Below are 61,573 nucleotides of genomic sequence, written 5' to 3'. Positions count from 1 at the left end.
TTTCAGCCGCAATATAATTCACGAAATTAGCTTTCGACTAAGGTTTGTGAAGACAAAAATTTCGGCCTAATTTGGCTCTATTAAGGTTAATCTGGCCATAAATTAAAAAAAAATTGATCACATTTTCCAAGATTTTGTTCATTACTCAATCCTTTCTATAACAAAAACAGTTCTCTTGTAACAAATTCTTTCAAAAATTTAACTACTTTCTGGGTTCTTTTGGCAATTGTAATAATATTTTTGGTCAATTTTTTTTCTGAAATTGAGAAATATAAACTACTTTACACAAATTATACAAATGGCCGATTTTTTCCCTGAAAAAAAATCAACCACCGAAAAAAATTATTCGCTTAAAACCTAACCATCTTCAAAACCTTAAATGAATGGGATTACTTCTTGAAAACATAACCGACTAAATGTTGATATAATTGCTCTCGAACGACTAGTGGGAGCTCTAATCAATTGCAGCAGCCTGCTTCAGTCGGGGGGGGGGGGGGGCTAAATGGGACTAAGAAGTTCAATAGTGGGCTTCAAATAACCACATTAGAGGTTAAAATGTACCACAGTATATAAGATTTAAAGTAACAAATGGCACCAGTTTCGGCGCACTTTTCATTTGACTTTTAGTAATAAAGTGCCGCTAATTGGATTTTAGCTGCTTGAAATTGTGATTGAGAGAAAATTTTAGATCACGCAAAACGCAAAAAGTCAAGGACGTAAAAGTCACTCGAAAAGTCAAAATTGTCAAGCGAAAATTTTGCATAAAAAAGACACACACCTCTACAATAATTGCTGTGAACTTCGTTCAAGAGCAATTAACAAGCGTTCTTTAACTCTTGCCTCTTTGCATTTTTGGCAACTTCGTTACACTTTTAAGTTATACTCGTTTTATACTCATCAGAAAGCTATTTCATATTGCTCTAAAAAACCATTCAATTTGGCTGTTATTAAAAAAAAGAAACTACGTAAAAATTTGTCTCAAAAACTCATAAATGGTAGTATCTTTTTGTATATAAACAAAAAGGCTTCAAGATGTGGCTTTGAAATTTATTCAGAAAGATGATTTTATTTTGTTAAATCCATTAGCGTCATAAATTCTGTCTTCAAATCGCAATCCAAATGGCCGCGAAACTTGCTTAGTGAGCTGTGTTACTTCCGACAATCGATTTCTCCTTCTTTGATAAAAATAATTGATTCTGCTATCTTTGGAACCAATTACAAAGTTTTAGAAATTTACTCCAGAAGATTACAATTAATTTTTTATCAAAGATTGAAATCAGTTTGTGTCACAATTTTCCTCTCCGAAACGCAATTCAAATTGCAACTCAAGTCTCATAAGATTTACCTTTAACGTATCGAGTTTTGCTCTCTTAATAAATTAAGTGATTCTTCAAACTCACGATTCAGCAGTTTCTTGTACATGATAATATAAAATGTTGCAAAACAATTTTTAACATTTCGGTAAGTTTTTTCTATGTAGTCAACTGTGCTATTGGCAGCGTTAATTTAGATTTTGTAGGGAAAATAGACATGAGAATTAACAAAACGTTTTCTTTTTTATGCGTTTCATACCAGAGTGTTGTCATAAGTGTTTCAAGATGATAAACTGATCAAATTTTTCTTTCAATTTTTCTATGCTTGATCGAGAGGCTTTTTGTTAAAACAATCAGAGCGATTTGTGTAATTGATTAGTTTTAAGTTCTGCGAGAGGGTGAAAGGGACGAGATTAAATAGGTCAACAACATATTCATTCAAGAGCAATTAAAAAGCGTTCTTTAACTCTTGCCTCTTTGCATTTTTGGCAACTTCGTTACACTATTTAGTAAGTTACACTGGTTTTATACTCATCAGAAAGCTATTGCAAATTGCTTTAAATAACCATTCAATTTGGCTGTTTTTAAAAAAAGATACTACGTAAAAATTTGTCTCAAAAACTCACAAATGGTAGTATCGTAATGTATATAAACAAAAAGGCTTCATGATGTGGCTTTGAAGTTTATTCAGAAAGATGATTTTATTTTTTTTTAAATCGATTCGCGTCATAAATTCTGTCTTCAAATTGCAATTCAAATGGCCACGAAACTTGCTTAGTGAGCTGTGTTACTTCCGACAATCAATTTCTCCTTCTTTGATCAAAAAATAACTGATTCTGCTATCTTTGAACCTAATTACAAAGTTTTAGAACTTTACTCCAGAAGATTACACTTAATTTTTTATCAAATGTTAAAATCAGTTTGCGTCACAAATTTCCTCTCCGAAACGCAATTCAAATTGCAACTCAAGTCTCATAAGATTTACATTTAACGTATCGAGTTTTGCATTCTTGATAAATTGAGTGATTCTTCAAACTCATGATTCAGCAGTTTCTTGTACATAAAATAAAATATTGCAAAACAAATTTTAACAGTTTGGTAACTTTTTTCTATGTAGTCAACTGTGCTGTTGGCAGCACTTCTTTAGATTTTGTAGAAAAATTAGACATGAGAATTAGCAAAACTTTTTCTTCTTTATGCGTTTCATACCAGAGCGTTGTCATAACAGTTTAAAGATGATAAACTGATTAAATTTTTCTTTCTATTTTTCTATGCTTGATCGAGAGGCTTTTTGTTAAAACAATCAGAGCCATTTGTGCAATTGATTAGTTTTAAGTTCAGCGAGGGGGAGAAAAGCACGAGATTAAATAGGTCAACAACATATTCATTCAAGAGCAATTAAAAAGCGTTCTTTAACTCTTGCCTCTTTGCATTTTTGGCAACTTCGTTACACTATTTAGTAAGTTACACTCGTTTTATACTCATCAGAAAGCTATTGCATATTGCTCTAAATAACCATTCAATTTGGCTGTTATTAAAAAAATAAACTACGTAAAAATTTGTCTCAAAAACTCATAAATGTAGTATCTTTTTGTATAAAAACAAAAAGGCTTCATGATGTGGCTTTGAAACTTATTCAGAAGGATTAGACTTTAATTTTTTTAAAAATCGATTCGCGTCATAAAGTCTGTCTTCAAATCGCAATTCAGATGCCCACGAAACTTGCTTAGTGAGCTGTGTTACTTCCGACAATCAATTTCTCCTTCCTTGATAAAATTAACTGATTCTGCTATCTTCGGACCTAATTACAAAGTTTTAAATACTTACTCCAGAAGATTACACTTAATTTTTTATCAAAGGTTAAAATCAAATTGCGTCACAAATTTCCTCTCCAAAACGCAATTCAAATTGCAACTCAAGTCTCATAAGATTTACCTTTAACGTATCAAGTTTTGCTTTCTTGATAAATTAAGTGATTCTTCAAACTCACGATTCAGCAGTTTCTTGTACATGATAATATAAAATGTTGCATAACAAAAATTAACAGTTCTGTAAAATTTTTTCTATGTAGTCAACTGTGCTATTGGCAGCACTTATTTAGATTTTGTAGGAAAAATAGACATAAGAATTAGCAATACGTTTTCAATTTTATGCGTTTCATACAAGAGTTTTGTCATAAGTGTTTCAAGATGATAAACTGAATAAATTTTTCTTTCTATTTTTCTATGCTTGATCGAGAGGCTTTTTGTTAAAACAATCAGAGCCATTTGTGCAATTGATTAGTTTTAAGTTCAGCGAGAGGGAGAAACGCACGAGATTAAATAGGTCAACAACATATTCATTCAAGAGCAATTAAACAGCGTTCTTTAACTCTTGCCTCTTTGCATTTTTGGCAACTTCGTTACACTATTTATTAAGTTACACTCGTTTTATACTCATCAGAAAGCTATTGCATATTGCTCTAAATAACCATTCAATTTGGCTGTTATTAAAAAAGATACTACGTAAAAATTTGTCTCAAAAACTCATATATGGTAGTATCTTATTGTATATAAACAAAAAGTCTTCATGATGTAACTTTGAAGTTTATTCAGAAAGATGATTTTATTTTTTTAAAATCAATTCGCGTCATAAAATCTGTCTTCAAATCGCAATTCAAATTGCCACGAAACTCGCTTAGTGAGCTGTGTTACTTCCGACAATCAATTTCTCCTTCTTTGATAAAAATAACTGATTCTGCTATCTTTGGACCTAATTACAAAGTTTTAGAACTTTACTCCAGAAGATTACACTTAATTTTTATCAAAGGTTAAAATCAGTTTGCGTCGCAAATTTCCTCTCCGAGACGCAATTCGAATTGCAACTCAAGTCTCATAAGATTTACCTTTAACGTATCGAGTTTTGCTTTCTTGATAAATTAAGTGATTCTTCAACCTCACGATTCAGCAGCTTCTTGTACATAATATAAAATGTTGCAATACAAATTTTAACGGTTCGGTAAGTTTTTTCTATGTAGTCAACTGTGGTGTTGGCAGCACTTCTTTAGAATTTGTAGAAAAAACAGACATGAGAATTAGCAAAACTTTTTCTTTTTTATGCGTTTCATACCAGAGTGTTGTCATAACTGTTTAAAGATGATAAACTGATTAAATTTTTCTTTATATTTTTCTATGCTTGATCGAGAGGCTTTTTGTTAAAACAATCAGAGCCATTTGTGCAATTGATTAGTTTTAAGTTCAGCGAGAGGGAGAAACGCACGAGATTAAATAGGTCAACAACATATTCATTCAAGAGCAATTAAAAAGCGTTCTTTAACATTTGCCTCCTTGAATTTTTGGCAACTTCGTTACACTAATTAGCAAGTTATACTCCTTTTATACTCATCAGAAAGCTATTGCATATTGCTCTAAATAACCATTCAATTTGGCTGTTATTAAAAAAAGATACTACGTAAAAATTTGTCTCAAAAACTCATATATGGTAGTATCTTATTGTATATTAAAAAAAGGCTTCATGATGTGAATTTGAAGTTTATTCAGAAAGATGATTTTATTTTTTTAAATCAATTCGCGTCATAAATTCTGTCTTCAAATCGCAATTCAAATGGCCACGAAACTCGCTTAGTGAGCTGTGTTACTTCCGACAATCAATTTCTCCTTCTTTGATAAAAATAACCGATTCTGCTATTTTGGACCTAATTACAAAGTTGTAGAAATTTACTCCAGAAGATTAAACTTAATTTTTATCAAAGGTTAAAATCAGTTTGCGTCACAAATTTCCTCTCCGAGACGCAATTCAAATTGCAACTCAAGTCTCATAATATTTACCTTTAACGTATCGAGTTTTGCTTTCTTGGTAAATTAAGTGATTCTTCAAACTCACGATTCAGCAGTTTCTTGTAAATGATCATATAAAATTTTGCATAACAAAAATTAACAGTTCTGTAAAATTTTTTCTATGTAGTCAACTGTGCTATTGGCAGCACTTATTTAGATTTTGTAGGGAAAATAGACATGAGAATTAACAAAAGGTTTTCTTTTTTATGCGTTTCATACCAGAGTGTTGTCATAAGTGTTTCAAGATGATAAACTGATTAAATTTTCTTTCTATTTTTCTATGCTTGATCGAGAGGCTTTTTGTTAAAACAATCAGAGCCATTTGTGTAATTAATAAGTTTTAAATTCTGCGAGAGGGTGAAACCGACGAGATTAAATAGGTCAACAACATATTCATTCAAGAGCAATTAAAACGCGTTCTTTAACTCTTGCCTCTTTGCATTTTTGGCAACTCATTACATTATTTAGTAAGTTACACTCGTTTTATACTCATCAGAAAGCTATTGCATATTGCTCTAAATAACCATTCAATTTGACTGTTATTAATAGAATAAACTACGTAAAAATTTGTCTCAAAAACTCATAAATGTAGTATCTTATTGTATATAAACAAAAAGGCTTCATAATGTGGCTCTGAAATTTATTCAGAAATATTAGATTTTAATTTTTTTAAAAATCGATTCGAGTCATAAAGTCTGTCTTCACATCACAATTCAAATGGCCACGAAGATTGCTTAGTGAGCTGTGTTACTTCCGACAATCAATTTCTCCTTCTTTGATAAAAACAACTGATTCTGCTATCTTTGGAACTAATTACAAAGTTTTAGAAATTTAGTCCACAAGATTACACTTAATTTTTTATCAAAGATTGAAATCAGTTTGTGTCAAAAATTTCCTCTCCGAAACGCAGTTCAAATTGCAACTCAAGTCTCATAAGGTTTAACCTTAACGTATCGAGTTTTGCTCTCTTAATAAATTAAGTGATTCTTCAAACTCACGATTCAGCAGTTTCTTGTACTTGATAATATAAAATGTTGCATAACAAAAATTAACAGTTCTGTAAAATTTTTTCTATGTAGTCAACTGTGCTATTGGCAGCACTTATTTAGATTTTGTAGGAAAAATAGACATAAGAATTAGCAATACGTTTTCAATTTTATGCGTTTCATACAAGAGTTTTGTCATAAGTGTTTCAAGATGATAAACTGAATAAATTTTTCTTTCTATTTTTCTATGCTTGATCGAGAGGCTTTTTGTCAAAACAATCAGAGCCATTTGTGTAATTGATTAGTTTTAAGTTCTGCGAGAGGGTGAAAGGGACGAGATTAAATAGGTCAACAACATATTCATTCAAGAGCAATTAAAAAGCGTTCTTTAACTCTTGCCTCTTTGCATTTTTGGCAACTTCGTTACACTATTTAGTAAGTTACACTCGTTTTATACTCATCAGAAAGCTATTGCATATTGCTCTAAATAACCATTCAATTTGGCTGTTATCAAAAAAAGAAACTACGTAAAAACTTGATTCAAAAACTCATAAATTGTAGTATCTTATTGTATATAAACAAAAAGGCTTCATGATGTGGCTTTAAAATTTATTCAGAAACATGATTTTATTTCTTTAAATCGCAATTCAAATGGCCACGAAACTTGTTTAGTTAGCTGTATTACTTCCAACAATCAATTTCTCCTTCTTTGATAAAAATAACTGATTCTGCTATCTTTGGAACTAATTACAAAGTTTTAGAAATTTACTCCAGAAGATTACACTTAATTTTTATCAAGGGTTGAAATCAGTTTGTGTCACAAATTTCCTCTCGGAAATGCAATTCAAATTGCAACTCAAGTCTCATAAGATTTACCTTTAACGTATCGAGTTTTGCTTTCTTGATAAATTAAGTGATTCTTCAAACTCACGATTCAGCAGTTTCTTGTACATGATAATATAAAATGTTGCAAAACAAATCTTAACAGTTCTGTAAGTTTTTTCTATGTACTCAACTCTGCTGTTGGCAGGACTTATTTATATTTTGTAGGAAAAATAGACATAAGAATTAGCAAAACTTTTTCTTTTTTATGCCTTTCATACAAGAGTGTTGTCATAAATGTTTCAAGATGATAAACTGAATAAATTCTTCTTTCTATTTTTCTATGATTGATCGAGAGGCTTTTTGTTAAAACAATCACAGCCATTTGTGTAATTAATAAGTTTTAAGTTTTGCGAGAGGGTGAAACGGACGAGATTAAATAGCTCAACAACATATTCATTCAAGAGCAATTAAAAAGCGTTCTTTAACTCTTGCCTCTCTGGATTTTTGGCAAATTCGTTACACTATTTAGTAAGTTACACTCGTTTTATACTCATCAGAAAGCTATTGCAAATTGCTTTAAATAACCATTCAATTTGGCTGTTATTAAAAAAAGATACTACGAAAAAAATTTGTCTCAAAAACTCATAAATGGTAGTATCTTATTGTAAAAAAAACAAAAAGGCTTCATGATGTGGCTTTGAAATTTATTCAGAAATATTATATATTATTTTTTTTAAATCAATTCGCGTCATAAATTCTGTCTTCAAATCGCAATTCAAACAGCCACGAAACTTGCTTAGTGAGCTGTGTTACTTCAGACAATCAATTTCTCCTTCTTTGATAAAAATAACTGATTCTGCTATCTTTGGAACTAATTAGAAAGTTTTAGAAATTTACTCCAGAAGATTACACTTAATTTTTATCAAAGGTTGAAATCAGTTTGTGTCACAAATTTCCTCTCCAAAACGCAATTCAAATTGCAACTCAAGTCTCATAAAATTTACCTTTAACGTACCGAGTTTTGCTTTCTTGATAAATTAAGTGATTCTTCAAACTCACGATTCAGCAGTTTCTTGTACATGATAATATAAAATGTTGCAAAACAAATCTTAACAGTTCTGTAAGTCTTTTCTATGTACTCAACTCTGCTGTTGGCAGGACTTATTTATATTTTGTAGGAAAAATAGAAATAAGAATTAGCAAAACTTTTTCTTTTTTATGCCTTTCATACAAGAGTGTTGTCATAAATGTTTCAAGATGATAAACTGAATAAATTTTTCTTTCTATTTTTCTATGATTGATCGATAGGCTTTTTGTTAAAACAATCACAGCCATTTGTGTAAATAATAAGTTTTAAGTTCTGCGAGAGGGTGAAACGGACGAGATTAAATAGGTCAACAACATATTCATTCAAGAGCAATTAAAAAGCGTTCTTTAACTCTTGCCTCCCTGAATTTTTGGCAACTTCGTTACACTTTTTAGAAAGTTACACTCGTTTTATACTCATCAGAAAGCTATTTCATATTGCTCTAAAAAACCATTCAATTTGGCTGTTATTAAAAAAAACTACGTAAAAATCGGTCACAAAAACTCATAAATGGTAGTATCTTATTGTATATAAACAAAAAGGCTTCATGATGTGGCTTTGAAAATTATTCAGAAATATTAGATTTTTTTTAAATCGATTCGCGTCATAAATTCTGTCTTCAAATCGCAATTCAAACAGCCACAAAACTTGCTTAGTGAGCTCTGTTACTTCCGACAATCAATTTCTCCTTCTTTGATAAAAATAACTGATTCTGCTATCTTTGGAACTAATTAGAAAGTTTTAGAAATTTACTCCAGAAGATTACACTGAATTTTTATCAAAGGTTGAAATGAGTTTGTGTCACAAATTTCCTCTCCGAAACGCAATTCAAATTGCAACTCAAGTCTCATAACATTTGACTTTAACGTACCGAGTTTTGCTTTCTTGATAAATTAACTGATTCTTCAAACTCACGATTCAGCAGTTTCTTGTACATGATAATATAAAATGTTGCAAAACAAATCTTAACAGTTCTGTAAGTTTTTTCTATGTACTCAACCCTGCTGCTGGCAGGACTTATTTATATTTTGTAGAAAAAATAGACATAAGAATTAGCAAAACTTTTTCTTTTTTTATGCCCTTCATACAAGAGTGTTGTCATAAGTGTTTCAAGATGATAAAATGATTAATTTTTTCTTTCTATTTTTCTATGCTTGATCGAGAAGCTTTTTGTTAAAACAATCAGAGGCATTTGTGTAATTAATTAGTTTTAAGTTCTGCGAGAGGGTGAAACGGACGAGATTAAATAGGTCAACAACGTATTCATTCAAGAGCAATCAAAAAGCGTTCTTTACTCTTGCCTCCTTGAATTTATGGCAACTTCGTTACACTATTTAGTAAGTTATACTCGTTTTATACTCATCAGAAAGCTATTGCATATTGCTCTAAATAACCATTCAATTTGGCTGTTATTTAAAAAAACTACGTAAAAATTTGTCACAAAAACTCATAAATGGTAGTATCTTATTGTATATAAACAAAAAGGCTTCATGATGTGGCTTTGAAATTTATTCAGAAAGATTAGATTTTATTTTTTTTTAAAATCGATTCGCGTCATAAATTCTCTCTTCAAATCGCAATTCAAATGGCCACGAAACTTGCTTAGCTTAGTGAGCTGTGTTACTTCCGACAATCAATTTCTCCTTCTGTGCTAAAAATAACTGATTCTGCTATCTTTGGAACTAATTACAAAGTTTTAGAAATTTACTCCAGAAGATTACACTTAATTTTTATCAAAGGTTAAAATCAGTTTGTGTCAAAAATTTACTCTCCGAAACGCAATTCAAATTCCAACTCAAGTCTCATAAGATTTACCTTTAACTTATCGAGTTTTGCTTTCTTGATAAATTAAGTGATTCTTCAAACTCACGATTCAGCAGTTTCTTGTACATGATAATATAAAATGTTGCAAAACAAAATTTAACAGTTCTGTAAATTTTTTCTATGTAGTCAACTGTGCTATTGGCAGCACTTATTTAGAATTTGTAGGAAAAATAGACATGAGAATTAGCAAAACGTTTTCTTTTTTATGCGTTTCATAACAGAGTGTGGTCATATGTGTTTCAAGTTGATAAACTGATTAAATTCTCTTTCTATTTTTCGATGCTTGATCGAGAGCCTTTTTTGTTAAAACAATCACAGCCATTTGTGTAATTGATTAGTTTTAAGTTCTGTGAGAGGGTGAAACGGACGAGATTAATTAGCTCAACAACATATTCATTCAAGAGCAATTAAAAAGCGTTCTTTAACTCTTGCCTCTTTGCATTTTTGGCAAATTCGTTACACTATTCAGTAAGTTACACTCGTTTTATACTCATCAGAAAGCTATTGCATATTGCTCTAAATAACCATTCAATTTGGCTGTTATTAAAAAAATAAACTACGTAAAAATTTGTCTCAAAAACTCATAAATGTAGTATCTTATTGTATATAAACAAAAAGGCTTCATGATGTGGCTTTGAAATTTATTCAGAAAGATTAGATTTTTTTTAAATCGATTCGCGTCATACATTCTCTCTTCAAATCGCAATTCAAATGGCCACGAAACTTGCTTAGTGAGCTGTGTTAGTTCCGACAATCAATTTCTCCTTCTTTGATAAAAATAACTGATTCTGCTATCTTTGGAACTAATTATAAAGTTTTAGAAATTTACTCCAGAAGATTACACTTAATTTTTATCAAGGGTTGAAATCAGTTTGCGTCACAAATTTCCTCTCCGAAACGCAATTCAAATTGCAACTCAAGTCTCATAAGATTTGACTTTAACGTACCGAGTTTTGCTTTCTTGATAAATTAACTGATCCTTCAAACTCACTATTCAGCAGTTTCTTGTACATGATAATAGAAAATGTTGCAAAACAAATCTTAACAGTTCTGTAAGTTTTTTCTATGTACTCAACACTGCTGTTGGCAGGACTTAATTATATTTTGTAGGAAAAATAGACATAAGAATTAGCAAAAGTTTTTCTTTTTTATGCCCTTCATACAAGAGTGTTGTCATAAGTGTTTCAAGATGATAAATTGATTAAGTTTTTCTTTCTATATTTCTATGCTTTATCGAGAGGCTTTTTGTTAAAACAATCAGAGCCATTTGTGCTATTTATTAGTTTTAAGTTCTGCGAGAGGGTGAAACGGACGAGATTAAATAGGTCAACAACATATTTCACAAAATTATTCTGGATTTTTTTAGTAAAATACTTTATTCAATCATCAGTTTTAAAATTAGGATAGCGCAAGGTGTACATACCAAGTTTTCATAAGCATTTTTGAAAACTCAATATTTTCCAAATTGTCAGTTTTCGAAATTTAACTAAACTTATTGAGAGAGAGAAAGAGAGAGAGAGAGAGAGAGAGAGAGAGAGAGAGAGAGAGAGAGAGAGAGAGAGAGAGAGAGATGTATTCAGCCAGGCAATCAAGTTAAACACAAACAGATTATTTATTTTACATACACCTGGAAAGGATAGGAAACGGGACAAAACTGTGCTGCTCCAAGACCTGACCTGTATGCAGTAATATTGAGACCAGAAATAATGAACTAATAAATGAATTCCTACAGCTGCACTATGTTACCCGTATATACAGACATCAACAAATGAAAGCAACTGTTTCGAAAGTTTTTAGAAGTCTCCACGCTAATAGTGCTTTGCGTCACTTTATCCACAGTTTAAAATATAAGAGAGACAGAACAGCCAATTTTCTATACTAGAGTTGCTAACAGAAAGGAAATCTGAACATATGCTGCTACACTTGTCAAACAAAAAAAAACAAGTGGCACAACATCCAAACCTGTATAACAACTGTACCTTTTTATGTCATCGCAACTATCAAAAATTTACTTTTTGTTTTAAAAAAAACACAAGGTGTTTTCTACAGTTGCAATTTAAACGCAAAAAGGAAAAGCAATAGAAAAACCAGCAGTATTCGTCAGCTATAAAAACAGATCTTATTAGGCAACTTCATTACGAAAAACAAGAATCACGAAAAACCAAGAATCTTCTTAAAAAATGACAAAAAATTTTTGAATAACTGAAACCTTCCAAAGTACAAGAAACCTTTTGAAAAGCTGAAATTTCCAAAAATGAGTACATAAATCATTTTCATGCCAAAAAAGATCAACAGGGATTGATTAAAGAAACAAACTGCTAAAAAACCCAAAAACACAAATAAAATTTGATCTAAGAAAACCGGCTCAACTGCTCACTTATAATTCGCTGCAGTCTTTTCGAGAAAAAGAGATGAGAGATAGAATAAAAACATATTACATCTCAATTTTTATGAATCCATGAATTTGTTTCAAAAATGGATGAGTTTACAATCTTGACTTCGTTTAAGCTTTGATTACAGTGTGATGCATAAAGTGATGTTACGCCCTCCAGTTAGAGTAACCAAAATCACTTTGAAAGGGAAAGCTTATGTGTACACAAAAATTACGCATTTTGATTTCAAAACTAAGCTCAATGTATACCAAAACAAAATTAGCTAACAAAACTGCCACAGTAGATTACCATACAACAATACCGCAAATTTAAAGCTAATAAGTTTAAAACAAAATTTTACAAAGTGCCACCAATACTTGTAATAACAATAAAACAACAAATTTGAGTTCTTTTACAAAAAAAATCAAAAAAATAAACGAAGATAAACTCTCAGCCACTTGACAAAAATAAAAAAATGTTTAAAACCAAAAAACACCAAAACGAAGAAGTTCACATTTAAAATCAAATCAAATGATGAACATGTCGAAATTTTTGTTGAAAAGGCGCTCTATCGCTTGATAATTTATCAACCAATTTAAAACAAATATTAACTCCGAATAGAAACAAAAAAACAGTAAAACTAGACAGTTCACATTTCAAATCAAATGATGCGCATTTCAAAATTTTTGTTGAAAAGGTGCGCTATTACTTGAAAATCATTCATCAACCAATTTTAAACAAATATTAGCTTCGAATATAAACCAAAAACAGCAAAACTAACCACACATTTCAAATCAAATCAAATGAAGCGGAATCCAAAATTTTTGTTGAAAAGGTGCGATATTACTTGAAAATAACGCATTAACCAAATTAAAACATATACTGCCTTCGAGGATAAACCAAAAACAGCAAAACTAAACAGTTCGCATTTCAAATCAAATCAAATGATGCACAATTCAAAATTTTTGTTGAGAAAGGGCGTTATTACTTGATAATTCATCGAACATTTTAAAACAAATACTGTCGTCGAAGATAAACCAGAGAAAAGCAAAACTAAACAGTTCAAATTTCAAATTAAATCAAAAGATGCGCATTTAAAAATTTTTATTGAAAAGGGGCTAAAAAATCAACCAATTTAAAAAAAATACCACATTCGAAATGATCAATTTCATTTTCAGATAAAACAGTTCCTTTCCTTTGGTTATTGCTCCAACTCCACTTGTGGGGGGAGGAACTATATACTCAAATGGGTTTTTTTGTTCAGACAATTTTGGGGGATCGATATATTCATCGTAGAGAGTTGAGTGAGACTGGTATCATTAGAAAGCTTGTCCAGCGTAGAATATGGGATTAAAAAGATTTTTTATTTTTGTTTTTTACAAGGAGTTATCGAGGTTTAGACTTCTGATTAAAATTGAGTGAATTCCGTTGTTTTTATTCAGATTTTCCGGTAATTTTGCCCAAAATTTCCTCAATTTTGCTAAAACTTGTTAATTTTTTTTATAAATAGTGCTGCTGATTTTATTTTTAAAATCAAAAAACGTTGTCGACTATTTTTATTTTATTTTTTGTCAAAAATTGTGGCTAAACATTTCGAAATACAGTTTTTTTTCATCAAAAACAGCACAAAATAGGCTCCTTTAGTCCACTTTGATTAAATTTGTCTGAAGCATACAACCAAACACCACTAACACAATCTTTGTAGACTCAAAAGGGGGCTATTTGTACATCAACATCCGTTGAGATTGCTCTGAAATTAAAACTGTGCCGTTTTTTGCGAACTTTACTTGTTGATTATCAAAAACGCAGCGTCTTTTTTGATTTTTTAACTAATAAATTATCTGTTTCTATAACATTTGAAAAATTAAGTGTTCCAAATGGACAAAACAAGATTAGCAGTGCTAGATTTGGACAAATCTTGGAAAGTTACAATCCAAACATAATTCGGATTGTAATCGAACGGTCTTTTTAAAAAAAATCGATCTTTTTTATATTAATTAAAGAACCGAACAATTCAAATCAACGCTCTAATTCAAATTTGTCCGATCGATATAATCATCGTAGAGAAATGTGAGCGGTATCACTAAAAAGCTCGTCCAGCGTAGAGTTCAGAATTAAAAAGATTTTTTTGAATTTCGTTTTTTTTTCGAGGAGTAATTGAGTTTTAAAATTTTGCGTGAACACTTGATGTTTGTCATGTTTAGTTCACTTTTAGCATAAATTTTGTTCAAATTAAGATTTTTTTCAATTACAAACTTAAATCAAAATACACTTTATAGTACAAATAAAACAATTCTGTTTTTCTAACAGGCAAAAAGGCCATAAAAACGCTAGTTTTTGTCTCATAGGGAAGTTCACTATCAAAAAAATTTTATTTCTATTTGAGAGCTGTTTTTTTTTTAAAAACCTTTCATATTTTTTTCAAGTCATATAGAGAGTGGACACCTTTCAAAAAAAGGTTCTCTTGAAAAAAAACTCATTTACAGTGAAAAGATGTCCAAAGAACAAACAATTCGTTTTCAAGAGTCACTCATGTTTTTTATGCTCCGAATATGAGTTTTCGCAATTTTTAATTAAATTTTGAGTTTCTTTTCGAGATTTCAGAAAAATTTTGAAATCACATGGCATAGAATTGTTGACTAAAAGTACCATAGGCTTCCTAAAGAGCCTGAAGTGAAATGATTTGGAAAATTGAGTGCACAGCTAATGGCTGTTAAGACTTTAAAAAAAATTTTTCCAAAATTTTTTTGAATATTTACAGATATTAAACTTGTTTTTGTTAACTCTAAGCCAGTCTCATATTGACAGGGCTCACTTCCTTTTTACTGCAACCAAAATAAAACCAGAATTAATCTACTTAGCGGTCCTATCTTCTAACTATTGTCTTCATGACTTCAATGTTAGAACTTTTCAAAAAGTTTTTTTTAAATTCTTGGTTATTTCACAATTTTGGTTCCCATTGGAATCTTATCCAATTATCTTATTATTGACAGTTCCCATTGCCTTAGAAAAGACGTTCAACTGATCAAAGAAAGGTTTTTCCGAGAAAAACGTATGGTTTTGATGGCCTCGACACTGTCTTCTTGCACTTTTCTACTGATTTTTTGGTTTTTACCTGCATTTGTGGTAGTTTTCATAGTCAAACGAATTATTGTCAGGACTTATTGATGGTTTAAGATTGACAAAAATCATTTCCTTCCCATTGAGGCAAAATTTATTATACTTTATTATTTATTGACTTCCGTTGAAAGCTATAGAATTTTATGGCTTTGATATTACGGCTTTTCTCAAAATTTCGGGGTTTAAAATTACTTGTTCATATGTTGGTTGTTTTGAAGTCAAAAATTTCCAATTAAAAACTCTATTGTTGTTGAAAACTGATTTGAAAATGAAAAAGTTTTTACTGAATGGTTCATTTTTTAACGGCTTTCTTTAACGACACATTTCTTTCAATTTTTTTTTCAATTTAATGTTTCTGCCAGTTTTTTATTCTTTATGTAGTCGTAAAATGCCGAAAAATTTCAGAGGCTTCTAATTGAGGGTTGAAAAAATGAAGTTGCTCAATGCATTAAATTTATAGCAAATAGCCTTAAAGTTTTTGATATTATTCCTTTTCAAAATTTTTAAAAAACTTTAAGTTTTTGTTGTTATATTAGTCAAATTGTATCTATTTCTCATCATCGAAATGCCCTATCCACTTCCTTGTAATTCAAAAATTAGCGTGTTTTTTGATATTACGTCGTAACCGATTTTTTGTTCGTTGGACAATATGCGTTTTAATAGAAGTTTTTTTGGTGGTCAATGTTTGTGTTCCTTTTCTCTTCTTTAAGCACATTCGCGTAACACCAGATTCCAATAGTTTTCGAATGAAGTCCAAGTAAACATAATTAATCTTTCAGTTTAATTTAAAGAATTAGTTTAAAAAACATTTGAAACAAAAAACATAAAATTCAGATAACATGGAAAGATTTTAATGGCTTCAATAATTTGTGTTTTAGCAAACTGTTTGTAATTTTTTTCAGTTTCGCTTCATCTTTAGCCCGTTTCCGTGGCTTATTTTAACCAAGGAAAGGTCCGTTTGATTGGTTACTGACTTTTTAGTAAATGTATCAAGAATTTGTTCGTTAAAAGCTAATGGTTATCAAGACGTTTGAAAACAATTGGTTTTAATTATTTTGGTTGATTCTTGAGTCACGGCCAACCATTTGTTCTTTTTGACTTTTTGCCGAGTTTCATTAATATAAAGAAAGTCCCATCCGCTTTGTAGTAAAAAAAATTATTTTGTGTAGTTAAGGTTTTATCTGATTATATTTCGATGTTGTTACTACGTGCTTTTAAGTTTAGATGTTGAATTTTTGCCGTAGAAAATGTTTTTGTTTTTGCTCATTTTGTTGCTTGTTTTTTTTCTCGTGTAGTTTTATTAATGGCCGATCCCGTGAGTGCTGTAATGAGGCATGGCATTATTTAACTCATTTAGTAGTTTGTGTAACGATTTTGTTAAATTCAAAGATCTATTTTTGATTTTCTCTTCATTTGGTTGACAGTTAAGTGAAAAATGTAGATGAGCGCGGGTCGGAACATCATGTGCAAACGCACATTAAAGAACCTTCTAGTTTGAATCAATTTTCGAACACTCCTGGCAAATAGCGAAGAGAAAAACCTAGCTCAACGTTGTCGCATCTTAAAAGTTTTTGGGAAAAATAGGCAAGTTCAATTATCAATTATGTCAACACAACAAGACAACACAAATTCTGGCAATTATATTTGATTCTATGAAAATAAAACTTATCAAAACAAAATTATTACTGAATCTGTCATTTGATTAAGAAACATGAAGACGGAACAACTAACAAGTAAATCAGCCTTTTTGTATTGTTTAGCCCCGTAGATTGGGGGTCAAGACACGGGGGCTAGGAGGGGCTGAATGAAAGGGGTATCCAGATTGCCAGGTACAGGAATTTGGTGGGGGGGGTTATTGGGGGTGACTGAAGGTGATCGGGCTGAGGTGCGGAGGGTTCAAAATTATAAGATAAGGAATCTCCATTCATACCATTTTGGTGAATTGCATTATTAGACTAGTAAGGAGTAAGGCTCTAAGAGAATAGCTCAGCCGGTTATTGCCTTCAGTGCTTTAACTGTTTATCTCGTGTTCAAGGGTAAAAAACTGAAGGGTCAGACAAAAAACGAAAAAAACCACAGGACTAATAAAATCGCTACAAACTTCGTATAAGAGCAATTAAAACTTCTCAAAGCAAAACAGTTTGAAATAAATTCTAAATAATAATTTGAATGACATTTTGGGAACAAATTGAACTGATACTTAAAACACACCGCAAAATGAAATAATTGCTCAAATACATATTCAATAATTGCTCAAATAGATAGAAAACATCTCATCACAAGCATTTAAAGATTTTCGTTGAATTCGTTTAGGAAACAAGCAAATTAAAAATCTTCGAAATTTGAGTTACAAAGAAACTCTTACAGTTGACAAAAAATTTTTCAATTTACCATTTTTCCTAAAAGGTACGATTTTTTGTGTGCAAAATTTCTATCACACAAAGGATGTTTTCAAAGATGGTCAGAACTCAGAAAAATAAGCTTACAAAATTTTCAATTTTCATAAAGTCATTACCAATTTTTAGGATAGACGTGATAATAATGTGCTTAGCCACTCTTTCCATAAGTGCAAGAGTGGGATAGCAGACTTTCCTCAGAAAGCATCGCAGAACAGGTATGTTTTCAAGATCTTTTAAGCAGCATAGTTGTATTCCTCGCGAAAAAAAATTGACAGACCATTCCATAGTTCAGCGCCATTATAACTTTATAACTGAAAGCTATTTGTGATAAAATTGTTTAAAAATAATGCACTACGAATTGCTGTTTCCTATGAAAAATTTTTGATCAGACGTTCCTTTCATACAGGTCGTACATGTAAGTCGGGCGTTTCCGGTTATGATGAAATTTAAACATGATGCAAGCGAACTTGAAACGGATCCTTTCTTGAACTGAAGCCAATGCATTTTTCAGGATGCCTGCAGAGCCTTCTGTTTTGCATCCTGAAACAAATTTAGCAACAGCACTTAGAACTCTTTGTAACATAGTAAAAACTGACTGCTAAAAGTTTTTACTCGAAACCAAGATAAGAACGAGCAGCGTATAGTCGTTTCAGTTGAGTAACATAATTGACATGTTCTGTTCACTTGCTCTTCGAAGGACAGTGAGTACTCGGAATGGAAACCAAGCACTTTTACCGATTGACGATGTCCACATACGTTGAATGTTATGTTTGCCATTTAGCAAAATGCTCACGAAAATATAACGATTTCAGTTTTAGCGCATATTACTTGCCATTTTAAAGAAGAGAATCAGCTTTAAACATCGCCTAAGATCGTTGCTATCCGATGAGAAGTCCAATTGGCTAAATCAGAACCAAACTGAGTGTCGTCAGTATAAAAGTGCTAAGGAAGGCCACGTGAAATCGAATAAAGGTAAAAGGAAAAGAGCGAATAAATTGGGACCGAAAATAGACCCGAGACTCACACCCTTTGTACTGATTTTGTCATTAGAACAGGAGTTTTCTATTAACACTTTTATAGATCTGTCAGTTAAATACGTTTCAGAGAAATTCAATGCTGTCTGTAACTCCCAAACGCTTTTCCAGTACGCTTAGTAGAAGTTTGTGATGCATAGCGTCAAACGCACTCGTGTGTGTGTGTGTGTGTGAGAGAGAGAGAGAGAGAGAGAGAGAGAGAGAGAGAGAGAGAGTGCTATTAAGGGTTACTTTTGACAATTTTTTGTACATTTGCAGACCGTAGCTTCTAAATTTTTTGGTCCATGAAACTGAATTTGCAAGGTAGACAATTGTAACCCAATCAACCTTCACAATGACATTTTCTTTAGAATAAGAAATTCGAGTGGCTCTGAGAAGAGCTACCAAGAAGTACTATGAGAAGAAACAATGGAATTAATTTGCGTTCAGAGTTCTTCGATGTACAACGTCAATTGTTTACAGGATACCTCAAAAAATGTTTGAAAAGTCTGAAAAGCAAACCTCATCACATAACTGTTCCACCAATTCTTTGACTTATTGGATTAACAATGGAGAGAATACAGCAGGAAAACAGAAACGATTAATCCATTATTCGTTGAGTGTCATCCAAATAAAACTCCGATCTTTTCCTTTACTGCACCCAAGTACATTCTGCATACCCCAGTAAGTTATTTACTCACACTTACAGACCAAGTTCTATTATATCATGCCATTATGTAAAACTATGGCAAGTGCGCTTGGCGGTACCAAACGAATTCCCTCTGTACTATCTACAGATGACATTTCGAAAAAAAACATTCCACCAAATGAAAAGTGAAATTTGAAATGATTGGGGTTGGGGGGGGGGGGGGGGTTGGGGCTATAGGTTATCTAAGCTGGAGGGGCTTTAATGGGGAAAGACACCAATTTTTTTTACCTGAAATCTACCTTAAAAGCATCCAGGCACACGTGCTATAATATCACAAATAAATTCTAGATCTCTTCTATTCCCCTCCAGTGTTTTTAATGCCCCAATTACATTTTATGTGTCGTTATATAGCATGTTACGTGAAAAATAACACGTGCACCTGTGTGGCGTAAAAAAATTATGACCACTAATCTGGGGGGGGGGGGGGCAGAATAGATATCAAATTCTATATAAGACGACTCGTACTAGAATGTTTCAACACACCTCTCGTGCTTCTAAAAGTTTTTATTTGCGATTAAAAAGGTTTCTTACAATTATCCTGGCGAATCTAGCAGCAGTTTCTTACGGAAAAGTGTTCAGTACTCCTCTGTCTTGTGTACTTACAATTTTATATTTAGGACTTATATTTTACATGTCATTACAGAATATTAATACCTACTTGCCGCTTATTTTAAAAAATCAGAAACTAACTGCTTCTTCGGCAGAACTTGAACAAGAATTAGACAATACTGAGTGAACATTCCAAAAACTCAAACCCGGATGAATGCCTTGAACGACTAAATGGCTTCAAAAACGCAAAACAACGGATCCTCAACTGAAAATATAGTTAATAAAAAAATAAAAGGAAAATGAAAACAATTCTATAGTTCAGGCGTATCTAACTAATACTTTAGTTGCGTCTAACAGCAGTTTAGTTGCGTTTCTTAAATATACGCTTAAACTGACATTTGATTTCAATTTGGCAGCCAGACAATATACCATTCCTACCATCAAACTATAACAGTGGTTTGGCAAATGAAAATAAAACCAATTCGCTATGAAATTCGGAGCGAAATCAAATGAATGAATTTTAAATTTAACGGTTTAATGCCAATCTAACAGCAAATTCTAACCTATAACTTAAGCCACTGCAAGATAATAAAAAGAAAAATACTCCTCATCACTCTTAGCAGAAAAACAAAAACAATTATAGGGACTTTGGCAAGTCAGGCTAGCAATGAAATCATCTTCCAAAAACCATCAAAAAAATCTCTTTTAAAACCTTTTACTTTGGCGATGACTCTTCCCTTTCAATGATTGCTGAACACCAAATCAGCTATATCAGAACCTTTAAAGTAAATTTGAAAACACGTGAGTTAACAATAGAAAATTTTTAAAATCTCAATATGGACAATTGGAGGCGAGAAACTCAATTAGCTGACAAAAGTAAAGACCTGGAAAAAAGTTATTTCAAACATAAAATGATGAATTTGAGCAAAAAAATTGATAGTTTTTGCAAAAAATTCTATTTTGCACCATTTCTACTCCAAAGTGTCGAAATTCGAACGCTCCAGTCCAAAGATTCTTGAGCGTTCGAATTTCTCAATTACGCAAAGCTCCTCGGTTATATTAAAAAATAAGGGAGTGGGTGAAGAAGTTTTCCTTCATATTTTCGCAACCACTTCTCATTTATAAGTAAAACATTATTAAGAAAGGATATAATTAACGATTCTGGAAAAGTAAAGACTCAATTCCAGGATTAACTCAGAGCAATTGTAACCGACTAACGACGTGCGATTAATCTCAAACGAGCTGCCAGCGGTTGGCTTCGGTAGTACCCAGCTGAGGCTTAGAGATGCTTGCATAGGGAGGTTCAGCGACTGGGGGAGGGCTCAAGCAACAAGGAGGGATAGAGCGGCGGGAGGGCTGAGAGAGAGAGAGAGAGAGAGAGAGAGAGAGAGAGAGAGAGAGAGAGAGAGAGAGAGAGAGAGAGTGATCGCACCGCCACTTAGAAAAGGGAGGAATGTGGATGTTTTGGGGGAATGACTGTGAGGTCAAACTTTCAAAATTAAGAACCGCATTTTGCACTATGAAAATGTCTCCTGAAAAAGTTTTGGGAATCGCTTTCTTAGACACTGGTTAAGCGTAAGGATCGAAGAGAACTTATGGTCCTCCGAGCGTTACCTGTTTGCCCAGTTTCTGAGGACGAAAAACAAAATAGAGCAGACGAAAAATCGGTCAAGCCAAAAATTGCATTAAAAAGACCGCAGTTGAGAGCAACTCTCGTTTGAGAGCAATTAAGAACTAGGCTTTATCGAATACTGTATTTTCTAGGATTTCAAGATTTCGATGATTAAGGAACACCAATTAAAGTGACAAACCAAACCTTTTGATGTGAATTTCATAAATTCTGAAGATACCATGTCAAAACTTTGTGCAATTCGTTTTTGTCAGAACTTTAGTATTCTCTTTCTTTATTGATCAAAATTGGATAAATATTTGACCATCAAAAATGAAGATTTTATACAGAAATCGAAAAACTATATTTTGATCATATGAAAAATTCGGCGAAACAATTAAAAAAACATCTGCAAACAAGGTTTCGTAGACAAAAATCATGAACCTCGTCTTACTTTTGAGCTTTTTAAATAAAGTGAAGCTCCACATTAATTATATTAAGTACTTTTAGAGACAAGTTTGGTAAGACATGAGAGTAGAAAAGAGCCAAAAAAAATTCGTTCTTGATCTTTTGTAAAAATGAATTCGATGACCTTTCTTCTATTTCACAGCCTGTTTTCAGTTATTTTCTGTAGTTTTGCTTAAACATGGTTAAATCTAAACGGAAAAGGAGAAGCCTTTTCCCGATAAGAATCACAGAAAAGATTTCATAGAAATCCACATGAGATGAAGCTTCCACATTTTTGTTTTCGTATTTCTATTGTATTATATTCGAAATGCATACTTGTGATGTCTATGTTGTTGTAGCTGAATTGAACTTTAGAGATCTGGAGCCCATGATTCTTTTTCAAAGATAGCTGTAAAAACAAAACGGAAAACGGGTGCCTTAAATTTTTTTGAACAGCAATTTTGCCAGGATAATTACGGCAAGGGTGCATCTGCATAAACTCTGGAATTTGAAGCTTTGAAAATTCCCAACTACCCCTAATCTAACTGGAAAGTGTTCCACCTTTTCAAACATTTGTTTAATTTAAAAATGTATGAATCAAAAATAGACTCAAGGAGCGATAAAATGAGCTACAAAATAAAGTTTCTTTCCATCTCTATAATGCGTAAATAAATAAAAGTTAAAAATTGGCCAACGAAAAAAGCCCGCCTCGCAAATGTTGGAACAATAATGGCGCAAATTAGGTCACTGGCGCAGAAAATAGCAGAAACTAACCGCAATAAACCATTAGCTCCGATTTGTTTAATGGCCTGTTCATATTTATAACCATCAGCAGGGACAATTGGTTGGACTAAATGACCAGAGTAATTATCAAGCTCGGAACAAAAAATTTAATTATAAGCCTTAACAGTTTTGAGCTTCGGAGTTAGTAACTCCGGCCGTGAAAACACTTGGCAAGATAAGGTGAATAAATTTCGATAGCATCTTATTTTTTTTAAAAGAAACTATTTTTTAGGATCATCAGATGTCCATTCATTCATTCACGTTTTTACCTGCTCTGATTTTTCATGTCATGTCGCCGACATCAATATAAGATGTTGTCAAAACTTAATTTTGTCAACCTTTAAGTTGCTAAACTAAACTTGTAACCTCAGCTTGATAAAAAAAATTGGCTTGCACAGCCAGCATAAAAACATTAGTCTAACTACGAGAAAAGCTATTCAAAGAATAATGGATTCAAATATCTAGAAGTAAGGCAACAGAAAACAGTACTGGTTTCATGAAACAAGACTTCAGAATTTATGGCATTGTTTATATCTTTATCATTGTTTTTAATTTCCGATAATTTTTTCACCTTCGTTCTTCATCCAGGATGACCTTCTTTATGAGTGCTGTAACCGATAGCTCAATCTTTTGGTTTGAACACTTCATTATTTGAAAACATTCTGAGAACACAGGGTTGTGAGACAAACTTGATTCACTTCGGCTTGTGAACGTATTTGAGTCCACTGTTCAAAATGCGATTGTAAATGTCTTGATTGGCTCTGGCCTCTTCTTCATCTTCGCTTGACTCGGACGAATCTCTCCCTCGAGCGGCAGATGATTTGTTCATACGCGTGGTTAAAGACGAGGGTGCTTGCAAAATTCTGACCTTGCCTTGCGGCTGATCACTGTCAATTGCACTTGTGCTTCCACCTGTTTTTTGATGAGGTCGACCATCTAAAACACCTCGACAAATTTAGCACTTTTGAGAGACGCGTGAAATTATGGTGAAAAACAAATATATAAGTTTTACTTCTAGATACGTGCTATAGCGACGAAAGCCAATGGTTCTCCATCTATACAAATTCGTTGAAGTATCGGTAAACTTAGGCACGCACGACAGCCGAAAAAATCTATTAATGTCTGATATTCTTGGAAAACAATAGAATTATGTCAGAAAAGTTTTTTGTTAAGAGACAGCCAACGCATACGGTATCAACTTGAACATTTTGTGTCTGTGTCTATAAGTCAAATAGAAAATTAGCGAGTTCAATTTCAGACAAAAATGTTGGCAACTTAAACAATTCAAGCAAAATTTGGCTATAATGAGCACTAACATGTTCAAACACTAAAAGCAAAGTAACAACCAACATAAACTAACAGCCGAAACGTATTGGAAAAAATCAAAAACAATAAAATTTGAAAGCCGGTTAGAAGGAACAAATCGGACAACATTAAACATTTTCAAGTAATTTTCAAATAAACTGTTGAATGCTTTTGCCGAAAACCATGTTGCTCAGTGCAAAGCTTTCTTTCGACTGTCTTCTTAATTTGTTTGTAAACTATTCTTTCGAAAACCATAGAAATTGCACAGAGCATTGCAATTAGTCTGTAATTTTTAATTTCCATTCTGCTACCATTTTTGTGATGAGGACGCACGTGTACGTTTTTCAAGACATTGGGAAAATGGCAAGCGTTAATAATGCAGCTAAATATATATAAGATACCGTTTATGACGTACGGCGCTGAGGCTTTAAGGAGTGATGGTGTTATCTGACCATGACTTCGCGTCAGATTTAAAATGTGATATTTCTTCTAGCAGTTCTTTTGCGTTGAAAGTGATATCGTCTAGAGAAGTATCTGTTTTGGCTGTTTCAGGCACAACAATGTCAGAATTATCTTCGACAAAAACTTACGAGAAATGCTCGTTGAAACACTCCGCAATTTGTTGAGAACCTTTTATATCTAGACCGCTACGTTTCATTTTCTTTGGGGAAAATTTGTGCTTGCTTTAGTTTGCGCAAAAATTTGTATGCATCGTTGTTTGTGCAAATACGTAAACCCTCGATAAAATTTTGTTAGTCCTTAAACAACGATAAATTCAACTCCACGTGTGAATTTCTAATTTTCTCTGGTCTTTGTTTGCTTTCCTTAGCGTCTTCAACTTGTTTTCCATGTGTACACTATGGGAAGACATGTAAAATGGTACCTCAAGCCGGCGTTTTGTTAAATGAGGTATTGACTTATCGCAAGCATTATAAACACTCTGACAAAAACAATATAGCAGGTCATTGGGACACCTGTTCGACATAGTGGGGATTTGAATGAATTATCAGCGTAATTCATAGCATGAAAAAAGCGTGCTTAGCTTTTTAAAACTTTGAATACCTTTGCTCCTTAAAGTTGTTACTACATTATAGTTTGTTGGAAGTTTCCTCGTGGTATATATAAATGCGATTGTTTCATTTTGATAACATAACTTAAATCGCCCTAATACTAAAGGTCTTTTGCACAGTTCATCTTTCAAGGCTTGTGTTGTCGGAGACTAAACTAACTTCAAAGGCTAAGTAACTCCTTAAAAACTTTACACATTGCAAGTATTTTTCGAATGCGAAAAGAAACGCGAAGTGATATTTTTTCCCCGGGCATTAAGTTCCTTGGTCGCATTTTTGAAACAGTCAGTCCACATGTTATTAGGTTACACTATACTACCAACCATCAGTGCAAAAAGCGCGCATTATTACAAAAAAAGTGCGCATTGGTGCAAAAAACCGCGCAAAAACCATGTAAATTAAAACTAAAATTTTGATAGGGGAATCAGACACCACTCATCATCTTACTTTACCACAGTGGTCTTCTCTAATTTTTACAAAAGCAACTCAAAACAACCCGTCCACAAAAATACAGAAAAACCAACCTGTTGACTGAAACCCAATAACTTTCGTTTCTCGACTGGTATATTTGTTCTTCCGATTCGACTGCTGGTATTCTTTATTCGCCACTATTGCTGAAGCCATATGACGTAATGGCAACTGTTCATCCGAGGGCAATCCACCAGGTGCAGTTGGCCAGAACTTCGGACTGACCCCAGTTATCTGGCTACCCTTTCCACTGCAAGTTGAGATTGCGGGTGGTTGGTGGACTGCTGGCTTGTTGAGCGCGTTGCGAATCAATACATTTGGATTTACTCGTTTCAAGACATTTGTGACTGTTGGTTGTTGTTCGGGGTTGTTAGCTTCTGAATTTCCGATTGTCGAGTACTGAAGAATGAAGTTTTTCAACGTCTGCATGAAAACCTTATTGTAAAATGCTATAATCGAGTCATACGAATTGCTTTCTTCAAAGATTTTCACTTTTTTGAAAACTTCAGCTGCAGTGTTTGGTATTTTTCTGTACGCTTGGGTGATATTTTTGAACTTTCTTTCATTATCAGACACTTTGCAAATTGCGTAAATCGAGCACATGACAATTTGATCTAAGTGGCGGTTTTCAAATAGGAATGTCCGTTCGAATAAGCAATGCTCAAAGCACTCCCAAATTTTGGCTTCTAGTTCTGAGACAATATTTAGCAACTTGCATAACTGCTGCAATCTTCTGTACGCTAATCTGCAGATTTTGTTAGAAAAAATCGCCAATTCGGCCAAGTAAACCTTTCGGCCATTTTCCAACTCATAAGCAGTCGACTTACTCAGCGTTTTTTGCTGCATGAATAATTTAATAAATGAGCTATCTTTAAAAACGTGAAACTCGATACAGCGTTCTTCGATACATTTGAGTCTAGACAATTGCAATGTTGAGAAAATTTCAACATATTCTTCGATAATGTCAATTTTCTTTACTAAAAGAGGCAACGATATTCGTAACGATTCAAGAACAGTCAATGCTTTAACATCGTCAATTTGACTTTCGGAATTTTGTGCAACTGGTAAAGGGAACGTATTAACTAAACAAGAAATTACGCAAATCGCATACAAACAATCTAAGTTATCAACCGAAAAATTATCTTCAATTTCTGAGGCGGTTTCCGACGGCTGTTTTTTATTAATTGCTTCTACAACCTCAAACATCAACTTTTTGCAATTCTCTTTCAAATCATCTACATTTGAATCGCATAATTTCTCTGAATTAGTGAAAAAGTTGGACAGAATCTCCGTTAGAGTCAAGTCCAAATTAGCTAAAAGCTGATCAATTTCAGAGCGTAAATTTGAATTCAATTCATTACTAGAACTTGAATTTTGTTCAATTACGGGGTTTTCATCAAGGGGTTTTGGGTGATCACTTTCTAACGAGTTTTCCGATTTCTTGGATGCGCTTTTTGTCGATGGCTGAGAACTATTTTGCAACGCAATGATTGGATCTTGAGCTAAAAACAAAGTTTCGTCGAGTTCGAAATATCGATCCAATATTTCCCAGTACCGACCATGTAATTCATTCGAGTTTGGGAGAAAAATATCCCCTGCTAACGAACTGGATAAAGTTTTATCAGAAATTGACTTTTTCAGAAACGAAACAAAAAAAGTAGAGTCCAGCTTCTTTTTGACATGTACCATTTCTGAAGCGTCACAGCCGTATTTATTACATAAAAGTTTCAAAACTGGAGTAAGCTCTGAGAATGCTTCCACAGTTTGAGATTCGTTTTCTAAAGCCATCGAGAATTCATTCAAAAGCAAAAACTTTTGTGTGCCTCGCATGACGAAATCAATAGCGCATAATAGTACTTGAAAAGATAGAAAAATTTGAGTATGGGCAATAGGCATTTCATCTTTGGCTAGTAAATATATTAACCAACAGGCCTGTTTTGGTTCCGGTATATCGAAGACATAATTTTGGTCCAATTCCTCATTTGACCGCTCGACATCAATTGCAAAAATATCGCCGTAAATTTTACAAAACCGATCAAAAATTGCTGCCGAGACGCAAAACTTTCTTTGAAAGTCCAAAATACCGTCAATTGATCGTTGGCTCAGGTAAACAATTTCTCTTAAGTACTTCAATTTATTCATTAACGACAACACAGACATGTTGCTTTTACGAAGTAGCGTTGTGACATTTACTTGTAACCGCGATTCTGAACTGATACGCGAATTCAATGCTGATATCAACACAATAGCGGCAAACCATTGAGTTGCCTCCAAGTCTAGCTCCGGGTTCAGGTCAAAAACAGCCCGCCAAAGTTTAATGGAGACTTGGAATACAGACGCTGAGATTCCGATCTGAACTGCGAACTGTTCGTGACATTTCAGAATTAATTCTGTGTTTGCGTTGGTTTTGTACACTTGTTCCATCAACATTTTGGGAGAACAGCCGTTAAATTACATCTGAAATTTTTATTTTCCATAGGACAATTTTGAACAACTTAGCATCGGCACAGAAAATCAATGGCAGCCAACTTTGGTTACATGACAATTCACCCAATGCCATTTTACTCTACGCCATTTTATCCAACACCAACTTACCCAATGCTCTTTGATCTTTTCGTTCAATTATCCGATTACAAATTAGCAGTCGCTATTACACGGATGATTTTAAATATTTGTGGACAATATAATCCAATCCCAAGTTCGGTTGTGATAGTTTCATATCAAGTCCCACGGGCCATTTATTTTATAGTCGGCTAAATAGTTGTTCTGGTTAATTTAGCAATAGGGTAAATTGGGTAAGTTGACATTGGGTAAAATGGCAGGTTGGGTAAAATGGAATTGGGTAAATTGTCCTGACACCGCCAACTTTGTATGGTTGGTAAAAACCGTGTCCTCAACAATGTCCCAAAATGCTCTCAAATGTCCTTTTCTGAGAATTCTTATAGTTTCCACCAAATACTTCAGTTGTCCACTAATAACGTATTTTAACTTTGATAGCTTGCAGAACTACCACCAAATATTGCTACCCTTGTTCATAAGTTTAAAAAAACAGTATTTAGAAGACGCTGAAATTATGAAGCTGCACTCGCATAATAACCAGGAACAGCGTACCATTTCGCGATATTAGCCAAAAATTTAAATGACTATCCATATTGGCTTCACCAATTTAAACCACGCATTGTGCAAGTGAATTATGATTTAACGTTCGGCATTGCAATTATGCTTCTTTCAATTAAATTGCCGGAGTTTAGTCAATAAAAGAACAACTGAAAAAAATGATTAGAGAATGCTCAAACAATACTGTATTTGGCTTTACGGAAACATGGTTTACCAACGAAGATGATATTCTATTTTATAAAGATAGCAAATATTATTCTGGCTTCAAAAGTGACCGAATGTATGAACATAGCTGGCAGATTGCCAGCAAATAGCCGCAATAGCTTCGTAGATCTTCAGTCTCAAAAAGATAGTAAAAACAGACGAAAAAAAGTTGATATTAAGTTCGAAGATAATATTTTTTGAAATTGAATCTGTATAACTTATTGCTGCTTCAATTAGATGCTCTCAAATAACCTTCAATTAGAGTGACACAGACCCAATTGACCGTATCTCTTTGAATAAAACTCAAGAAAAGTCAATTGAAGAGTAAGGAAGTCATTTTTGAGAGTGAGGTAAGAGAAGTGTGACCAATAATTTTATCACTCGAGCAAAAAACTCGCTCCACTAAGAGTGAAAAATGTAGTCAAACACGCAACTCAGCTGAAATTGCAACAACGAATGCAAAAGCAGATTTGACGTGGTAGTGACGTCATATGCAGGTAACAAAAATCTTGACGAAACAAGAAATCAAGAGAAGGCCAATAATTGCGCCAGCTATCGCTGTGCGGCTATCAAAAAGTCAAGGGGGTGGGGTAATTCTATTAATCCCCAAAATTATCAATCCAAAAAAACCGTTATTACTTTCCAAAAACGAGCAAAGACTTCGAAACTCTTTGAGCTAACTCTACCCTACAAAAAATTCCTCCACTGCTTGTGAATATCTTGTATAAGACTGAAAAACCTAAAACAGCAACATTTCTCAAAGAGTTAGCATTGCAATTAGATTATGGAACAAAGCAAAAAATTTTGCTACATGGCGATTTCAATACAAACTATTTCAATCTTAATGAAAGAAACAAAATTGACACAATTCTCGTACCATATGGTATATCCATTGTCAACAAAAGGCTTACAGGGTGGCGGGATCTAATTGATTTTATAATCAAAGATGATGAGCTGACACATTCCCAAGTCTTTTCATTTGAATCGCCTATTACATCGGATCACAAAGCTATTGCAAGGATAACGAATATAATCATAAGAAGCGGCCTCAAAGAAGATAAATTCTTTTTGATAATTCAAAATGCTGTAAAAATTTATACAAGACCTGAAACAAATTGATTGGGATGTACCGTACACACAACCTGATGCTGAAGACATGTATCGTATCTATAAGAAGATTTTCACTCAATCATGCCCATATAAAAATGGTTTCCATACGGACGGAAAAAACCTTAACTAAAATAGAGAGCAACGAATTTTTAAAGAGCACCTCTAAAAAGCTGAGTGAAAAATGGAATATTATAAACAAGTCAAGAAACTCAACCAAGTTCTCCCACAATATCTTCTGCATCAAAACTGTTTTGGTGTTATTACTGACAAGTACAAATTGGCCCAGTTTCCCATTTAAAAATTTTCTAAATTAAGTTATTGCCTTGGAAGTGCTTGCAACATTTTCCCCACTATTCATAGAACATCTAAAAACAATTCTGATTTTAGATTCGTAACTACGAAAGAAATTTTAATGAGTCTGAAAAAAATAAACTCAAATAAACCGTCAGGTCCATATGTATCCCATCATGGGCTCTTAAAGATGTTTTTTCTTTTTCGCTGAGCAAATTGAGTTGCATTTAACCAGTTCTAAGCTGAAAGAAAATTTCCTGATGATCTCAAAAAATCAAATTGTTCCAAATTTTTTTAAAAAAGAGAAAACTCTTTGCCTGAAAATTACAGACCAATATCGATCAAAGCTCACTCGCAAAATTTTTTGAGCGTTTGCTTCAACATCAAACCTTAAAATATCTTGAAAAGTTTGTATTGCTTCCCCATAAACAATTTGGTTTTCGTACCAAAGTCTCAACGAATGACGCGCTCGTTTACTGTATTGAAACTATAAGGTAGCACATATAACAGAAACTTATCACTTCAACTTTGACAGATCTATAAGATTATTCTCCATAAACTGCATGATTTAGGATTTTCTCGAAAAGCAGTAAACCTAATCAATAGTTATCTATCACACAGGCTACAAAAAACCAGTGAATCATGTCAAATCTGATTGGATTGAACTATATCAAGGTGTCAAATAGGGGACAATTTTGTGTCCTTTTTTTCAACCTTTATATTAACGACTTGGACCAACAAATACCTTCTACTGCAAAAAAAAATCAACACGCCGATGATACTCATTCTTACACACAAAACTGACCTAAAAGTAGCAACACAAAATCTTGAACAATCCCTAAAAAAGATATCTGAAAATTATTAAACGCACAGTCGAATGCTGCTCAATCACTCAAAGACTGAATTTATTACATGCTCAAACAATTCATACTAGAAGAGACGAAAAGAAACAATTTTTTGATTGGTTATAAAATACCAAATGTCAATTGCGTAAAATACCTTGGTGTATATCTTGATTACACCTTAAGTTTTAAAGAACAACTTAAACGCATATTGCGCAAAATAGCGGCAAGAATAAAAACATTAGAACATACCCGTTCTTTACCCGTTCCCTGAGCAGACAAGATTACTAGTTCTGAACGCCTTAGTGATTAGTCAATTACGGTCATTTACTAGACAGTTTGAGAAAGAGCTGCATCAATATTTTGGAAAAACAATTAAGCTGGGCTGTGAAGACGTGCTACAATCACAAAAAATACGACAGTTCTTCTGATCAGAAACTTAAACATAGAATTCTACCAATAAAGTTTTTCTTGGAATGCAAAGCACTAAATTATTTTATGAAACTAGCTCCCAATTTTCGAAAAATACCCTTACCAACATCATATCTGCGCTACAGCCAGCGAACCAAAAAATACTGCGTCAATCACAAATAAAACTCATCTGCACTAGAAAACGCTACCCTGAATATCGGCTCAATCCCCCATAAAAAATTTCTTAATGTAAGCTTTTTTAAAAACATAATGGAAATGGATGCAAGTCCATTAGCTTTTAAGAAGCATTTTCATATGTTTCCTTTCAATTATTTAAACAAAACTCGAATAAGGCGTCGTACGGCAAGGCACCATTGAAATATTTTAAGTTTTCATAGTTACATTTGATTTATTTATTTCTTCCTTTGCTCTTGCCTACACTACCTATTAAAGTTGCTTTTGTTGATGTTATTTTCAACGGGATTTTGAAGTATTTTAAATTTTCTGCATTGAAAAATTTGCAACTGTGGTTAGCGCATTTTTAACCAAAAAGACCGCAAAAATGATGCCGAAATGAGCCATTTCAATCTACTAAAAATAGCATTTCCACCTTCAAAGAAACATCAAAAAGAAAAGCCTCGTTAATATTAAAGCACCAGAAAAACGCAACAAGACGGGAACAGTGAAGAAGTGCTGCAAACGAAACTAGAGGAAAAGTTAAATGATAGGAATGCCTTCAGTTTATAAATATTAGACACAATACGATAGTTTCTGAAGCTTTTACCAGTGATATGCTTGTCAAAACTAAAATCAATGGACACCTCGTACAAAAGTTGACAAATTTCCAAGACAAGAGAGCAATGGCAAACTTCAGAATGACAAATCATGTCCAGGCGACAACTTTTTCCTTTTTACAAAGCAATTTAATTCTTAACCACTAAAAAAATTTGAAACAATAAAATATTGCCGACCAAAAATGCCGATCTTCAAAAAATATATCCCTGAAAAAAACTTCATTTATAATAAATTGTTTCCCTTTAACTTAAATCAATTTATTGTTTTGTATAAGATACCAAAGGAATAAAAAGGCGAGAACACTATTGGATACAATACACAACCGAAGTTCCACGTGCGATCCGTTTTCTTTACTGTCTCAGAAGGTAACGTATTAAAAACACAAAACTAACCCTCCTCGCAAGTCTTTTTAATAAGCTGCTCGGCTTGCTTTAGGGTTTGATCAGAACTTAACAATTTTTGGAAGTCTCACACTCAGTTAAAATTAGCTTCATACCTAAGATGGTAAACAAAAAGTTTTAGTAATCTAGTCTAAAATGGATAAAACTTTCAAAAACTCGCTTGACGCAAGAACTGTCTACTTACACACAAAAGTAGATCAAACTGATTACATTCAAATAAATTTAAACTAAAACTTCCGATCAGTTTCAATCTCAAGTTTAAATTTTTCAAAGTTCCTTTTTGCTTCAGTTATAGCAAGTCATCATTCCTTGCGCTGCTGGTTCTGGCATTGCATGTTTATTCATGTAATGTCTCTTCAGCATAAACTTGAGTTTTGTTTTGTACTCACAGTTTCGACAGTCAAATGAAGTTGTACTAGGCAAGTGTTTCGTCTCAATGTGGCGCTTCATCGATGTCAAATGGGAGCTTTCTGATCCGCAAAATGAGCATCTGTAGCTTTTCTCCTGAGTGCTCATGTTTTGGGTTACTGACATCATTGAGGTCACGTCAATTTTCGGAGCATTTGAATTTACCGGCATAGCTTGAACTGGCTTCGTTGGTTGTTGTGAGACTTTCGGAACTTTCGGAGCACTTTGTTTTTTGACAGGAGGCTGAGCGACAGCTTGACCGATAGAACGCTTCAAATTTGGTTTGAAATTCTCAAAAGCATTAGTATTTGTTTCTATTTGTTTCGGGGTTATAGAAATTTTTCCGATGACCTCTGTTTGATGATCAAGAATTGTATACTGCCTAGATTCAGAGGCCAGGTCATTGGTTGAAGACAAGTCGTTAACAAAATCAGATAACATTTGGAGTTGAAACTCGTATGCATTGAACATTTTCACCTACAAGCTTAATCTAATTTAACGTGAGAAAACGTAAGCGACGTTTCTAACGTTACTTGGTATACTCCATTTTCATAGCATGGACACCGGCGTCTGGTAACATTATTTCAAACATACCCGGTAGATTGCCGGAAAATGGCCTCCCTTAAGTCCCATTACCCCGATTAGCATTGACAAAGAAAAGAAATGGAAAAAAATTGATTGATGCACAAAACCATTTTTAAAGTGCGAACTGTTTTGATTTCATTGGACATACTCCTGCTTCGTGTCGAGAGGATACAAGGGCAAGTATCAAAACCAATAAGCACTGGAGATGGTAACTAAGATTTCTAAGAACAAAGTTCAAGTAGCGGGCATCTAAAAATGGGCTTTTAAGGGTTGATCCCGGTTTCTAATCTCTATTTCGTTTTTTGATACTGATTCTGTTCACTTCAAATTGCTTTGCTGAGCAACTAATGTTTTATAATGTTACGGAACACTTTGAGCAGAATGAGCGAAGAATAAAACTAGCCCAGAGAAGTTAAAAAGATTTCATACAAAATTCTCGAAGACAACTGGACCATCGCCAGAAAAAACGAAAAGATAGAGCCAAAATGATTGTTGAAATAATTTCTTATCGCTACTTTATAAAACCAATAGCTGGTGCATAAATCTGAAGAAGCCTGCAACTTAAAAAGAACGGGCTCACATCACTGGAAGCCAATAAAAGAAACCTAAAAAGATCTTGACAGCAGAAAAAACTCTCTTAGCTATGAATACCTTATGCAACCAAAAGTAACAAGTCCTACGGAGAGAAACCTCTTTTATCAATAGGAACCAAATAGGCAACTAAGAGAATTTTTCATACAATTGGTCACTAACACAGAAATAACTTCCATTTTTCTGTTCAAAGTTCTTCAAAAAAGACCTTTCTTCACTCCGACGCAAAATCCAATCGATTATTTTGGTATACATGATCAAAAATACAGAAATAATTAAAAATAAAGAAAATTATCAAACAATACCAAGATTAAGAAAAGCTTATATTGAGACAGGAACACATATACTGTCCGAGTTTAAAAAAATCAGCAAGAAGTATAAGTTTTTCGATTTCCAAGAGCCTTACAAACACCAGTGAGAGAAAAATTTTGACATAAAAATTTTAAAAGACTAGGCAGCAGAAGCTTCCATATTTTTCGGCTTCAATATTTTCAAAACCAGCCTCCAAAAGTAATTAATAAGTCTTAACTCCTTTTTTTATCTATAAGAGCCCAGACAGATTTCTGAAAATCAAAGAAAAAAACTCAAACAAAAGCGAATGCTGAAAACAGAATTGTCTTTAGATTCAAAAGCTTTCAGCATATGCAACAAAAACTGGATACTGCACTGATTGTATGAGAAGCAACAGTAAGCAAAAACTACCAAAGCGATCAATATTTTCAATCTTCCAGATTTGATATTCGAATATCAACAGGTGCTAGCTTCCAAACTACAAAAGTGCGTTCTAACCGTATAGGACAAGGGGGAGGAGAATGTAGAAGCCAGTGGGTGCTAGCACGTGAATTGGCCAGTGGCTTCAATTGGCATTATCAGAAAAAAATTGACAGTCAAGAAGATTTGAAGTGAATTCGAAAAAAATGTTACAAGCAAGCAAGCAGAGACAAAAAATAAAGTTTCACCACAATGAGTAAAACCACAATTCCTGCTTTAAATAGTTTTGTATTGAACTAAAATCTTTGAACATCAACAGGTGCTAGCTTCAAAACCATTTTTTGTGATAATTAATTTACTGAAAATTATATATTCTTAATTAGATTTTTTGAAAATTCTAAATTTCTTACAAGACATCAAGTTTTTTTTACTGAACATCGTTCGATTTTCAGGAACACCATACAGTGGTCTTTGCCAACTGAAATTCACGCCAGTGAAAAGAAAAATTTGCTTCCTAATTACCGGGTTTTGGATCGCCACCTTTTGTGGTTCTTTTTGAGTACGCATACGTTTTCTTTGAGCAACAATTGGTAACTGTCAACATATTTTAACCGATTTCAATAAACGTGCTGTCCTGCCAAGAGCGTTCTCTTCGTTGATTGTCAAAAACTCGCATCAATAAAACGAATGTTGCAAAAAATCAACTCCAGATTTATCTCCAGAGCAAATTACTTCCCGTCAACCATGAGATTATAACAAACGGAATTCGATCCAGACTTTCAGTCAATTTCAGAATACACATTACATCTACATCCACGCTCGATACAGTGTAAAAATAAATCCACACTTTAGTCACTTTACTAATTTTGGTACGAACTTTCCCCAGTTTTGCACTAACAGTTACAAAGTAGTAGCTCATTTAATTTCTAAATTGCAGGTAAATAAGCACTTTACAAACTAGTATTCATGGCAGTCTAAATTATAAACTCAACTGTAATAAGCCATCATGCCTCGAGCAGCTAATTCTGGCATTCCATGTTTTCCAATGTAATGATTCTTTAATACGTATCTCAACTTAGTCGTGTAATCACAATTCTGACACGCAAAAGAGGCTGTACTCGGCAAGTGTTTTGTCTCAATATGTCGCTTCATAGAAGACAACAGAACCGTGTCTTGTCCGCAAAATGAACATTTATAACTTCTCTCGTTAGTACTCATATTTTGAGTTATTGACATCATAGAGGTCACGTCAATTTTGGGAGCATTGGGGTTCATCGGAATGGATTGAATTTGTTTAGAAGGTGGTTGCAACGCTTTAGGAGCTCTCGGCACACTTTGTCTTTTGATCGGAGCTTTCATTGCAATAGTAGGTGCACAAAAATGTTTAATATTTTGTTTGAAATTTTCGAATTCATCAGCAGGTGCAACTAGTGTTGGATTAAGAGAAATAATACCTACGATTATCGAGTTAACATAATCAATAATTTGGTACTCCTTACAGACAGAAGAGGAGCTCAACTTACAGTCAAGAGGGAAGTCATCAAAAATTGAGGGCTGAAACTGAATCTGTAAGTCATATGCAACAGTACTCATAGTCAATCTGTAAGCTCAATCCATACATCGCTATATGCTATTTCATTAAACGGAACACATGTACAACGCAATGTGCAGAGATACAAGTGCGCAATAGATACATAGATGACAGATTGCCAGAAAATAGCTTTGCGGGCTTTCGTAGATCCACAGTATCAAAAAGATAATAAAAAAGACAGAAAAACTTCAGTTTCTACTTTTTGATGAAATGGTATGATTTGAAAAGATTTCTATTAGCAGCAATGGAAAAACCTTCAATTAGAGTTAACGTACACTCGGGCGACTTCTCCATCAATTGAAGTGAGCACAAAGTCTCCTTGAGAGAGAGGTACTCATCTTTTAGAGCGAGGTAAGTCACGTGACCGTGGAGGAGGTGGGGGGGGGGGGGGTGTTAATAAGACAAACACCAAGAATTCATGTCTCTTAGAGAGTTTCGATGAATCGCATACTTAGAGACTAGTGATCTGCAAGGCTTTAAGAGAACTTCATGCCCCGCTCTTTACCTGCTTATCGCGCAAAACTCTTAACTAACATTACCCATTTCAGTAAAATCAAAACATAGCCGGCAGATTGCCGGAAAATAGCCGCCGTTGACGCACATCGGGATTAAGAGAAAAACAGAAAAAAGGAGAGAAAAAAAATCGACATACTTTTTTCAGCTTTAAAGACTTCTTATTCGGTGTGCAGTTTCAGTTAGATTCTAAAACTATACTTATTTAGTCTTCGAACTGAAAGCAATTAAGCTTACTAATAATGTCAGATAGCAATTGCTCTAATGAACTTTGATAAAGTAATGCACTATGACTTAATGACCGGGCTTTATCGGTTAATCCAGTTTCTATTGATTTGCTCTTTTGACTTTGACTGTTGTATTCGACAAATTGCGTAATTCAAAACGTGAAAGAAGTTAAAATCCATTCAGTTGAAACCGTGAGTGAAGCAAGCCAGAAGTCAAGCGCGAAAATCGTGACTTACGAAAAACGCGATCAAAAGCTAAAGCGAATTAAAAAAAGGAGAGCGCCTAAATAACAGCCGTTGAGAGGCTGACGCTGGCTACTAAAAATACCAAGGATGGCTAGTTGTAGGTGAGGGATAGGTATTTGAAGGGTGTGTTGTAGGTTGTAGGGGTGTACGAAGGGGGTAGATAGACGTTCATGGGGGGTAGGTAGTCGGGGGGGGGGGGGGGGGGGGTATGACGGGGGCACGCACATCGGGATTGAAAGAGAAAGGAGATGAGATAAAAATGAATTTTAAAAAAGCTCAAAAAGTGTTCTTATTCAGTGTGCAGTTTGTCAGATTCTAAAACTCTACTTAAACTGAAAGCCATTAAGCTTACCAATAATGTCAGCTGGCAATTGCTCAAATGAACTTTGATAACGTAATGCACTATGATTTAATGACCGGGCTTTATCGGTTAACCCCGTTTCTAATGATTTGCTCGTTTGACTTGGACTGTATTCACCAAATTGCGAAATTCAATACGTGAAAGAATTTAAAATCCATTCAGTTGAAACAGAGTGAAAAAAGTCAGAAGTCAAGCGTGAAAATCGTGACTTAAGTAAAACAAAAAACGTGATCAAAAAGTACTTTAAAAAAGGACTTAAAAAAGGAGAGCGCCTAAATAATAACCCTTGAGAAGCTGACGGCTGCTACTAAAAATACCAAGGTTACCTAGGTGTAGGTGGGGGATAGGTATTTGAAGGGTTAGATTGGAAGGGGTGTAGGAAGGGGGTAGATAGACGCCTATGGTGTGTAGGTAGTCGGGGTGGGGGAGGAGTGGGGGTAGTTTGAAGGGGGTAGGTGGGGGGTATGTAGGGGGTAGATGGGGTGGTAGACAGGGGTTCTGATTGATAATACTCCACTTCGAGTTGTGTGAAGTCGCCTACCAATACAATCCAAAACATTTGGATTGTACGAAAACCAAGAGACGACCAATAACTCATCGCTGTCACAGCTATTAAAAACTATGTGCATTGCCTAGAGCAACATTAACAGTTAAAGTATCTTAAAAAAATGACAAGCGTATCTCTGACTAAAAATGAAAATAATTGTTTATCATTAATTTTTATCGAAAATTATACCTCTCGGATAAATAATTTCTCTCACTTTGAGATTGTAAAATAGAAAATTTGAATGATATAACGCAAATATGATGACATTATTAGTACAAATCAGTTCACAAATCAGACCATTAGGAAAACTTTTGTCAATTACTCTTTCTATTTTTTACAATAAGGAAGTGAATATCCATCTTAGGTCCCCAAATTTTTAACTGAAAATTCTTCTAAGCACCTACAAACAAGAAACAAACCGCGTTCCCGGATACAAACCGAACACACATGTTCGATATATTAAAAAATTCTAATCATCCGGAAGCACACAATTATCTTACAGAAGTTAATTCAGACATTTTTTTATTAAACTATTCCGGGGTAAACCTTCCAAAAATCTAAAACGTTGATTAATTACTGACAAGGCAACCAGGAGGAAATTATGACAGCAACGGGAAATCAACTTGATTGAAACAAAAAATTCGATTTTATTTCTAACTACACAAAAACCAAATTAATTTTTTTTAAGTCAATTTATTTACTCATGAATCTACCGAACAAAAATTATTTCCCGACGCCAACATATTATAGTGGCCAACATATTATAAATGTGGCCAACATATCATAGCAAGCAATAACGCTTGTTTTCATGTTTCGTCTATGCACCTGCATTTAAATGTTGGACGAATGTTCAACAATTCGAAGTTTTTCTTTTGGCATTTTATTATAGTTACAGTCAGTCTCATCTCTTTAGCATTCCAAAAAAGATGATTTCTAATGGAGAAAAACAGCCTGACCTGCCTGCAGAAAAAGAGCTCTTTGAAAATGTTGGAACACGTATATAAACTACTTATCAAAGTAGTTTATAAACTTCACACTCGCAATTCCACTATCTTTCAAATTTCCAATTAAGGAAAATTGTTAACACGAAGGTTAGGTTTTACGATATGATGATGTACATGAATTAGGTTTTAGGATGTGTTATGAAGATAAGACTGGTCAAAGTAGATTTTAAAAAAGCGAAAAAATGCAGTTTGCAACAAAACTCAATTTGACATTAACCGTCACCCATCTTTTTCCCGGGAACTGAAGAACAGCTGCGACAATTACTGAAGACTGTAGCGAATGGAAAGTCTGATCAGATTTACAGTCATTATAAGTTTCTTCATTGTAAACGGGCAGAATTCAAAACATAACCGACAGGCGAGCGGTTGGCTTTGACAGTAGCTAGCCAGTTTTAGTGAGGCCAGCTTTAGCTTAATTGAAAGGGTGTGAGGTGAGCGCTGCTCTGGGGTGCACCGGGGGGGGGCTGTGGTCAACAGTGTGTGTGTGTGTGGGGGGGGGGCTGTGGTCAACAGTGTGTGTGTGTGTGGGGGGGGGGCTGTGGGACTTTGGCTGCATGGGGGCCCTTACGACCTGAACGATGTGTACGGGTCAGGATTGCGGGGGGGGGGGGGGGCCTGCTGTGTGTGTGTGTGGGGGGGGGGTTGTTCTGGGGGGGGGGGTGGGGGGTAAACTTCAAAGAACCGCCCTTCACACCATGAGTATAAGTCTCCAAAGCAGTTTCTGTGAATCGCATACTTGGAGACTAGTGAGCTGAATGGCTCTAAGAGAACTTAACGCCCGCTGGACGCTACCTGTTTATCCAGTTTTTGAGGACGAAAAGTCAAGTGGGTCAGACGAATCGGTCAAGCAAAAAATTGCATAAAACAAGACAGACCGGATATTTATATTTTATATAATATAATTGCTACAAACTTAAAAAGCTCACTATATAAACAAAATTAAAAATATTTCAATGTTTTGAAAAGTATGAGCCAATTCCGCAGACCAAAGAACCACTACATTTTAGTATATTGTTAAGATAAACTCCAGTTAAATGTTAAATTTAAGCAACAGCCCACCACTTGCAATTTCAAAACCCAATCTCAAACAGAAAATAAAACTTGAATGTTTTAAAAATGTTCTAGTTTTTCCGACTAATTATTACCGTTTCCCCAGACATTTCTCTATTGAAAAAATGCCAGAAAAAAAGACCGTCAAATATCCCTGCATCAGGGCCATCCTCGTAAGAGTCAACATCTGAATCAACAAAACTAAATTCTTCCTCGTTTTAAAAAGTTCCAACATTTATTGCAAACATTTTAATTGATTCACGTCACAGATGATAAAGTAAACCGCATGGTTTGGCAAGAAAAAAGAGGTGATTAAATCTTTCTGATTAAATCTAACTGAAACAGTTAACGTCACCAATTTACTTCACCGAATTATCAGCCTTAACTTTTCTACTATGTTAGTAACAGTCGTTCAGCCAACTTCCATTTTTTCCCAACTCAGTTATAGCAAGTCATCATTCCTTGCGCTGCTGGTTCTGGCATTGCATGTTTATTCATGTAATGTTTCTTCAGCATAAACTTGAGCTTTGTTTTGTACTCACAGTTTCGACACTCAAACGAAGCTGTACTAGGCAAGTGTTTCGTCTCAATATGGCGCTTCATTGAAGTCAACAAAGCTGTTTCCTGACTACAAAATGAACACTTATAACTTTTCTCGTTATTACTCATATTTAGAGTTACTGACATCATAGATCTCACGTCAATTTTCGGTGCAACAGAACTTGGCATTGGGCTTTCAACTTGTTTGGTAGGCGGTGATGCAAATTTATTCTGCTTCGTAGCGTTATTTGTCTTTTTGACTGGACTTAAGCCGCTCAATTGTCTCTTCGGAGGGCTCTTTAGAATCCCGCGACTAGTTTTCGATTGTTTCGGACAGAATGTAATACTGCCCACGTATGAAAATTGAGCTTTTTCGTCTACTATACGGTAAGGTTTTAAAATTTGCGACTCTTCATCAGCTGAGCTGAGATTGTGAATCATAAAATCGGCCAGAATAATGTTGATTTCAACTTCAGAAAACATGATTTCTCTGTAAGCTAATTAGGCCATTGCTCACACAATTGGAAAATGCCCAAAAAACCACACCAAAACATTGTAAAACCAACCGAACACAACAAATAAGTCTATGCAAAATTAGGAGAAAAAACGATGTATTAGTTCCAGCGATTCGAGCGAGAATCGACCCTCAGTGGAGTTCTTGCATTACTTTTCCAGAAAAAAATTTTATTTGAAAATATTACATTTGCAAAAACTTTCAAATGAATCCCTCGCGCTCTTCGGGAGGAAGGAGTTTTTACTGTGTTATCTTTTCTTATCTGATCCGCTTTCAGAGACAACGACTGATTTTCAAGAGTTTATTTTGCTGTGTGTCTTTCTATAAGCTTGTATGCTTGTTAAATAATAGCTTACAAAGGTGTGGTCTATACCCGCATTTACGATCAAAGTTAAGTGTGGCACGATGAAACTCATGTATGATAATGAATGAAAAGGTTTGGCATTGAAAGTCATGAAAAATCAAAGTCAGAGATATGACTTTTACAGCGATTATGAATATGAACACAATAAATTTGAACTAAATAACAAGGGGAAGGATTGGGGGGCTAAACGGTTACGGATCGTTTACACTCCGGCAAGCAACAACAAAACTTAGCAAATAAATTTATCGGAAAAGAACAAATTATTGACATCAGAAATTCAAATTTACTGCTTCACAAGATTCCGCTTGAGTGAGTTTTATGCGTCATGATTGAAGGTTGACATGATTGAAGGAGTATTCATTCACCCTCCGCAGCCAACGAAGAAGAAGCATCATGGTCAGTTTCAAACACTTTACCCAATCTCACTGCGGGACATTGCACTATGCCAGTACTGGTCTTGATGTCGAAGCTTCTTGCCACTCATATGTGCTTTGACGATCCGACCAATGGGCCAAATTCCTCGAGGTGTGAAATCTTTGTGGAACCAAACAACATCGTCTTCCTTGAGCTCAGCGTTGGCTTGCTGCCATTTTGTCCGTCTGCTAAGTTCCGGTACAAACTCTTTGAGAAGACGAGACCAATAGTGGTCCAACAGGGTCTGACTCCTTGAAGTCTTTAATTGAGAACCTGGTTCTGTTGTTTGCCAGAGGTTTTAGGCAGAAGTGGCGTCTTCTCATCAGGAAATGATTCGGTGTTAATGGTTCCTCGTCGATCAAAGTGCTCCCAACATGCGTCAGTGGGCGTGAATTAAGAATTCCTTCTGCCTCAGCTACGACTGTATGGAAGACTGAAAAGTTTAGTCGGCGGCTTCCGAGGACAACAAGTAGGCTTCGTTTAGCCGACTGGATAAGTCGTTCCCAAACCCCTCCGAAGTGCGGTGCCAGAGGTGGGTTGAACGTCCACTGGATGTTCTGTTGCGCCAGCTGGAGACACATGTAGTTGTTGTCTGGATTGTAGTTTTCCTGAAAATTGAGTTTCATTGCCTGGTTAGCTCCAACAAAGTTTTTTCCGTTGTCCGAAACAATGACATCAGGGTATCCTCGTCTGGATACAAAACGTCGAATAGCCATTAGTAGACAGTCAGTGGAGAGGTCCTCACAAACTTCTAAGTGTACTGCTCGTGTGACCAAGCATGTCAACATGCAGACATAACTGAGTTCTGTCTGGGTTCTGGATTTTTCAATGTGAAAAGGACCGAACATGTCCATTCCAGTATTCACAAAAGGGTAGAGTTTGGAGTGCTCCGGAAAGCAAAAATTTGGTAGAGGAGCCACCTTGGGTCTGACATTGTCTGCTCGCCAGCGTCTGCAGATGAAGCAGTACTTCCCTAAAGTTCTTAGAGCTCTGCGGATTCCAACTATCATGAACGTTGCTTGGATATGTGCACGAACATGTTCAATTCCATGATGCCCGCAGTCGTGATGTGCTTTCTAGATAAGCAGTTTGGCAACTCTGCACTTGCTGTGGAGTATCACCGGATGTTTGCTCTGAAACGGCAATCCAGATTTCTGAATTCGTCCCTCAACCCTAAGGAGTCCGTCACTATCCAGAAAGGGTGTATATTGTAAAAGTTTGTCCTTCTTGTCTAGGGGTAGTTGACTTTGAAGTCGAGAAACTGTGTCCTTGAAGTGTGTGGACTGAGATATCCTCAACAGAAAGGTTCGAGCCTTGTTTTCGTCAGCCTCGAAGTCGTCCAAGTCGCAAGGTACGTCACGTTTGATCAACCTCTTCAGTACGCGTACTGCTCCAAACACTGTCCTAATTGTGCCAAAGAGTCTAGGCCAGTTTGAAAATCTGTTTGGATCTACCAACGGTTTTTTCACTGGTCTTGTCATCAACTTGAGTGGCGTATGTTTGAGCTGGTTTGTCACCGGAGAATGTCCACTCGCTCTCAGGTTTGATCAAGAAAGAAGGTGCCACTATCCACAATTTTTGAAGATCGCATGGAGCTAGACCTCTGGTGCCATGATCAGCTGGGTTCATTTTTCCTGGTGCGTGTCGCCAATCGTCTTTGTTTGAGTTCTCAGCAATTTTGTAGAGCCTATTTGCGATGTACATCTTCTGTCGATTCTTTGATTTGATCCAGCTGAGTACTGCTGTGCAGTCGGTCCAAAAATTTTTTGCTCTTCACATCTATTGTTTCTCGGTCTCACAGAAGCCTGCCAGTTCTGCTCCCAATGTAGCTGCTTCGAGCTCCAACTTGGGAATGCTCAACTGTTTGATTGGTGCCACCTTGGATTTGCTGATGACGTAGCGCGTAGCTATTGAGCCGTCAGCGGAGATTGCCATCAGGTACACCACTGCTGATACTGCTGAAAGTGAAGCATCTGTGAAGGTGTGCAACTCGTTCCATCGACGTTGGGAACTAGACATCGGGGGATTTGAATTGGAGGCATATTCTAGAAGTCTTCCATCCATTGCTGAATTTCGTTATAACGTTCCTTTGATAGCAGCTGGTCCCAATTGTGTCCTTGTTTGATGACTTTTTGCAAGCTGCATCTCAGTCGAATTGCAAAAGGCGAGATTATCCCAATGGGATCAAACAAAGAAGCAGCCATTGAGAGAAGCTTTCTGTGTGATATTCTCTTTTTCATAGCTCAGTTTGGGTTTCGCAAAAGGAAGTTGATCGGATTCAGGGTTCCATCTTTGGCCAAGAATCCTTAGCAACTTTAGAACTCCAATTCTGTCTTCCTCAGGAATCTTTTCCAGCACAGCAGGGTTATTGGTGAGAAATTTGGTGAGGTTGAATCCCCCTGTTTTGAGAACAGGTTTCAGCTCAGTCGCTGTATTTGCTGCCTCTTCCTCTGTTGAAAATGTTTGAATGAAGTCATCCATGTAGAACTGTTTTGTGATTGAGTCAAATATTTTTGGATGTTCTTGTCTGTTATCGTTGGCGCACTTTTGCAGAACAAAAATTGCGCAGGCGGGAGCACAAGTTGCTCCAAAAATGAGTCGTTGGTATTTGGATGTCCTCTCCTCATCATTGTTGCTCCACAAAAAACGGAGAGCATCTTGGTCTTCTTCTCTGATTCCAACTTGCATGAACATAGCCTCTATGTCTGCTGTAACTGCAAACTCGTACTGACGCAACCGTAGAAGAAGTCCATGTAGATTGCACAAAAGGTCAGGTCCCGTTAGCAGTGCATCGTTCAAAGAAACCCCTTTGTATTTTGAGGCTGCATTTGTCACTCGTCTTATCTTGTCTGGTTTTTGCTTGTTGATGAAGGGATGATGCGGTAGATACCAAGTGTTCTTTGCATCCTGGTTCGTAACAGCTGTCATGGATCCCTTATCCATATCATCAAAGGTAGTGGTCATATACCTTTGTTTCAGTTGGTTGTCTCTTTCTAATCGCTTTTGCAGGCCGTGCCACTGAACCCTTGCCATGAAGTAGTTGTTTGGCAGTGTGACGTTTTCTCGCCAAGGGAGTCCAATCTCGTATCTTTCCCCGTTGTGAAGTGTGGTCTCTGCCAAAGTCTTTAGTGCCGTTTGATCCTCTTCATTGTGTCCCTTTTTAGAACCCTGACTAAAGTTGACACCTTCAAAGGTCCAAAACAGATGTAGAAGGTTGCTGCTTCCTTTATTGTTTGGTTGAAAGTACTCTCGTCGCACAGGGCCTGTCAAAGTCCATCCTAACATTGTGTTGACTCCGTAGGGTGTTCCTGGTTTGCCGGTAGTGAAGTGCCTTGGAACAGTAGCCAGAAAAGCATCAGCTCCTATGAGTATTCCAAATTTGTTGTCACGAATTTGAGGGAAATTGACTTCTGCCAGATGATCATGGTCTCTACAAAGTCTATTCAACATTTTTGCGGGAACAGTTGGCATCTGGAACTGCTCGATGGAGGTTGCGTACACAGGAAGACTTGTCACCGGTTTTGAGCTGCGAAGTGAACCAATTCCGATCATGACATCAGCTGTTGTCACCGTGTGCTCCCCATGTAGCGAAGCTAGAGGTAGTTCTATATCTTTGGGGACTCGAATTCGAAGAGCATCAGCAATGTTTTGTGTGATCTGTGTATTATCACTTCCACTGTCCAAAAGTGCATAAGTCTCTATGTTGCAGTCTTTGTAGAAGAGCGTGACTGGTATTGCCTGTAGTTGAATAAAAGCTCTGATCCATGTGGGTTCCCCATTTCTACTGCATGTGTGGTTTTGCACGCGTGGAAGTTTTGATGAATCATCAATCAGTTTGTTGCTGGTCACTGATCGAAAGTGAGTGTTACTTCTGTCATTAGATTGCTGAGGATTGCTGTGCTGCTGATTGGCAGTTTGATGCGAGCTGTTGTTTCCATAGTTTGGATTACGAGGGTTGAAATTGTTTTGTATCCCCTTCTGTCGTTGGTATTTGGCGTGTTACTGATTGTTGACGAAAGCTGAGACGTTGTATGGCTGCAGTTTCTACCGTAGTTTGAATGCACCGGGTTGTTCCTGGATTGAAATCCCCCTTTACTCGTTGCTTGGAAATCAGTTCTCTGCAAAGTCCTGAAGTCGTCTCGATGGAGAGTTGAATGATGAAACCCATTGCATCTGTCTACAGGACATCGAATTTTTGACTTACAGAATCCACTCTCATGTCTCTTCAAGCAATTGACACACAAGTTGTGATGCCTCACCAATTGCTGACGGTCAGCTACAGACTTGCTCAGGTATTCTTTGCAACGACCAAGGTTGTGATCTCCAGAGCATAGTTGACAATTTGAGCTGGCTTGAAGAATTATGTTGGAGTGTTTATGGCCTTGGGAAAACCGTTCAACCCGGCCTGTTCTTTGTGGTCTTTGTGGAGAAACATCCTCGCAAGCCTCTGCATATGTGCTTATCCAATCTGCAAAATCAGCCAAATTGGGTTGCTCTATTCTCATGCTCCGTACATGTTGATTCCAGAGAATCGTCATTGGTGTTGTCAACTTTTCCTTGGCAACTTTAACTACCGCAGACGCCTTTAGGTCCGATTCAAAATGGTGGAGTCGAAAGAACTGTACCAAACGTCTGAGGAAGGATGCGAAACTTACAAAGCTGCTGGGATCATCCATTCTGGTCTGAGGCCATTGTTCAAGTTGTGTGAGGTACGCACTCACAACATGCTGCGGCTTTCCAAACTTTCTGATAAGTTCCTGAAGTGCCTCCTCATAGAAGTCTTCGTTGTAAGAGTAACCACAGATGAAGTCTTGCTTTGTGAGTTACCGAGTTTTGCAAGTATGTCATTTTCTGAACAGTTGAAAGAGCTGGATTGTCGTGAATGGTTGACTTGAAAAAGCTGTACCATTGATGCCACATCAAAGGATCGCCTGAGAAATGGTCAAAACTAATCGTTGGTAGACTGAAAGCATTCATCATCACTTGATGATTGGTCCACTCAAAATTGTGGGGTCCTTGTGGGAACTGTTGCTCAGAAAACTGCTGTGGCATGAAATTTAAGTGGCGATTAATCTCTGCGTTGGGAGCGTTCATCATTTTGTTTGTCTCTGGGAATGAGTGATTCAGTTGACTAGCGAACAAAGGACGTACCTGTTGCTGATCACGTGGATAGTTATTGTTTGCAAACGGTTGAGGGAAATTGTCAGGCATTGCTCGAGGTTGAAATCCAGGTGTTGTACCGGAATTCCAGTATAAAGTGTCTGATGGTTGATCGCTTGAAATATTGAGGGTAGCAAAAGCTTGATTTGGGACATTCACATCAAAAATTGGGCAACTCTGAACCTGTTTCGCATCTTCACTGAGGCTGCGATGCTCCTGTATCTCACTGTTTTCTTTTTGTTTCTGTTGCTGAGTGTTGTATTTTGCTACACTTGCTCTCTCTTTTTGAAGATCACAATGACTGTTTTTGGACGGTACACCATCATGGTCATCAGAACTGAACACCTCATCCTAGCTCTCATCGTTTTCACCTGCATTTTGCATTGGCGTTTTACGTCTCATTCCGCTTGGTTGTTAACGTCTGGGAGATGAACTTTTGATGGTTTGACCCATGAAGCAATCTGATTTTTTGTTTGATTCTCAGCCATTTGCAATTTCTCCGTGCAGACTGCAGCAACAGTGTCGAAACCATCTTGTGTCAACTGTTGTTCTATGAGTTCATTACACATGCGATCAAGCTCCGCTTTTTGCAGTCGAAGTTTGTCAACGAGCTCTTGGAGGTCTGCTGCTGCTTCTGTTTGTTGCATTTGTTCGTCGAGTAGGTCTTGTGCTGCTTCCCACTAAATGACTTTGAACTTCAATAGTTGCAAGAGTTGAGCCTTGGAGGTTGACTTTGTTTTGGTTTTGCTTGAGATGGCTTTGGTTTGTCTCATTGGTTAATGGTTACTTAGTTTATGGTTGCACGATGCCATTCACAAAAAAATTATTGCACTATGAGTGTTATGAGTCACTGCACTTACAGTTAGCACTTAAAATGTTGTTAGAACGCTTAGTAATCATTTTTTTTTGTATCTAAAACAACTTGAATGTTAATTATGTTGCTTTTGTGGACAGCTAACAATGGTTTGGTTGTCTTATGTTTTACCAAATCTTGCTTGAATGCTGTTTTTTATAGTATTTTATGTACGCTTTGCGTTGTGGGGAGGGTTTTGTCTGATCACGGTCGCAGAGAAACACCCTAACCTGGGGAGGATACTGCTTTACCTTTTAGAAAATTTTGTGCCTAGAAACAAAAACGTTTGCACTTGCGTGTCAGCAGGTGCAAAACTGTAATCAGAAACAGCTAGATTATCTGTTTGAATGTAAGAAGGGCTGAATCAAACCCTGAATTTTTTAATGCTTTTTCGCTAGACTTAGGGTCAGAGAGTTTTAGCTGAACTAGAACGTGCTATAATCTAAGAAAGATCGGGCTTTGCTACCGATGTATATGTTCGACTATCCCCGTCGTAAGCCTATGCGTTGGTTCAAAAGAGAACCCGCAGCCTCACCCGCTCAGGCCCCAGTCAATCTTATGAGCAAATGTGAGACCTCTAGCCGCATGGAATAGAGAACTGCATTGAGCGGATTGCATCATAATGTTCGGAGTGCAATGAACGATGCAGGGGGAAGGTAATCGAACTGTAACTTACTTAGAAAGCCTGACAGCCTATAAAATTGAAGTGCTAAAAATATCAGATGGAAAAATCTATAGCACGTTTAATTCAGCTAGGTGGTGGGATTTTTTAAAGTTTTAGTGAAAAACTACAGGTCAGAAATTTTAAGTTGTCTCTGTATTGTGAGTCGATGGTTCGGTTTTAAAACCTAGGATGCGCCAAAATTTTTTTATCTTTTCTTTAGTCTGATCCGCTTTCAGAGACAACGACTGATTTTCAAGAGTATATTTTGCTGTGTGTCTTTCTATAAGCTTGTATGCTTGTTAAATAATAGCTTACAAAGGTGTGGTTTAAACCCGCATTTACGATCAAAGTTAAGTGTGGCACGATGAAACTCATGTATGATAATGAATGAAAAGTTTTGGCATTGAAAGTCATGAAAAATCAAAGTTAGAGATATGACTTTTACAGCGATTATGAATATGAATTCAATAAATTTGAACTAAATAAGGGGAAGGATTGGGGGGCTAAACGGTTACGGACCGTTTACATAATGCAAAATCTTAAAAAATTTAAGAATATAAACAAGGGCACTACTGATTTTGAATAAAATCGCATCACTATTAATAAGACTGAGAGTACAACACTCCGATTAGATTTCAATGACTGAAATGTTTGCTTAAAACCTTTTCTGAATTTTCTCAAAAAGTTAATATTTTGATGACGTTAATATTTTCTGGTAGGAAAAGGATAGCACAATTGGTATCAGAGTTGCTCTACGTTAGTTTTTCGAAGGCGTTATCCATATCCTTTTTCGCATTTCCTGTTTATTTGAATTGCTTATACTTTATGCTGCGCGTCTGATTTCACCCTTAGACACAAACTTCGAGCTTCATTTTGTTCTCAGATCTGACTAACTTTGAAACATTTGCTTCTGTTGGTCAACGCTGTTATCATTTTGGAAGACTAACACAACTGTCTAATTATAATTGTTTGCATCAGTTTTTAATGTTTCTTTCTCTTAATTTGATGACAATCAATTTTTCTCATTTAGAATATGTTGAAATTTTTCCAAACGTATTTAATTAGACAGATGATATTTGTGACAGATTCTTATCAAAGAATACCCAACCCAAAAAGTATTGATTGTGACAAAATTCTGTCAACAATTGTCCTTGTTTGTCTGTACGTAACTTGGTATTGGGACCTGAGACCCGAAAATGATCAAAAATCAAGTTTCTGAGGAAAAATAGCTCAAATATTTTTTGATCAATTGGTTTTAGTTTGTAACATTTATTTCATTAAAAAACATAAACCGAGCATTGCCTGCAAAAACCGTAATTGATCCATGATACCAATTGCGATTGAAACAAGAGCCGAACAAAATGTAAATAAACCGACTAATGTCAGAAATATTGATCCCGAACGATAGGCGAGGCAATTTAATTCAGGTGCTGTAGCCTAGATAAACTTTTCTTTATGGGTGCACAAAATCGTTAACCACCACGTGATTCGCACCATGGAACTCCCGATACCTTACCAGAAGCCGTGCCCAATTGGCTATCAGGCCCTACTTGTTGCACATCTGTTTTATTTTACCAACAAGCTTCGCTTTGGAGTGAGAGCAAAAGAGATCACTCCAAAATGAAGAACGAAAGAGTGAAACAGTTATTTGAGAAGTCAAAAAAATGTCCTAGTAGAAAAGCGCAAAAAAGGTCAGGCGAAAAATTTGCATTTAAGAAAGCCCGACACGTTTACAATAATTCGTTCGAGAGCGATTAAACAAAAATTGGAACGTTCTTTCGCTTGAAGTTCGTATTCAGACACACTGCTGTTTCTTGATGAGCTGATACAGGGATTAATATCAGTAACAATAAGCACAAGATTTGATAACTAAGACTAATTAGAACAAAAGTCAAGTACCGGGCATCTAAAAATGAGCTCTGTTTATCGGTTCTATTGTTGATTTAGTTTTTCGATATTGACTCTGGCAATTTTTGATTTCTTTGCTGAGCTGCTGCCGTTTGAAAGCACGTTGAGTAGAATAAAACCAGCCCAGAGAAAATGATTTATAAAGTGTTAAAAAAGCGGGAAAAATGAGTAAAGTGAAAAATTTTGTTGGACGAAGTAAAAGAAAAAATATGACCGTTAATATTATTCTGCTGAGAAGATGACGGAGGCTACATAACTAATTAATCTCAGACGAACTTCTCTCTAACGACTGACGAGCGGCTGGCTTTGGTAGTAACTAGCGTAAGACAAGGAAGCTTGTCTTCACGCGAGGAGACAAAACGAGGGCGGTGGCATAAAAGGAGGCAGTTATCTAACCTAAAAGAAATTGACATTTACACCATGAAATTAGCCTACACAGTAGGGTTCGGTTTGATGCTCTAAACCTCAAAGACTAAGCCAAAAACTCACCCCCAAAGTCGTTAGTTGGCCAAAAAATTGGCAATATGAAAAATTGGAATTAAAATACCAGCAGGACTAATATATTTTTTCCAATTTTAGAGCTCACTCGTTTGAGAGCAATTGAAGAGCTACCCTAACGTGCCCTCAATACTCCCCTTCTAGTCGTAAAAACAGTTGCAGCTCAATCGTAGCCTGTTGGATAGCCGAAGCGAACACAACAAGCGATTAAACTGTCAAGGAACACGCTCCTCATAGAGAGGTAGTTTTCGTAAAGCCCGTGTAACTCGGGGAGTTGCTTCTGAGTTGCTTCACTGTCGGGCTTCAGATAACGGGATAAAAAATTTATTACATATTGAGGCGTGAAACTAATTTCGGTACATTTTTAATTGGCCTCATTGTGGTGAACTGCCGCAAATTGCTCAGAAATATGAATTTCAGAAATTTAGACTAAGCAACAGTTGAGAGTGAAAATACAATCAGCAGTCAAACCGATGTGTCAAAAAATTGAAAGAAAAACATACCTGAAAACATTATTACAAATTTTGTTTGAGAGCAAATGAATGTGAAACTCAGGTGTCTTTTTAAATGGGAAGCCGCTATTAGCAGAGCGCTGTTGACACATTTAGGATTATCGCCATCATCTAATACACTCTACAATCATTATAAAAAACAAAATCTTGAATTAAATGTTGAATTGGCGTTATGACGAACACAGTAGTAATTTTGAAGCCAGGCAATTGTATTGAGTAATATCAAAATAGAACTTGATAAAACTAAATTTCAGACCGTTATTGAGAAATCTGTCGTATTATTTACATATTCTAGATACACCCAATAGAGCAACCAAACAAATAAAGAGAATATTTTACCCAGCAAAGACGAAATATCATTCTCCTAAATCGCTTAGCAAAGTTGTAGATGAAATGCAATTTTTGATACTTTAGTGCCAGCTTCCAAAAACAGTATTCTTGGCAACAGAACACTCGATAAAAAGCTAACTAATAATACAATCTCATTTTGGAAGACTGTTAATGATACCATTACTGTTATTTGAAGGATGCAAAAAGAGCTTAATTACACTTGCGACTGCAACCTCAATTCATGACCAAAGTTTTGGAGAGCAAATAGGCCGATTATACAAAATACAGAATTCCCAATTAATCGTCAAAAATCAAACGATGCTCTTCTGCATGCTGCTTTGAGTGGGCGATGATGAAGGATTCAGCTTCCTTCTGATATTTGCACTCCAATTCGGATTGGTACTGCTTGGAGACACTGATCGTCGTGGACTGTCGTGATCAAATTCCGAGGTGTTCTCGTTGTTTTCACTCCCGTGTTCGGGCGAGTTTGAGTTGTTACTGCGATTTGTGCCAAACTGTCGCATCGCTGTCTCTTCGTAGTCGGAATCGTCCTCTGCTTGGGACAGCCGGATGTATGGGTTGTCAGAATTAGGTCTGAAGATCAGCGACATGTATAAGTGTTAGTACATGCTCAGATGACTTTGTCACTTTCCCTACGTTGCGCTTAATTTTGTTACATTTAGATCAATATGCAAAATTGTCACCCGCAAACAATTTTTGTTTTGATAACCATGTGTGACACAAACTAATATGTTTTTGCATTGATTATGGTTTGCATACACTAACAAGAGGTGAGACTAGCCATCACATTCGGTACACGTCAATTATTAATGGGTATATTCAACGTTCAACCTTGAGGGGAGGTTAACCGTTTTCTATGTGCTTTTTTATCTGCGTGCAACTCTATGGGAAACCTATTATTCTATGTGCAACCTCTAAGAACCGCCCTTCAAGTATAAGTCTCCAAAACAGTTTCTGTGAATCGCATACTTGAAGACTAGAGAGCTGGAAGGCTCTAAGAGCACTTAATGCCCGCTGGGTGCTACCTGTTTATCCCGTTTTTGAGGACGAAAAGTCAAATGGGTCAGACGAAAATCGGTCAGGCCAAAAATCGCAATAAAAAAGACAGACAGGAAAATGTAATTGCTACAAACTTCATTTGAGAGAAATTAAAAATAGGTAAGATCAGTACCTGAAAGTGTACGCAGTGAAAATAAAGAACGCGAGAGTGGCTCCCTCCGTGCACACTGCATCCAACCACCTGTACTGGAAGTTAACTAGGATTCTCAGCAGATAAACCACGATGCGAGTGAAATAGATGTAGCACACAATCGTGATATAGAAGCGACGGAATAGACGCAATTTTATCAGATTTGCCGAGCCCTGAAAAAGAATGGTCACAATAAAACACCACAGTCACCTTTTTTAAGACTCACATGTTTTTCGGTGTTTGATCAATTTTGGATGCATAAAACATTCGGGGTAAACATTGATCAATTTTGGATGCATAAAAAGATCTCGAATGCTAAGAAGATAAATACGCACATACTTTACCGCCTCGATGTCCAGAAAAACAGCTACTAATTATCGGCGCAAAATAGACAGGCTAAATTATTGGTTACAGCAAAAGAAAGAAAAACACCCAAAGCAAACAGCTGATGTCCAAGAGACCAATTCTATTCTTGCTTTTAAATTTTCACAGTAAATTTCTCTTTAGAAATCGAATCAACGTACTTCAAGTTAGTTTATACAAACTTTCATCAGAGAGTGTACTCTCAATTAAACCTTAGTGATAGTAGAATCATTTTGCCGAGTAAGCTAAACCGAAATTTATCACGCAATTAACAAAAACATAGCACGACAAGTCCTGAACAACAATTCAAAGAACTGAATAATCTAGTGATCTGGCAATTATAATCTTTATAGCAACATCAAACTGAGACTGGTCAACACAACACATGACCACAAGCGCAAAATTGAACAAAAAATATTAGATCAATTAAAATGTCTTTTTCCAAGATATAACCTCTCAAGAATCACGATTAATAACCACAATTAATCCAAAATTGACAATACACAATCCTTAGAAAGTCAAAACTAAATGCCAAAATCCTTCACCATAGCATACAATAAAACTTCAGAACCCATAAAAAAATCCTTCAGCGGTTCTAATGGCTGAAAAAAAATTGCCAAAGAAACGGCATCTTACGCACTAAAAATGTTTGCTAAAATTTAGAGAAAATAAGTTGAACAAAATTACGCCGCACTAAAAGGCCACTAAGACTCTTCTATCTGAGATTAAGCAATAAGACCGCAAAAAAGTAACCAAAACATGCGATACTTGAAAACAATTATTTTTTTGAAAAAAAGAGTCGAAAAAAAAAACGATTGCAATAATATCAAGCAACTCCCTAGATTCACTTATGTCTCATTAGCGACCACTGGAACCTGTCATCTATTAGGCTAAGTGACCAGACAAAACAAAATGCAACCAATTTTACCAAATCTTAAAAACTCTCTGATAATTTTTAAAACGAGCAGTGTAGAGTCAAAGAAAGCATCAGCTAGAACTGAAACAATAATTTCGGTCAATTAAATTCTCATTGTTAACAACCAATGACGCCTGTTGATACACCCGCACTAACAAATTTGACACTTCAGAAGAGCAACAGCAAAAAAAAATAAAAGAAAAGCAATGAAAGCACTAAAAAAACAAACATAAACCGATTGATGTCGGAAAAATTGCTCTCGAATGCCAGGCGGCGCAATTTAAATCAGGAGCACGGCCTGGATAAATTTTTATTTATGGGCGCAAAACTACAGACCAGGGCCTGGTTCGAATCCCGACCTCGAGTCCGATTCTGTCACCTAACATGGCCTTGTCATCGTCACTCTAACAGCCGGTTTTGTTTGAACAGCAAACTTTATTTTGGAGTGCGAGCAGTTCAAATTACTCAAAAATCAAAAAATGTGTGAGAAAGTCACTTGAAAAGTCAAAGATTATACTAGAAGAAAAACGCTAAAACGGTCAAGGGAAAAACTTAGCATAAAAAACACGTTTACAATAATTTTCTCTCATTCGAGAGCAATTAATAAAGAAATGATTTTATCATTCGGAACCAAGATCATATCTAAACGTGCGGAAACAGAGCAAACTTATAGATTACAATATATTTCCTTATATTAAAATTAAAATCTCGACAATTAAATGGCCAAATTATTGTAAGAAATTATCTGAATATCGACGACCAGTTTCAAAAGTTCTCAAAAACAAAATGAACGCGTTGAAATCTGCAAAACTCTTTCCTATCTCAAACAAACCTTTAAATCATAATCATTTTTATTGAATTTCCGAAAACTCAGAAAAAATGATGTCAATATTCAGACAAAAATGACAAATGCAAAGAAGTAAGACAAATATTCAAAAAAACCCCAGAATATTGCCAACTTTTATTTGGTGCCAAAAGAAAATTTAGCAACTCATTCACATCACAAACCAACCTTTTGAATGCGAGCTTTATTGACCGTGAACATCATCGAGCAAAGAAAAATTTGATAGAACACGAAGCACTGCGCCTAAGGCAGAAATATTTGAAAGCTGCTCTTTTCGCCAACAATAGATGCCTTTCCAGCAACTTCCGTTCTTCTTATACGACCAAAACGCTAGCTCTACAACTGGCTGCAAATGAATGCCCAAGTGCTTTCCTGTATATCTCGTGTCAAATTTTTCTCCAAGATCTGTAAAAACATCTTGAAAAAAAAAAGAGAAAAAACTCCAATAAAAAGACATGGCAAAAAGACAGCTCCAAATAGAAATTAACTCTTTGAATGCGCAAAAACCCAAGATGCAATCACTAAAAGTCATCGCTTCGCATCTACCAGCTAAAAATGCAAAAAACCGAAAAATCGAAAATTGCTCTCAAACGACTGGCGAGGGTTGAATTTTGCAGTCATCAGCTTAAGCTTAGGGAGCCCATTTTTACTATTTGAGGGGCATGAGAGATGGGGGTGGGGGGTCGCAGGGCCAAGAAGACCAGCAGCACTAAAATAATTATTATAAACTTCGCTTGTGAGCAATTAATTACTGTCAAGTCGCAAGTCGTTCAGGGGATATAGTCGCATACAAATACCTGAAGAATCAACACAATAGCTAAACTTCTTCTAGAGGAAAAAATCATCATGGTACATTAATATTTCACAGGGCAATATTGTCCAGTGAAACGATTAGAATCATCCACCCCTACTATGGTATCTAATTGTTTACTACCTTTCCGTCAACTTTGGTTGCCTCTTGCAGATGTCTGATTGACCACACAATTGGAAAAAGCACAGTTCCACAACACACCAAATCTACAAGAATAAACACCTGAAATATCATTGTTTTATTGCTCAAACTAAATTCACTTCGAACAAGACTTTCTGTAAAGTTTGCAGAACAAAACCCACTGAAAACAAAACCCGCAAATAAAACATACAATATTGAAAATAACTTGGTAAAACTGAACAAGTTCTCTAATTGAAGGTGTCCACCGATAGTTGACAAAGTTTTATTACTACCTTTCAATGCCGATTTAAAAATCCATTTACTTTCGTCAGAATACGTTTCTTTCATAAAGATTACTCAAAATGCTCCACCTGTTGCCACAGTTCATGTTTTTCCGCCCCCTCTTCTGTGTTCTCCTTCAGTACGTAAGCCAAGTTAGTTATCACTTGAAGCGAGATCACCAATACGAACACTCGCTTCTCATTGGTCGAGAATACGTGCTTCATCAGCTGCCAGCCGCTACCTAAACGAGAAACTATTTATAAATACAATAAATAGTCATTAGATATAATTGAACCATACATTTTTTCGCACAACCGGTCTGATTTTTAGTTAGACTGAAAGACATGATTTGTGAGAGACCTAATTTTTCATAACTTCACGTCCCGATTCCTTGTTGAAATAGAATGTTAATATACATTTTAATATAAAAAAATAGAACGTTAATCAATTTTGGTTGTAACTGCACAAACAACACAAAACCCATTCATTAAGAGGCAACATTTGAAATGCATCAGTTTATCAATAATTTCTGCGAATTTTAGTGATTAAATTTTAAACTCTCTCAAGGAAGATTTATGACTGTTTATTAGCACAAACAAAAGAAGATCAAAAGAAGAACATAACTTTTCCTCTGATGTACGACTATTTGAAAGAACACAAGAACAGGAATAAATTTCTTGTTTAGTCCACTAATTAGTGCGGATTTTGATTTTCGCATCTTTAAATTTTTCTAAAAAAAATATTTGTCAGATTTTCCAACGTTTTAAACCAAATCGTTGCATGCTCCTTTAAGCAGAAATTGTTCAACAATGCTTCAAAAATTAAACAACGAAAACACGAAGGAAAAGAGGCAGTCATGTGAACAGCAGTAAGTGTTGAATATTTTCATGTATACTGAATGGCAAAAGTAAGTTAGCACCCCCTTTTTTATGATGTGAAAATTCAGGTCTTAAGGCGATATTACTCCAACTTAAATTCACATTTTGAATACAAATTCTATACCATTGATTCCCTGCATTAGTCATCTCGCCAACCTAAAAAATTCAGATAAAACAACGTTCACTTACCAGAAATTCCAATTTGATAACTTCACCCAAGTTTCACAGTAAACTGTGACAAGATCACAATTTATTCACATCTTTTCTCTCTTAATGTTTGACAAAAGTGCAAATTTAGCCACAGGTGAACAAATCTGAAAACATCACCATTTGTGACAACTTTTTACTGTGAAAATCCGATATCAACTTTACGATTGGATTTCTGGTAAGTGAACGTTGCGTCTTATCTTAATTTCATGGGCAGACGAGAGGACTAGTGTAGTGGATCAATAGTGTAAAAATTGTACTCAAAATGTCATTTTAAGTTGGAATAATATTGCCTCAAAAATTGAATTTTTGTGAAAAAGGGGTGCTAACTTATTTTTGCCGTTCAGTATATTTCCCAGCAAACGTGCTCCTTGTACGAATTATTATTTATCGCTGTTGGCTAGTAAAAAAGCTTCAGCTGTACTGTAGAAGGATTTTTAAAACTCAATGCAAAAGTGTTCGGAAAATCATCAACCTCCCGCACGCGCGCATCAGTGAAGACATTTTTGGCAATTTAAGAATAATTTGCTTTAAAAACAGTTGAGAGTTAAGTAGTTTAAATCTACGTTTCAAGGGCTTCCAAATGGTATCACTTTGATTTTTCTAGGATGCGTAAAAAAACTTTTCGATTTCGGTCTTGAGAAAAAGCCAGCCTCACAAATATTTCTAAGAAATGTTGGAACAACGAGAATTAAGGTCATCAACCGAAGTCCTGAAAGAGGATAGCGCAAATGTCAAATAAGTACCCAAACAACAACATCTTTCACATGGAACATAAATCCTAAGCGTGGCATGTACGCCAATATACACAGCTTTTTAAATTCGCAAGATAAGAATTGTTTGTCTGAAAATTACCTATCAATATCAAAACTGTAAACAGCAGGAGTCCTCTGATAACATATGTGAAGTAAAACAGCACCGCCCATGTACTATGTGAATGCCCGGTCACGTTTATGAAATGATAATCAATTGAATGAACGAATACTGATAATGATTTAACGGCAACAAGTAGTAACATCAAGTAATGTATTTTATGCACCGAGCCTTCTTCTCCTTTGCGAAGGACCATAGACCACACTACACAACAGCAGAAATAAATAGTAGCAAATGCCAGATAGATAGTAGGAAGATAAACTTCAAAGGCAGTTAGGTAATTGCCACCATTCTTCTCAACAATTCTGACATCAAAACTCACTGCTAAATTTGGTGAGTCGATATTTTCACAATTATGAAAAAAGAGGTTGTAAAGTCCAATTTGAGTCTTATTCGCAATGTAAATCAGAAACTGAAAACTGTACTTCACTTTCTTCTCTGCATCGTAAGTTTTGAGAAGTGCAAATCTGTTCAGTAATTCGGGACTGTAGAAAATTTTCTTTAGAGGACGACTTTTGTTCGTTGAATTTTCGTTTTCTGATATTTTATCCTGCAACTGAAATTTTGGAGGTAAGAGCGATGGAGGAGTTCGTGGTTTAAATTCAAACGAGTGGTTCAGGTAAAGGTCTTCAAGTGAACGGTAAAAGGGAAGTTTTTCGATCTTCACTCCGTGACGTGCGATGTTCACTGACATATTTTTAAAATTAAGTATCATCGTTATCACGTCTGATTTTGAGTTAGAAAATTTTTCTGCTTTCTCGTGAAATATACACCGATCATCTTGTCTATGCTCTATGTAGGGAGATATTCCAGCACTATCAGCTCTGTCTAAGGTAAGTCCAATGACTTTAGAATCATTAAATTTTTTGGAAAACTGTAGATTGGAAATGTTAACAAAGAGAAATCCAGGATTTGTCAACCCGAAGGTGGCTAAATCAAACTCGGAGCGCAAATCATTCGTAACAGAATAAGTATGTTGTCGACAAGTGACAACTGAGACGACAAACAGGTAATACAAAATTCGTCTAAGGGATGACATTAAACCTGAAAACAAATTTCCTTTAAAAAAGATCCTTTTCAAATTGTTAGCAATCATGTTGATAGATCAATGGCTTCTAGCTATATAAATCAAGGATTTCAACGGAATACAACCTCTGCTCGGCCCTCACGTCAGAAACTGTTTCGAATCACAAAATCCACGTCAAATACCATGAGAAAAAATTGGTTTTAAGGCGCGAAGAGATGGAATGAGTTACCTGACTACATACAATTATATGAAACAACCCCCAAAGAATCATTGCATACGAGAAAATTCGAAGAGTTCAAGAAGCTGCTGAAAACACAATTATTTTGTCAAGCCTTTTCATTTTCTACAAGTACTTTTGGGTCTGGAAAAAGGCAATGCTTCCATCATCATCAATTGTTATTTTCAGAAGCAAAAAACATCTCTTTCCTATTACACCCGTTTCATTTGTAAAATCCTTAAAAGTGTGAGTGTTACACGTATATAAAGAAACATGCCTTAAAAAACCTTGGGTTTCAAGGTCAAAGCTTTAGTTTAAGATTTAATTTATTACCAGATTTAAGGCTGACACAAGTTTGACAGTTGTAAAGCCTAATTGTTAAGGTGTTTAGCCTAATTGTTGTGATAAATTTATTAAATAGAACCCCCGAACAAATTTACCTCCGCTGTATTTTCAAACACGTATGCGCGCTGGCTGAATCATACCTACACCTTTCCAAGCCTCGCCACCCCAGCCGTAGGCGAGTGAACCACTCTTCCACCCCGTTTCATCACATCAGGTCGTATCATTCCAACTGATTTCGATTTAGAACAATTTCTTGTTTTTGAATGTTAGCAGGCCCCGTGAATGGGATGTTTTGATGCCAGCCATCTTCCTTCATCACATAAGGTTGTACCATTCTAAATGATTTCATTTTTAGAGCAATTTCTTAAGTTTTGAATATTAGCAGGCTCCGTGAATGGGACGTTTTGATGCCAACCCTCTTCCCTCCAGCTGCTCGGACTTGGTCTTGGGTACGTCTCGTACCAAATATATAGACAAGGTTCAAGAACAGGTTTGTGTACACTCCTATCTAGGTGCTAAACTGCTAGATCTCTGTGATGTTATCAATCAATACCCAAATCAGACACTGAACAGTGTTGTAGTAATTGCTGGCTTCAATGATCACTGTAGTAGTATTGAAACTTTCATAGATTATTGGAAATTCCTCATTCAGCTTATTATTGTTAAATTCAGCCCAAATAATTTGGTTGTTCCCAAAGTTATACCCACCAGCTATAATCGCCTCATAAATAAAAAAATCAGTGCTCTTAACTGCGCTTTGTATAATTACTCTCCTGTAATTAACTTAATCTAGTCCCCCTCAGTGCAGCTTTCCTCACTACTAGCCCGTAGCCTGATGGCTGATCAAACCCATTGTCCACTCTACAAGGGTCCCCTACGTAGGGAAGGCGTCTGATGTCATACGTGTTATGAATATTTTCATGTGAAATGCAGCGGCCTAGCCGCAGCGAAAGAGTGAACCGAAAACTTCAGCTGCAAAAGCTGCTCCGAGGTCACTGCAGCCAAG

General features: G+C 35.5%; 4 protein-coding genes across 4 annotated transcripts; all 4 read right to left on the bottom strand.

Annotated features, from left to right (window-relative positions):
• Window positions 1–23,306: 23,306 nt before the first annotated feature.
• On the bottom strand, window positions 23,307–28,303 carry LOC142337504 (retinoblastoma-associated protein-like). The gene is made up of 2 exons (XM_075386780.1): window positions 25,769–28,303; window positions 23,307–23,808 (listed from the first exon to the last, which is right to left on the bottom strand). The coding sequence occupies exons 1-2, from the start codon at window positions 28,140–28,142 to the stop codon at window positions 23,567–23,569; spliced, it is 2,616 nt and encodes an 871-aa protein (XP_075242895.1). The 5' UTR covers window positions 28,143–28,303; the 3' UTR covers window positions 23,307–23,566.
• Window positions 28,304–42,737: 14,434 nt separating this feature from the next.
• LOC142338012 (uncharacterized) lies at window positions 42,738–43,559 on the bottom strand. The gene has a single exon (XM_075387646.1). It carries the CDS (start codon window positions 43,557–43,559, stop codon window positions 42,738–42,740), a length of 822 nt encoding a protein of 273 aa, XP_075243761.1.
• A 1,174-nt stretch (window positions 43,560–44,733) lies between these two features.
• Window positions 44,734–47,760, bottom strand: LOC142338011 (uncharacterized). Its single transcript, XM_075387645.1, has 3 exons — window positions 47,701–47,760; window positions 46,419–47,363; window positions 44,734–46,287 (listed from the first exon to the last, which is right to left on the bottom strand). Exons 1-3 carry the CDS (start codon window positions 47,758–47,760, stop codon window positions 44,734–44,736), a joined length of 2,559 nt encoding a protein of 852 aa, XP_075243760.1.
• Window positions 47,761–52,372: 4,612 nt separating this feature from the next.
• Window positions 52,373–60,018, bottom strand: LOC142337503 (protein GPR107-like). Its single transcript, XM_075386779.1, has 5 exons — window positions 58,961–60,018; window positions 57,110–57,261; window positions 56,742–56,840; window positions 53,667–53,857; window positions 52,373–53,068 (listed from the first exon to the last, which is right to left on the bottom strand). Exons 1-5 carry the CDS (start codon window positions 60,015–60,017, stop codon window positions 52,786–52,788), a joined length of 1,782 nt encoding a protein of 593 aa, XP_075242894.1. The 5' UTR covers window position 60,018; the 3' UTR covers window positions 52,373–52,785.
• Window positions 60,019–61,573: the final 1,555 nt, after the last annotated feature.

Source organism: Convolutriloba macropyga, chromosome 4 (genome assembly GCF_964194025.1).
Source record: "Convolutriloba macropyga chromosome 4, txConMacr16.3, whole genome shotgun sequence".
Taxonomy (NCBI): Eukaryota; Metazoa; Xenacoelomorpha; order Acoela; family Convolutidae; genus Convolutriloba; species Convolutriloba macropyga.
This window is presented reverse-complemented; position numbering and strand designations above follow the sequence as displayed.

Bases quoted from the DNA above. Each gene is read 5' to 3' on its own strand.
- LOC142338011 (XM_075387645.1), bottom strand. From the start codon at position 47,760: ATGCCTGACAATTTCCCTCAACCGTTTGCAAACAATAACTATCCACGT. The intron at 47,364-47,700 runs GTACGTCCTTTG...TAACTCACAAAG, and splicing joins ATCCACGTGATCAGCAACAG to CAAGACTTCATCTGTGGTTA. The intron at 46,288-46,418 runs GTAACACTCACT...ATTCAACTACAG, and splicing joins TCAGCAATCTAATGACAGAA to GCAATACCAGTCACGCTCTT.
- LOC142337504 (XM_075386780.1), bottom strand. From the start codon at position 28,142: ATGTTGATGGAACAAGTGTACAAAACCAACGCAAACACAGAATTAATT. The intron at 23,809-25,768 runs GTTGGTTTTTCT...GAGGTGTTTTAG, and splicing joins TATTGGGTTTCAGTCAACAG to ATGGTCGACCTCATCAAAAA.
- LOC142338012 (XM_075387646.1), bottom strand. From the start codon at position 43,559: ATGATAGTTGGAATCCGCAGAGCTCTAAGAACTTTAGGGAAGTACTGC.
- LOC142337503 (XM_075386779.1), bottom strand. From the start codon at position 60,017: ATGTCATCCCTTAGACGAATTTTGTATTACCTGTTTGTCGTCTCAGTT. The intron at 53,858-56,741 runs GTAGTAAACAAT...ATTCTTTTTCAG, and splicing joins CAACCAAAGTTGACGGAAAG to GGCTCGGCAAATCTGATAAA. The intron at 53,069-53,666 runs GTACTGATCTTA...GCTGATCTTCAG, and splicing joins TTCACTGCGTACACTTTCAG to ACCTAATTCTGACAACCCAT.